Genomic DNA, 60,790 nt, shown 5'->3' with positions numbered 1-60,790 from the left:
CCAAGTCCTGCCAGCATCACTGAACAAAGTCTCGACAGAGGACTGAGCTGACAATGATTGTAATTAGCCGCTAATGATTGTGTGTTGACATGTCAGCACAGGGCTGGAGCCACAAGTACTACTAGATGCACAATAGGTGACCTGCTAAACATCTGCCCTGATCTGTAGCTACTGTGGACAGAGCAGAGTGTGGAAGAGAGCCAGGTTTATTCATGCCGTTTTTTCATTAGTGACTTTGTAAATATTCAGGCATGACTTGCAAAGATAACGTCACTACGGCTGTGCTTATATATTGTAGTCACTATAGTCTGGAGTAAACTGTAGCTTGCAAAACACACCAGTTCAAGTCTTAGAACTTGTAGCTCAGGTTTTCTTTGTAGGAGAAGAAATCATACCTAATTACCATTCCTCACTGAGAACACATGCTTAAATGCATCGGAAAAAACCCTGCTCAAGTTGTTAATATGGCATATAGTTGATCTTCACTGAAAAAATAACCTGATTCTAATGACATCTCTTTATTTGTCTAGTTCTCGCGCTACGTTCTGACAGCTACAGTTGTTTTCCTCAGTGGGGTTTTTCATTTTGGATGTCAGGCAAAACAGACGTGTGGCAGTGTTTCATCATGAGTTGGTGACATTCTCACTGGTTATCTTCCTTCCAGTCTCTTTACAAAGATGAATCTCTCTGTCCATGATGGACGTGTGTGGCTCTGCTGACTCTCAAACAGATGATTGGTCCCACACCTGTAGTAAAACAACATAAAGTCAGGTTAATACAAACAACCAGTATACATGTGATAACAACTACACTAAGAATCTACAGCCATGTTAACTTGCATCTTCAAACCTGCATACAGTGACAATGCTACTACACTGGCTGGCCGAAAAAAAGTCACCACCTGGATTTAACTAAGTAAATAGGTACGAGCCTCCTGTTGGATAATTACTGCATGGGTGATTATCTTTCAGCTGCAACAAGTTATTTAACCCCAAATGATGCAATGAGTAGCTTCTCATTTCTTAAACAACCATGTCTAAAGACACATCCCGTGGCCGTGGAAGAGATGTTAGTCTGTTTGAGAAGGGTCAAATCATTGGCGTGCATCAAGCAGAGAAAACATCTAAAGAGATTGTAGAAACTACTTATGACTGTGAGGCACCCATCATGCCTAGTGTCTACTGCACAAGCCTGTGGGGACAGTGCTATGATCTGGGGTTGCTGCAGTTGGTCAGGTCTAGGTTCAGCAACATTATGTGCCCAAAGAATGAGGTCAGCTGACTACCTGAATATACTGAATGGATTTTTTCTTCCCTGATGTTCACGGGTATATTCCAAGATGACAATGCCAGGATTCATGGGGCTCAAATGTAAAAGAGTGGTTCAGGGAGCATGAGACATCATTTTCACACATGGATTGGCCACCACAGAGTCCAGACCTTAACCCCTTTGAGAATCTTTGGGATATGCTGGAGAAGGCTTTGCACAGTGGTCAGACTCTCCCATCATCAATACAAGATCTTGGTGAAAAATTAATGCAACACTGGATAGAAATAAATCTTAATTTTTTATTTTTTTTTTTGGCCTGGCAGTGTATTTGCTGAGTATATGAAGTAGTTTGACATTTGAAAAACTGGTTTAACCTGTTAGTATCCTACCAAATTAATTAACACTAAAATATAAGCTGAAGTTAATGTTAACATTTAATTACCAATAACAGACGTTTAACTGGACAAGATGAAATGACCTGATTATGCTGAAAGATTAAAAAGTCAGAGGAGAGATTTATCCTTGAAGATCTTTGGCAAATTTCAAAGAAATCTATCCAATAGATCAATTATGAATGTACTGTGAATGTTTGTGTCAATCCATCTAGTATAGTCCCATCAAGTAGTTATCACTAAAAAAAACTAAATATGACACAGAACTTGTCCTCATTGCTAGCAACTGCTTTGTTACCATCACTGTAATAAATAAATGGCCTTGTTTTTATATAGCACTGTTCTACCTATTGGTAACCCTCGGTTTGTGGACAACCCACTCTACCTACTGAGCCACAGCCAATGTTTAAATAGTAAACATCTACAGAAATCTTTGACAAACCTTGTTAACAGGATTTATGGGCGTGCGTCCAGAGCCAGTATGAAGCCTTTGGCGCTCTTCGAAACGTCCTGGGGACCTCTCCCTGCGAACATCCATCATCCGGCCAGGGGAGCGGTCCATGCGAGGGTCTGCCATGGCCCTGCCCGGGGAGCGCTCTAACCTCGGGTCAGCCATGGCCCTGCCCGGAGACCCGGCTATCCGGCTCTCCAGCATTCTCCCGGGAGATTTCTCTCTCTCCAGTGGACGGTTGGGGGACTTGTCCCGCCGAAACTCGGTGCGAGCCTCTCGGTAGCGGTGAGGTGTGCCGGGATCTCCGTGGACCAGAGGATTGGCTGCCAGCCTTTTAGAGATGTGCTCATTGTAGGAAGGAGGCCCACGCTTGTTAGGACTGTGGGTGGGGAACCGGGGCATAAAGACGGGCATGGGGCATTGGTCAAAGGAAAAGTATTTCCTGTCTCAGGTCATTGGCTTTGCTTGGCACTGTGGGACTCAGGTCGCTCAGAAGATGTGGTGAGGATTTTGATCTCACAAACTAATTTAATGTGCTAACAAACCATGCGTTACCATTTTTAATAAGAGACTAAACCCATCAGCTCCATTTGAGGAACAGAGTCAGTGGATGACAACAATAATTTAAGATTTGAGGGGGCTGTTAGTGAGCTTCAAATTGAAACAGACCAGTCTCAGAACATTTTTAGTCTTTATTTAACAATTTCCTTTTGACAGGAGGCATTTAAAAGATTATTTTAATAAATTGAAGAATAAAAAAATCAGAAACATCATATCTTAAGATTTGTTACAGATAAAAAATGAACTCCTCCTCCTGCAAAAATTAAAGTGAAGATTTTACAATACTGTTTTATGGCAAGAATAGAATTGAACCATCACCACGTGTGGATGCCAACCTGTGCCCATCAGTGCCAGCTAGACCCAGTGACCCGACAACAACACCAGTATATAAAAGAGTGAAGTGTACTTAGAAATACCCACTATACAGAACGAGTAGAGAGGATGAAAAGTCATTTTTACTTCTACTTTTGCCTTAATATTTATTTTCCATCTACAGAATTACATTTTCCCCTTTTCCTCTGTGTGGCCATCTAATTTACTTACTCAGCGCTACAGAAACATTTCAGTCAGTAAAAAAATATTTATTAACGACAATGACAAAAAAATAATTATGTTCCGCCGCTTAACTGCCTCTAAAGAAATATCCAGTGAATGAAAGGTGACTGTGAATTGTCTTTGTGTGTCCTCACCTGCGTCCAGAGCCGTTACGCTGCAGGTCTCCTCCACCTTCGTGGCTCTGGACCAGGTTGCCCTTGCAGCAAATGACCCGGAGTTTGTTCTGGTAGGACGAAGCCAGATAGATGGCTCCAGAGGAGATGGCTGGGCCAAGGTACCGTGGGTTTGGGATATCCAGGTGTGCGTATGAGTGAGGACTATAAAGAGAAAAGAAAATCAGACACGGCATCCTTTTGGTGGATGATACCTGTCAACGTGCCATGGCAGTCAAAGAACTTTAGAAACATAACAAAACAACAGTGAGCAATCTTACCCAAGAGCAGCATGTCCCTGAATCTCAATAACATCCAGAGAGTTGAAGTAGGTCACAAACAGGTAAGGCTCTCTATAGGCTGAAATACCAAAAATACCTTTCAACATCAGTTGTGTGTCCATTAGAAAATTAAAAAATAAAAGTAAGTGATGCTGGAAAAATGCAGATTCCCACTAACCAAATGACAGAGGCAGACGGCTCCATTTAATATCCTCACTTCGATTCCTGCGGCCATATGAATCCACAAACACACCAAACTCTGCAAGAAAATTTCTCTAATTAGTCAAAATTATATGGAAACAATCATCCTTTTAGAACTGACTAGAAAATCAACAGACAAATTTAAGAATTTGTAAAAATCTTGGCTTCTCCACTGGTACACGTGCTCAACTGTAAACACAGTGTACCGTATATGCATGCCTACGCAGATAATAAATGTCTAACCATGGAAACAGAGCAGGTATTCATCCTTCTGTGGAGCTGTGGTGACCTGGATGATTGAGATGGGGAAGCTGTGGGAGGAGGCAGCAAAGACAGCTGAAGCAAGTGTAACGTCGTTTTTATCCAGGAACTCTGTAAAAAGAAATCATCATTATAGGTCAGCTTGTTCAGGTGTGAACACTGAGAGCTCACACAGACAGAATCACACTTATGTAGACTCTGGTGTAATACCATCTGTTTGTCAAGAAATATTTAGAAATAATAAAAATATCAATACAGGGTTTCACATACCTTCCAGCACATACTGCTTCATCTCAATCTCATAGAACTTGTTGGTGCCGATAATGATACTGTAGCCGGTGAAGTGGATACAGCTGCAGGGCTCTGATGTCTCGATTTCCTTTAAATACAAACAAAAGTGTGACTTTTTCAAACCCTTTATTCCTTCTTTAATCCAGCATCTACACTTCTACGAAACACTGCCTCTATTTATTAACATCAACTGCTGTCCACATTTAAGGTTCATTCACCTTTCTGATGCAGAACTTGTTGAGGCTTTCATTAAGTCGGAGAATTGTAATCTTATTTGGCATAGCAGCACAGATACAGATCCCATTGTCAATCTGTAAGGAAGAAGAAATCAACGACAATAAATATCTGCAATCAGAGAGAACACCGCAATCCTATTACTGTGATGTTCAGCTCATTAACTCAGACCAGACAACTGGACTGTTCTGTGTAAGCAACAAGAATCCAACACACCTTTCCAGAGGAGAAGAGGTGGCATCCCCTGACTGTCTCAAAGATGAAGGGGTTGAGGTCAGGCTGAGCTGGGAGATGGGACTGTGACAAAGACTGTTTCACCTTCTTGATCTCCACCAGACAGAGAGCCCTGTCCTCCCCTGAGTGACACATCAAACATGTCATACATAATGAGATATATAATAAGTCTGCAGTTTACCTCAGTGCATTTAATCACAACACAAAGGTTTATTGATCAAGTAGATCAGATGAAATGGGTTAACATGAGAATTAAACAGACTTTTATTAAAAATGTCCCCATTTACTGACCAGTGATCATCAGTAGCTTATCAAGCTCCTTCAGGATCTGGATCTGGAAGACGGAGGTCAGGCCAGGGATGTGGGTCAAAGAGTTCTTTATGACATTCAGAGCATACAAACCCTCCTCAGAGCCAACCAAAACGATCTGAAGTAAAGAACAAAGAAATTCATAGGTTGGACAATCTGGACAGGAAAGATCAAACTAGTTAGGTTACTGACTGTCTATTTATGCTGTGAGTTTTTATTCTTGTACCTGGTCAGTGAGAGGCAGAGTGCAGTTGATGTCCAAACGGTCATCGCCCTCAAGCTTCAAAAGGGAATTACCCAGAAGTTTCTATAGAGACAAAAACAGACAGAGAGAGACAAAGCAGAGGAAGGAGGAAAGTTATGCAGATTTCCAGTGGCTTTAGAGTCAAACAAGCATACCACCAGCAAGGATGACAGCAAGAAAGCCTTTGAAAACACTAAATCAGTAAATCCATCTGGAATATCGAGCTGAATCCACACATAAGCTTTGGGATGTCTGAACCAGACAATTAACATCTCTACTCCAAAGACACTTTAAATCACTGTTTTTAGGTAAGGCATTGTTTGATGTTTTTCAGCTACATTAAAGTATGTTTAAAGTCTTGCTTAATGATGTTTACTGTAAATTCTGGATTCTGATAGCTGCGAGGGTGAATTAGCTTTTTGTAACTGGCCAATTTAACCACTCGCTAGTTCTAATGTGCTAAATTAATATGCCAGATGCAGGTCTGGAGCTTGGAGCTGGAGAATTATATAAGAGTGAATCTGGAAGTGCAAATGAGTTAACAGTAAGAAGAGCAAAGGGGCCGGAGTTAAGCTGGCAACCTGAATCTGAGGTATAGCTGCAGGGCAAAAGAGGAAATCCGACCAAAACAGAAGAGATGTTGAGAGTGAACAAGACAGCTAGACTTATGCTACTGCATCTGTGTGTCTGCGACAGATGAGACAGAGAGACAACATTATATAACTTCATATCCGCTAAACAAATCGTTTTATGCTGTGTTTGAAAACATGTCAATACTAAAAGCTCCTGGAGGAGTCTTGCAAACTTCTTAGTTATTAGCTAGATTTTAACTAGCAATGCAAACATCAGGAACACTGAGGCTTTGGCTAAACTACATTTTGTGTAGTTACATGAAAGCAAGCTCAGAATCAGCAAAATTTTACAACTTTATTCATAATTCAATTTTATTAGAAAATATGGCATAAACTTTCATTGCTATGCAGATGACACCCAGCTATATTTATCCATGAAACCAGATGCAACGAATCAGCTGATTAAACTCCAAGCATGCTTTTAAGACATAAAGGCTTGGATGACCCGTAATTTTCTTCTTTTCTTTAATTTATTATCTAATCACTTGTTTTTTTTGGATGGCATTACCTACTGTGACAAAACCTTGGTGTTATATTTCACGAGGATATGTTCTTTAATTCGCACATAAAGCAAGTGACCAGGACTGCCTTCTTTCCCCTCCTGTTTACATATCATGATTGTAACGGATACAGTGGAGGGTGTTTCTATTCTTCCAAATTAGTTCCCCTAGTCTTTATGACCAAACATCAGCGCCTGACCTAAATAATGTTCTTGTTTCTCTGAATGTTGTGTGTAGAAATTTGCAGAAATGTGAATGCTGCTGCCCATGGTGATGGAAAGAGATGTTCAGTCATGTATAGATGTAATGTCCATATGTAGTGTGCTGCTTCCAGGCAAAGAGCACATCAAACTTTGCTTTGCTTATCCGAACAAGTACATGAACTGATGAAGGACAGGTAGCACTTTTTGGAAATGCTGAGATACAGTCTTAAGTAAGTCTAACACCATTTCCAATGGTAATTTGGCACAGAATGTTGGAGAGATCAACATTTTCTTCAAAACTGCAACAAACACATATGCACCAACAGCAGATGCCTTCACACTCAAGTCAAACTGCTACAGGTGTGTTTGTGTGTATGCAGCTGCCATGTTTCAGTGCAGGGTGCTTAAGCAGTGCATGACTTTTGCAGAAGCATGCATGACACAGCATAGGACACCAAGTCAAAAATGCACAACAGTCTATTCACATCCATGCAATATTTATGTTTATGTGTGAATACAGCAGTTCTTTAAGGGCAGCTGTACCCACAGTCCATATCCAGTAACTGATCCAAGGACTGTGTTGACTTGCGCTAAAGAGCATCAGTGTCGTATGCGTAGACAGTTACTGCATGCTCAGTCGATCGGTCAACTGAAGCCCAAGCGTTCGTGCAGCCACTTACTGTACCTGAACCAGAGGAGATAGGTTCTTCTGTCTTTTAGAACCACCTGCCTATAATGTGATTCACACAACCGAGTTGAATGGAAGTACACACGCACAGTATCGTCACATAGAATAAGACAGTGACAACAAATAAATACAAGACATGGGTGTTGAGAACATGCAGAGAGAGAAAGAAGAGGGAGGGAAAGAAAAAGAATTGAAGGCACTGGCTGATGTTTTATGGAAGCATTCAATAAATCTGAACTAATTTTCACAGCAAACTATACAACCACCCTTTGATTAAATTACCTAATATCTGAGCTTGTGTTGTACAATGAAGGCAGTGGGTTTTTGTAACACCTCACATACACTAAGATAAGCTAAAATGTTGAAACTCCATCAAGGAAGAATATACATATAGTATAATACAGACACGATACTTACAGCATCAGCATCCACTTTGTCTTTAGATCCGCGGCTTCCAGCCACGACTGACTCCAGCACTGCTACCCAGCGCTGCTTGTCAGGGAAGCTGGGAGCCATGAAGTAGAGGGACTGGCCTGGCCAACATGTGGTGTGGGGATGTGATTCCAGCTTCAGCACGTATGGGATGTCTGTGTAAAAACACAAATAGATGGATCAGTTGGCTACGCTCCGAGCAGCGTAATTTCACAGCTGAGCAGAGCTGTCAACATTTTGTTGCATTTTGGGATTAAAAGTATAGATTTGACAGGAGGATTTAATTTAAAATTTGGGGAGAGGATGATACACTTAAAAGTCCTACAATAGGTTGTGTGTAGCAGGATTAGCTGGTATTGATCCAGTACCTGACTTGGCAGTGTTGATGAGCTCAGAGGCTCCAACGGCTCCATGAACAGTCACCTCTCCATCAGGCAGACAGAGCTCAAACTCCTCCTCAGCCTTTATACAGTCTGGAAAATAAACACTTGATTTTTAGTGGATACAGCCAAAGCTGAGTCATTGAAGATTGGACTTGTCAGGTTTATATTTCAATTATAAATAAACATAGAGTAATAAAAAAAGTACTGACCTTCTCTTGGTTCAGTTTCATAGATCGACACTTTAGTTCCATCAAGAACCACATACTTCCTCTCCCAGCCCTGCTGGCCACGCTTACCATTTCTGTTTAAATAAGTATAAAAATCCATCCGCCAAGGTTAATGCTGGGTAAATAACATATTGCACATATTGGCATTAAAGGACTGAATTAGTTACCTAGGCTGCTTCATCCATCCCTCCAAGCGAACATGCCCACTGGCCTCCTTGACCTGTAGTGCAGGTGAGTTTGCCTTTTCTCGGCACAGAGCCTCTGAAAAGTGAGTGGCATACTCAGCTGGCAAACCACAAGTGGCTGGGAGACATGGTGAGCATTTAGGGTGGCACAGGGTTTGGCACTCTATAATATGACAGAGAGAGGGCAAATCATTTGGGTTTGTTGAAAGCTTGTTTATTGGCTGAATCTTATTAGTAATAAGGGAATCAAAATGACTCATTTTTAAAGTAGTAAGGATTATCACAATAAAAAAAAAAACTGAATAGCAATCATCCGTTTTACTTATCACAATAACTCAGGACCAGAAAATTGTTTCTTCTTTTCTTGGACTTGTCATGTGCCCTTTGGGAATCCATCAAATTTGTGCACTTCCCTTTTCCAGGACTCATAACAGTAAGGATTTTAATGACAGCCAAAACAGACAATTCTGATTCCATCATGCGAGAAAGACTAATGTGATGGCAGCGCTACAAGAACCATTTCCAGTATTTTTGTTAAGGCTGGCCAATAGTGTATGCTCTAAAATGTTTTCACACGCAGTCTGCCCAGTTACAGAGCAAGATACAGACCTAAACAAGTGGCAGCTTGCCGTCCAAAATGCACAGTGTCCAGGCAGACGGCGCACTTGGCAGCCCTCATGTTGAGGCCCACAGTGAAACGATGAGGGATGTTGTGATGCATTCGTTCTTTCACACGACGACCAAATTCTAAAAAGCAAAAAGGGAAGTAGGATTGGATAGGGATCGAAGTCAATGAAAGGAGGGAAACGTGGCACCATAATACTTTTTGTTATGTCAAGTCAGATGCCAGCAACCATTTTCAAGCAGTAGGGGGCAATTTGAATATTAAAGTAATGTTTTTTTATTGCAAATATTAAGTGTAAATGATGGTTCCAATTGTCAGTCAGATCATGGATGAGTATGGGATGCGTTAAAATGCTTCTAGGTGAAAAACTACCTATCCTACCATATGCTATCTAAATCATGACTCCAGAAATGATGCTGAAAAAGTCAAAGTTAGCTAGCGGACAATGAGACAGGTGTACAGTATGATAATGAGCATGTGTGTGCACAATACAACATGCATGAAGAGCACAGAGGAGTTTATGTATGGGAGAAGACAAATGGTGACTGCTAACTTACTTTCAAATGTGACCCTCCTCTTTTCTGTGAGGAGCAAGAGGAAAGAGACAGAAAGGAGACAGCAGTCTAACAATAGCTAAGTGAAAGCAAAACAACGTGGACAGTAAGGAAGAGCCTGAATCAAAAAGCAAGTTCAACTTATGATGAGATTGTATTAAGAGATTCAGTTGGTCTGTGAAGCCTTTCACATTCATATGAATGAAGTACTTTTGTTATTGTAGGACGGTTGTTAGATTTTCCCAGAGCTTATTAGATGATAAGTTGTTTACAGTTTTGGAAGTGATGCACTGAACAGACTACGCAGCTATACCATTTGCTGCAAAGGCTCAGTTTCCATGGTGATCAACTCCATAAAAATGTGACTTATTTTTGTGATAGGGAAAAGCCCGGATTAAAACCAATGTTACCTGGCTAATCCACAGTTGCTTTACTTTGTGAGACAGGCCCAAGTAGGATTACAACATTAGCTGGATAAATGCACAGTGAATAAGATCCTCAGTCCATGTTCCTTGAGTTCCAGGCTTAACATGTGCTGAGCACAGTTATCCAACTTTATTTCACTTGATAATCCCACTTTGTGAAACTGACCATTGAAAGAACACACATATAACACACAATGTTAACCACACAGGTGACCAGGGAGTCCATTTGTTAGCATAAGGTTCAATTCTCCTGTGAGGAAAATTGCCTCAATACAGGAAATCTGTGGTATAAATTCAAGCTACTGTACTGGGGGCCACATTTAGTTTACGAATGTGTTGGTTTATTAGTCTTTGTGTAAGACTAACCTTCAGGGGTAGAAGTCTCCTTGGAGCGAGTGGAGGGGTTGAGAAGGCTGCTGGGGTTGGGTTGATGTTCTGGTGATTTAACAATGGCTGACATAAGGATTTGATGTCGAGCCTGGGCGGGTGTAGAAGGAGCTGCGTGTTCCTGTGCTTTGAAATGAGCCGCTGTGTCACCAGAAGCAAACAAAACAAAACAATATTAGAGCAGTAGCTGTTAAACTGGACACATTACAAAAAACTAATAGATTCTCAAATGAAACTCATAGGACCTGGAAGGTGTAGGTAAAAGAGCAAGATGCAGTCACGATAACTACAAGATATCCGTAAATAGATTAAGGGTGAAGTACAAAACAGGATTTCCTGAGCTTGCTTTAGTTGGAATTCTTCAGATGGCAGACCTCAGTTTTTTGGGTAAGATTAGTGGGAAAAAAATTGATTTGAGATTTGAGTTAAATGAATACGTCTCTGACTCAATGCTGACCACAATCGAATAATCTGTTTCCACAGACTACAGTATTTATTACAAGATAGCTGCATTTAAACAGTTGACCTTTCTTTCGAAGGATAAGAATTTAAGGTTGGCTACAGACATTACTGGAGGTGACAGGGATTTGGCATCTGGCTTCAGAACCTTTCATCTTGCCAGTGGATGCTTTTCATATAGGCCTACAAGAGATTTTGCTACATCTGGGCCGATAAGAATGCTGATCCTACCTTCTTCTCGAAGGGATCGCAGTTCTATCCTCATCTTTTGCAGAGCTTCCTCCAGCTCTGCACACCTTGAACGCTCCTTCTCTAAAGCCAGTTTCATGTCACCATACTGCAATGGAACTGCCGGCTGGGGCGGTGGAGCCATTGCCCCGTTAGTTGTAGTGCCTACATCCTCCCTCCGCCGCCCAAATATACCCTGTTCAGAAAGGGAACAGTTAGGAGTTTGTTTTTTTCTTCTTTTATATAAAAATGTACAGTTGTTATTACCAATGTCATACACAAACAATACAGCACATACAAATCTTTACTTTGAAGCCAATTACCTTCTTCTTTTTGGTGGGCTGGTCCATTTTGGCCTGGAGGAAGTCAATGAGTTTGGTCTGTTGGGAGATGGTTCCCTCCATCTTCACCTTCTCGTGAGAGTATACAGCCTGCAGGAAGGAAAACAGAAGCTCAGAGAAGGAAGTACTTCTGAAGACATCTTTAAAAAGAACTCTCTTTGGGAACACATGAATTTCTTTATCCGGAATCTGTTGCGCTATTTTAATATGGATCTAACAAGGACTATCTCCTCTGAGACCACTGTGTTTCATCTATCGATAAAGGTATTGCACTGAGCACCTGTATATTCTCCAGCTGGTATTCCAGATCGGTCCTCTCAGTCTTGAGCATGTCAGTTTGGTCCAGGGCATCCTGGAGACCTTGGGTCAAACGGAAAATGTGGCTCTTCTGGAGGTCCATCTGCTGCTGGAGTTTCCCTTGCTGTGGAAATGCCACCACACACATATTTAAAAAGGAATCTGATTAAAAATCAGACACATTTCAAATATAATAACTGAAATAAGTGGATATGTATCCCACACAGACAAAATGTTCTCCTTGATTTTACATTTTTTGTGCACATGGCAGTAAGCAACAGTAAATTAAATGTAATAAAATCGTGTTATGCGAGGTAGGTTAGTCTTGTTTCACGTCGTGTTTACCTCTTCCATCAGCCTCTGTTTCAGTTCTCTCTCAGTCTCCAGTTTCTGCTGCAAGCTACGAGCATTCATCTCTAGCATGGCATGTTTCTTCTCCAGATCATTGAGCTGTAAGGACATGTGAGTGCAGGTTAACTTCTAACACAGCTCTAACAATTTCTAACACGCAAACATTATTGTCTATTTAAAAAAAAGAAAATGCATACTGGTTGATTGTAGGATCAAATGTACTGGGGTAAAAGTAAGACAATTAGGTAACAGACTCACAGTATCAGACAGACTTTCAGCCTTCAGTCTTTGCTCTTTCAGAGCCTGCTGTAAGGCCAGTATTTCAGCCTTATGCTCTTTGACTGCCAGCTCCACTGCCTGGCGAGACTCTGTGCTGCGCTGGTCTGCACGCAGCCTTTGAAGGGAACAATAACAAGTTTAATACAAAGCATTTAATAAAACATATTAATTGTCTATGTACAAAAGTATTTGTGAATTTAACAATGTAGATGTTTGAACCTGTTCTGCTTCTCATTGTCCAGCAGTCTCTGCAGGTCCCTGGTACGTCTCTCGGCTTGGCTTTTCTCGTCTTCTAGAGCTCCTCTCCAAGCCTCCCACTGCCTCTCCTTCTCCAGCAACTCGTCGTTCAGGGACTCCAGCTCAACCACCTGTTCCTCCAACATGCTGCATGTGGTCTTCAGTGTCTCAATGTTCTGAGAGCACAAATAAAAGGACAGGCTGAAGAGAACATCTTTCAGAGCTTTTGGTGACACCACGTGATTGATGTCTCTCTAAATTTTCACTGACAGCACAAGTTGTATGTATTATGAGACTATGATGGACTATTTTCAAGTTGGGAAAAAACTAACTGGGATAAATTTATCACTGACAATATATTAACAGTTAACAAGATATCTTTCTGTTTTATGTAATGACCTGATATAATAAGCTAATGTTGTTTAACTCATTTAAGTTGTGTGTGTCTCTGGTACCTGTTTCTGGTTGTTGAGGTGCATCTCACGGTCAGCCACCTCCCTCCTCAGGCGGTCCACTTCCTGGCTGAGCTGCAGCTGATCCTCCCTCTCGTCTGATGCTTCATCAAGCTGTTTGGACAGGTAGAAGTTCTGGCGGTTCAACTCTGCATTCTCCTGACTCAGCTGTGTGAGCTGTTCCTCCAGGTCAGTGATCACCTGAGGCAACACAAACAGGCAGAGGTGTTAGCCATCCTAATGTGTGCAGTGATAGTGATGTAACGTCCACTGGTCCACTCATAAGACACATATCTTTGGCATGTAGGAAAATATTGTTTCACTTTCCCTCTCAAATATCAAATACTAGCTTAAAAATATTTTATCTCCAAGCTGAATAAGATGTTTTGTTGAACATAATAAAATATTTCAGTCCATCTCTACTTTCACTTGAAAAGTGTTAAAAACATCGTATGCACTGCATCAACCTTAGCATTATGACTCATGCTTCAATAGCAAGAGCTCAGTTTTGTGGAGTATGCACTGACAGAAAAGCAAAAAAGGCCTGTGTTGTTATTAACCTTGTCAAGTGAGAAATGTTTGATTAGCATTGGACATGGCTGGTTTCAGTCATTTTTATGAATAAAAGAACCAAAGCGACACTATGGTATTAGAACAAATTGCTTAGCGTCTATAGCTCTCCATGTTTATAAAATTAGCACAAAGAAGAGATATAAACACTGTAATGTGTTGAGGTATAAATCAGCGCATCTAATGTATTAATGTGTGTGACAACAACACAGTAATACTTTTTTGTTGTGTACAGTTAACCAACAAATGCAAAAACAATCATAAAATCGAGTGTTTAAGCAAAGTTGAAATAGTCATGCTGAATTTTGTTGATTCAGACGACTATATTGTATTGTTTCATTGTAACATTTGGAACTGCATATGAATCACCATACAGTCAAAAGTCTTATGAAACCTTGGCACAATTATTCTCTAGCTGTTGAAAGTAGAGACAAAAGGCAGTGGCAGCACTTACTGAGCAACTGTCTCTCAAGGCATCAAACTTGCGCTGAATGTCATCTCTGTGATTCTGTGAGAAAAAAAGGCAAATGAGGAGCAGAAATACAACCAAATCTGACTCCCACGTGTAAAAATGACAAATGATGTATTTTTACAGCATTAAAATATATTATATAAGAAAAGTAACAGGAACTTCTCCTGTCATTGCTTATAATGAAGACTTACGTCTACCGAATGTAGGCAGACCTGCATTTCTTTGAGTGACTGACTGCACATATTTGCACTTGTTTGTCTTACCCTGAGGGCAGTGATCTCCTCCTCAGCCTCAGCAGTGGTCTCTTCCAGCTCAGTCTTGGCTTGCTGCAGCTGACTCTCCAGGGCAAGACGCGCAGCCTGCAGGCTGCTGATCTGGGACTCGCGCTCCTGTAGAGACAGGGTCAACTCCGACACCTGTCTCTTGATCTCCAGTTTCTCTTCCTCATGTTCTAAGCCCATCTACAAGTGAGATGAGGTGAACACTGAGTTTATATCTTAGTAAATCCGACATGGAACAGTTTGTACTCCATATTATATGCAGCATTATTGTAATCTGTTTAAAGTATCAGATTCTAGTACTTAAAGATTGGAAAAGTATCCAATTTTATTTCATCTCAGGTTATGGAAGTCAAATGGGTGTCTCAAACAGAGGGGATTAATTAGACAATGTCAGGGGACTGGCAAATTTAAAAATGCAGATCCAAACTCTACTAAAGAAATAAACAAGAATGCATTTAGCTTCTCCAAATGTTTGACTGTTATAAAGAAGGAATGGCAAATGACAACTGAAAGTACATATTTGTGTGTGTGAGAAGACAGTGTGTTAGTTTGTAAGTGAGGACACAGAGAGGCCAGCAATTAGTTTCAATCTGTGTATCACGTCTCAGTAGGGAACAGCGTGTGGAGGTAGCGATATGACATCCAGTTAGCAGGCTGTTCACCAGGAACATCGGCAGACAGCTCAGCAGGGGGTGAGATCTCTCAGGAGAAAGGGGGCATTGTGGCCCTCAATTATCTCAAAATGTCTTTTTATAGGGTAGGCTTCACATACATATTATGGTTGTGTTTCTCAGAATGGAGGAGAAACACCAGGCATATTCTTTAAACACCATACCTTAGTTTAATTCTTCATCATGTATTTACAAGTGAATGTCAAACAGCCCTCCAGTTTAAAGGTAAACTGCCAGGCAAAAGAAATCCTGATTTTATTGTCTCAGTTATTGCCCACCATTGGAAATACTGTACGTAGTTGCAGAGATAAAAAATAGAAGAAAGCTGTTGGCAATTTTGTAAAGGGTGCCTCTATAAACCTGTATTTAATTAGTTGTTTATCTGAAAGGTAGCTGAGCTCGCTTGCTGATCAGCTGCCTTAATCCCTTTTGTGGATGACAATGATGTAAGGCTACGCTGTGTGCTGGTTAAAGTGAATTACTTAATCTCAAGCTTACAGCTTTTGCACTGTCTCTCTGCCTCCTGTTGCCTCACCTCCCGCAGCCTGCTCTCCAGCTCCAGCAGCCGGGTTCTCTTGGTTTGCTCCTGCTGACTCATCTTCTCCAGGTGCTCCTCTAGTTTGGCATTCTGGGCCTCAAGCTTGCCTGCCTGAGACTCCAGATAAAACTTTTGCTGCCGAAGCTCTGAGATCATTTCCTCTTGGGCTTTCCTGAAGAAACAAAAACACAAAAAGGTTTATGCTATTGCCTTTTTACAAGCCGTCATCTTTCAAAATGCTCCTTAAAGTGCGAATAGTTTACGCAAAGTATAATTTGTGTAGGTTTTCAAGGCACCAGTTAGGACAAGTTCTTCATGTGATGTACTGTATTCATCTTAATAAACACATACTTGTAAATTCAAGTCACAAGATATACACATTAACAAGTGAATTAGCAAATTCCTATGTAAGTTAATAAGTTAAGAAAAGGTTAAACTTAATTTCCTGTATTCACCCCAAGAGGCTAGTGAGTTCACACACAGGGGAGACGGACCACTCATGGTGTACAAACATGTAAGTGCACACTAATGAAGCGTTTGGAGACAAAGCCAGTGTGCGTGTGGGCTCTCATGAAAGCACAGTGTGGGCAAAAGGCCCAGTTAACTCACATATTCTTCTGGGTGTAGATGCTGCTGTTAGCGGCCAGCTTGTTAGCCTCTGACAGCTCAGCAATGCGCTGTTCCAGGTTCTTCATCTTGGAATCCATAGCATTAATGGTCTGTAAGGAAAGGCAGACACATCAGCATGCTGTAAATCACATTCCAACAACCACAATCAAATGCATGGTTCGTCTGTCACTGATAACCAAATTCTACCAAGAAGCGCTGGACAACATATATATCAGCAGCACTATTCTTTACAGACAAAGGTATTTTGTACTTCAGCAAAATCCTATTAGCGTCCATTAAGGTGTTCGCTGAATCGTCTACCGTCAATGTCAGATGAGTACCTCTAAAAGCTTCTTAACTACCTCAATTCTACCACATTAACCAGATTAGAACTTAAGCTCAGGCTTTATAGTGCAACATGAGTGTGCTCCAATTTAATCTGCAGTCTTAAACTGTATATTCCAATACATTTGAGCTACTATACCACATTACAGTGTAAAAGGATAAATTAAAAACATAAATTGAGTCTAGTATTCTCAGAAGAAATTTAGAGGAGAACTGTACAGTCACAGATAACTTTTTGTGTTATTTGTTTTGATTTGTGTATCTAGCACACTGGGCAAAAATAGCATAAAAAAAATTAAATGAGACGTGATGCTGCTATTCAGTATTGCAGCGTTGTCATATTTGGTTTAAATCAAACTGTGTTTCAGCCTCTGGAAAAAAAATAATATTACAAGCAAATACCAAAACTTCATTGTGTTGCCTTACTGCTTTCTGTTCGCTGAGAAGTTTACAGTTCTCTCTGGACTCCTCCTCCTGCTGTGCCCTTCTGGCCTCGAGGCTCTCCTTGTCAGCCAGGTCTACCTTCATCTGGGCCTCCAGAACCTTCATCAGTCACAACCAGCTAATATTAGACTTGCCAGTTTTGATTTCATATTTAGTTTGCAGCCTGTAGTCTGCTATGTGATAAAGCAATCAGTCATGACATGCTTGAAAATGTACAACCTGGTGTGGAAACATAATTAGTGTGGTGTCACATCTCACTGTATGGAATGTGACAGCCCTCAGTTACATCCACAATAACACTGTTTTAAAATATCATGAATGACTAAGACAGAATACAGCAAAAAAAAAAAATGTAAATTATTTTTAAATATCCTCGGTGGTCTGTTTACTGAGCTGTCTCACCTTGATTTTGTCTTCAAAAAGCCTCTCCTTTTGAACCAGTTGAGTTTCCATCCTCTGAGCTGTTGACTGGGCATCCCTCAGGTTTTCCTCCAGTTCCTGGAGAAATTACAGATAGAATGTATTACCCATAATTACACAATTATACTGCAAAATGTAGTATAAAAATATAAATGTACAACACCAGCAAACCAAGAAAATAAGGCAAAGTAGCCTAAAACAAATGCAAAATACATGGCAGCAAAACACCTTGACAACTGTTCTAATAAGTCTACTCAATCCAGAAATACATTATAACAAAAGAAATTAAGAAACTTGCATTGAAAAGCTGGAAATCCATAAGTCGACTGTAGCGGTTTCTGCTCATGCTGACACTGGTGAAATCATGTACATAAACCCTAAATATGAGTTGATATGACTGGTCATACGAGACTCAACTCTCTAAAGACAGAAAGGCAGTGTGAGGATAGAGTGTGAGGAGTGGGCACGGGCAGTGGGGTGAAATTAGGGGTGGAGTGGTGCAGAGAATTAACAAGCCTTATCTGCAGCTCTCTCACCAGGATCTTTTCAGCCATCTGCTGGATCTGCTGGGATTTGGTCTGAATGTCATCTTTCAGCTTATTCTCCCGCCGCTCGACCATCTCCAGCCTCTTTACCTGGTTCTCAAGAGTCTTCCTGCCCTCCTGCTTAGGCAGCAAAAATGATAACATAAGACTAAATAATCAACATTTCTCATGATTGATTTGTGTTAGAGTGGTCTACTTACCGAGCAAGCATTATTTAAAAACAAGCATTATTAAACAAATTACAGATCTTTCGAATAGTGGGTTTAGTCTGGTACCTCTGTCTCTCTAAGGCGACGCTTTAAAGTGTCACTAGAGTCGCTTTTGCCTCGCAGACGCTCCAGATCCCGTTCCAGCCGCTCTTTGGCCTGCCGGACATTCTGCAGCAGCTCAGTGGCTTCTGTGCTCGCTTTCACTGCCTGGGGAAATGAGGAGGTCAAAGGCTGTTAGTGAACCCCAAGACAAACATACTGATATGATGGAGCAACTCCCACTCACTAAGACAGTGGGGGCATAAAAGTTATTATGGTGCGTAAAAAGGAACAATAGTGGGCTATAGAAATGATGTATATATCCAGCTCAACACTGGATATATACATAAAGTTCGACAGAGATTTTGTTATCTTAGCTGTTTATCAAAACGTATTCAAGTAACAGTGGAGAAACAGTGAAAGGCTCCGATGGAACTGAACAAAGTAACAAAATAAATAATTTAAAATGATGTTTAATATTTTTAATACTCCTTTGCAGGCAAAGACTGTCTGAAGTCTGGAACCTGTGGACACCAAAGAATGGGTTTCCTCCTATGTGATGCTTTGCCAGTCCATTACTACATGTGTCTTCAGTTGCTTGTGGGTGATTGTGGTTTTAATTTCGTCCTCAGCTACTGAAATGCTGTCTTTCTGCTAGTTCTCTGGTGGATTAGCTTCGTTTTCGCAGTCTCAGGATGGCTTTTGAAGTGTCCAATTACAATGTTTAAAATGTAACTCTACACCTTTCCTTCAGTTTGGATGTAAAATTAAAGATGGAACATTAAGACAAGTTATATAACTGCAACTTGAATATGTATGAACAGCTAAAGAGAAAAAAATGTGTCAGTGTCCATACATATACAAACCTTACTGTATACAGCTCAGCCATCTTTCTGAGACGAGTATTAAAGACGACTAACTGAAAAGCTTTAGTCATTAAATTAAAGTAGGAAACATCTGGTTGAGAATGAAAATTAAAAACATCTACACAGTGAAAGTCTTTAATGAATTTACCTTGGACAGTTTGTCTTGAAGCTCTTGGATTTTCACCTGCTGCTCAGAGTTAGTCTTAAAGAAACAAAACAGGGTGAGCTCACTCATGATTAGGGCAATTACTGATCTGCAGTTATACCTGACAACAAAAGAACAGTGCTATCTTTCCTTTACCTTCTCAAGTTTGGAAAGAAGCTCCTCCACTTCTGCTTTTCCCTGCTCTTTGGCCTGAAATATAAATAACAGAATAGAGATTGTTCAGTCATTTTTCCCTGAAAGAGTAATTATAATAAATCCCTGCACTACTTTCATGTATTCAATTATTATTCAGTAAAGGTAGCTTAGACATCACTTTACACCTAGACCGCCTCTGGTTCCTCCTGAAAGACTGCTAAAAGCTTCCAAGCCACTAGGGATATGTAATCACTACAGCAGTGGGTCTGCTCTGGGCTTACTCCCAGTCAGGCGTGTCCAGATCACTTCCAAGAGGGGTCATTAGGCATTCAAGGGGCTACCCAACCAGGTGACCGTATCATTTCAACAGAGATCTACACAGCCATCAAATGTTAAACCCTTCAAATGTAACCGACAGCTTGCTGTGTTGTGAATGCAACTCTTTTTACACTTTTTCAGTGTTGACACATTCAATATGTTTAATTCAAGACAGATCACAGTTCTGAAGTACAGAAAGATCACCTTTTATTGTTTTTCCCTTGTTGCATTTGAGTTGATTTCATGATACCATTTTACAAAGCAGGTTATTTATGTCTTCAGTGGATATTGTAGCTAAAGTAGTATAGCTGTTCTAAACATAAAGTCTCAGAAACAAACTGATTTAGATTTGCTTCAAACAGATATTTGTGACAGACACAAACATTTACTGAAGGACAGTAAGAGAATCATGGGCCTGTTACTTCCCACACATTTGCATTACATGAACTCCTAGCATATATGGTGCAAATATACCTTCTGAATTCTCTGCTGGTATTCCACAGCTTTCCTTTTAAGGTCCTCGCTCGTTTGTCTCGAGTCTCTGAGTTCGGCTTCATAGAGGTCGCTGCGACGCCGTGCAGCTGACAGGTCCTCCTCCAGCTGCCTGATGGTCACCTGCATCTCCTCCAGCTGTGCATGGTACTCCTGAGGCCATAAACAGCGCGCAATATAAAAACCAAACAGTGACAGCACTAACATCAGGAACGCACATATTAATATTGACACATTTTACTGCTGACAATGGATGTTGGGTTGACACTATAAAAAAATATTTTAGTTGATTCATTTGGAATAGTAAAAAACCAAGAATAAAATTTACGACACTTCAACTACCTAAAAGCAAGGGGGGGATGGCTTTACCTAACCTCACAGAATATTTTTATGCAGCTCAACTTAGGTATCTGGCCTGTTGGTGTAGACCTGACTATGAGTCTAAATGGAAAGAAATTGAAAGGGAAGTACAGGGCTTTCAAACCCAGATATTAGTGGGGGATAAACATTTGATAGGTGCTTTGAGACATGCCATGAACCCAATAGTAGCATTTACACTTGAAATATGGAGCACTGTTGTAAGAAAATACAAACTTAAGAGGGATATATGCAATCTGGGGTGGTTTGCGTATGATTCAAAGTTTAAGCCAGGGATGTACGATCCAACATTCAAAGAATGGACACAAAAAGGTGTGACAGCAATATGTACAGTATCAGAAGGTGGACAATTTCTAAGTTTCCAAGATTTAAAGACAAAGTACAGCCTCGAAAACAAAGACTTTTATAGATACTTGCAGTTGCGAGATTATTTCACAAAAGAGATAAGGTCAAATGAAACTATAAATACGGTGATTGGAGTTATTATCGATTCATACAAACAGAAGGGGTCTCGGCCCATCTCTGCCTTCTATCGAGCTTTGGGTGAGAGCAGGAAGGAATCAACGCTTTATATAAGAGCAAAATGGGAAGCAGAACTAAAAATCCAAATACAAGAGGAGGAGTGGTACCACATGTGTGAGACACAATGTACATCAACAAATTCATTAATATGGAGGGAGTTCTGCTGGAAAAACCTAACTCGCTACTTTATAACACCAAAGATAAAATCTAGGCAGCTCGCTATACAACAAGACTGCTGGAGATTGTGTGGGAGCATTGAAGCAGACCATACACACATCTTCTGGGATTGTATAAAAGTGAGGATATACTGGCAAAATGTTAACTCTGTTGTAAAAAATGTTTTGGGATATGAAATCCCAAATACTTGTCCAGTGATGTATCTTGGGAATATTGAGAAGGTTGTAATGAAAGAAGATCTGTACTTGACTAAAGTATTACTTGCGGCAAGCAAGAAAGCGGTCACAAGGAACTGCCTCAATGTGAACACTCCAAACCAGGAGCAGTGGTTGGAAATTGTCCAGGAAATCCTTGTTATGGAAAAATTGACATACCAGTTGAGACTCAAAGAGAACGTATTTGAAAGAAACTGGGAAAAATGGAACATTTTCATGAGACGTGACACCAACTGAACGAACGCTAAATTGAACAGTGGACTGAACAGTAGTATCTCCAGACAGTATGTTAGTGTTATTATTGTTACTTTAATTTGTACCTTGTTTGCTGTATTGTTGTTTTTTTGCTTATATACATGTGAAAATACAATAAAAATTTAAGTGATAAAAAAATATATATATTTTAGTTCAGATTCTATTTTTCTCTAACAATGTTACGTAATAATCTTAAATAATGTAATTTTATTTTAGTTGTTCATAGTGCGGCCTTCTCCTGTTCAAACTGAAGACAAGTCATATGAAGAATACATTTTTGAATTAATAAAGTAAAACTGTCTGGTTTCACAATTATAGAAGGAAGGAGAGAATGAAATAAAGTTGTACAGCTCTTCCAACCTTGACACTGTTAAATGTTTATTTTGCCATGTTACATTATAAAATCGAACACAACACTACTTCAACAGATGCCTACTTCCAAGAAGTTGTGTGTTGTTTAGGTTTATTTTTTATTAAATAAATTGTTGTTAAGAATTTTTGCTTTTCTTGGAAATAAAACAAGAATCCATTAGCACATTTTTACATAATATGATTAATCAAGGTGCAATGGCAACATCAGTGAAGGCTTGTTCGCAAAAGTCTGACCAGGAACTGAGCTGTTAGTACAGGCAGCAAATTCAGCCAATGCTATTCAGACAAAGATATACTTCACAGATCTGCTGACACCGTTTCATTGTGTAGTGATATATAGAAACTGCAGTGCACTGTAGCAATGGCCATTTATCATCCAAAGTGTCAAAATCAAAGATAACAACTCAAGAATTACCACTTTAAGGCTGTCGTTGCCAACTTTGCAATACAGAGCTCTGAGTGAAAGGAAAAATAACTGCTAGCCTGTAAAAATCTATCCAGAGGCAACATGTTACACTGATCTTGGCAAAAACATTGACTACTCTTACTTTTTGACGAATCAATATTTTTAACAAATGACCACAACTACTAGCCTTGCCAGGAATTACACAGCTCAGATTTAATTAATATCACAGGTGTTTTGTCTGAAAATATTTCCTATAAGAACACTGGTAATACTTGTCAATGCTCAGTGTATATTAACATATTACAAATACTGTTTGTCATTTCCCTGAGTAGAGGGTGGATGAATCTCTTAAGTGATGATCCAAGTCTTCACTTTTACACCTTGCAGGCATGACCTTTATGAGTGCAGAAGACAAGGGAGCCCTCAGAAGGGAAGCCCTGTGTAACAGGGACACACTGAGAAAAAATATAATCTCATTGCTCTTCCAGTACACTTACTATCAAAATATCAGAATATTCTCACACAGCTTTGTGGCTGCATGTGAAGGCATTTCCTTTCATTACACATTCTTAGTATAAATACTTATGACTGAAAAGTCTGCAAATGCACCACATCATTATCGTGACAAGAGGGAGGATCATTTGCATGAGAAAATTTACATACTTGCTCCTTAATTTCTTGCAGCTTGTTGCTCTGTTCGCGTATATCGTGCAGCAGCTGCATGGCCTTGTCATCCTCTCTGGAGACCTCTACACGTGCCTCCTCCAAGCTCCGCTTCAGGCTCTGCAAACACATACATGCACATAAACTCAAGGCTGCTGCTGGCCCAAATGCACTGAAGAGGACAGTGACTTATGAATAAACATCTTTTTTTTCTATTCTGCACACACGGAGACAAAGATGCTAGTATGACTCACACTGCACTCAGTAATGTAGGTGGCGAGGTCTTGCTCCAGGATGCTTCTCTGAGTCTCGGAGGCCTTCAGCTCCACATCCTTCTGGTGGAGCACTGACTCCAGGTCAGTCATTTTACGCTGAAACCTGGAGATTTCCTGCTCCATCTTAACACACCAAAGAAAATGTCACAGTGTCTTCATTGATTCTTTCAGCTGAAGGTTAACAAATTACAGCAGTTTTCAGAAATGACTGGTTTGTGTTACATCTGATGGCTTAAATATAGCTGAACTGAAAAGGCAATTAGAACGGTGATTTACTGTGAATCAACAAGGAGAGTCCATCAGCCATGAATTCAGATGACAAACTGATGATGACAGACTGAACCAAGAATGCTTCAAAACACGTAGCTCACAACCAGATTAACATGTCTTATAACAGCAAGCATCCTTGATCTGAGTTAAGCCAGTCAGCCAGAATAAACACAAGACATCTGGTAATAAAACCCATACTGATGGACTGATCTTGCTCAATACAAGTACCAGAAAAATGTCTCTTCTCAGAATATAGGTTATTGTTCTTCATTTGCTATGAAAATGAGCAGAAAGAGAAAACAAAATATTCTGAGCACTAGTATTCTAACAAGGGCCGGTTATGAAATATGACGCATGAATGAAAGCATTAAGAGGCCGTACCTTGTGACATTTGTCTTGAGTTTCTTGTAGTTCTTTGCTTTTAAGGTGCAGTTTCTTTTCCATGGAGTTGGTCTTAGCAGGAGAGTTGAGGCCCACAGACACTGACCTGGGGCAACAACATTAATATTTAAGTTAGGGTTAAAAAAATAAAAATAAATAAAAAATAAAAATACTTCAGCTACATTGAAATTTATTGGTGCACAAAATGTTGAATTGCCTTGCAATAGCCAACTTGATATTTACTTGCTTTTTAGCATTTAAACAAAACATGAAGAGGAAATCAATATTTACAAAGCAACTAGTATGGTGTGGTCTGGTAGCCAAATGACTAAACTGCATTCAAGATAACCTAACATCCATGCTCGCACATCATAACCCCTCTTTGTTTCCTGTGTGACTCTTTAATATCGACTGTGCCATTAATGTAAAAAAATGAAAATCTGAAAATCTTGATAATCAAACAATCACAAACTCTCAATTCAAATTAGTTCAAGAGAATTGATGATGACTGGCTGTCTTACATTATGACATTAAGACACGTCAGAGAAGAGCAGGCCTTGATATTTTTTATAGTAATTAAATCAGCTAAAACGCAGACACAACACCCACAAACTATAAATGAGCAACAGACCCTGGAAGCACAAAAGTTTGTAATGACTCAACTTTCCTTTTTGACAGGAGTACTTCGAAGAATATTTAGTCAACAATTAGGACAACATTCAACAGAGCACTTTTGAAGAGACGCTGAGCTGATTATATTTTATGCATTGTTGTTTATTCAGGACGAAACAACAGACTGCGTGAGAAAAACAGCCATGTAGACCTGGGAATATCTGCTGTTTGCCTGACAAAATAATATGACAGGAGAATTTGGGCTATGTTGTTGCTCTGGGTTGGTCTACACAGAGCTCTGTATTGAATGAAATGCACTCATTTGTCTTGTTTATACAAGGTGATGGCCTATTTTGTTTCCATTCTTTAGAAATGATTTAGAGCCCATTTTGTTGACCAGAGACAAGGCAGCTCTGAAAAGAAGCCTTCTAAATAAATGAATGGGTCTGTATGAATGGGTTCACAAATACCGCAGAGGGATCTTTAATAAAGTTGACTCAGACTGAGTCACAGTGTTAAAAATAATCACGAAAGCTAGCACTGCTCCCTTTGGCTCAGTGCATTGAGAAACATCCCCCTGAAACACACAAATACATGGTACATATACGTATATATATATAGATTGAGTATTCAGTTAAGCACACACACATTTGGCTCATATTACTAACACCCCAACCTGACATCCTCAAAGGACTCTGGGTTAAATAAAGTAGCATTCCAGTTAGCTGAGTGTGTTGCCAATTAAAAATGTATGTTACACATCAAAATTCAAAGTCCTCCAGTGCCTTACTGAACAGTTTAGTGGGGCTAATACACAAATAATGTGTCAACAGCTGGGGGTTTTCTGCAAAGCATCGTTTTCCATTTATCTGTGCCTTTCTTAAAACTCTGACAAAATATATATTTTTTTGTTCCTTCATCAGCATTTTCTACGGATTGTCCCACTTATTGTAATGTTTGCTTCAAATTAATATGTAAAGCAATGACATTAATGTTGAGTTTGGCGACATCACGTAGGACAAACTTAAAAAGAAGGTATATACTTTTACAAGAGAGGAAATTCTAGGCTACTCTTTTCACAGCTGAGGAATAATGCTGTTGCCATGTCTTTGGACTGTGGAGTACCCAGTGCAGACTGCGTTATTGAACAGAATCAAAGAAAGATGGGGACACAAGGAAAACATGCAAGGCAAAACCTTAGCAGAAAACTGAGTACAGCATGCACACAAGCCGCAAAAAAATACTGTAAATATTGCAGGATATCATCAATATTCTTTGCATATGTGAAACAATGCCAATGACTTTCTTTGTCATTTCAATATCATGCTTAAAATAAATTAATGAAACACAAATCATTATGAATATATCAATTCTTTTACACATACATCCAAAAATTGTTGACAAAGTTACGTGAATGAGCACACTAGCCAAGCAGTACCACATAGATTATAAATGACGAGTTCATAAAATGGATTTAACTCTCTTTCCACAAGCTGCTTTCCATTCAACAGCAACTTGTAAAAACATCCTTCTCAATTTGCATTTACCATCATTGAAATTTCCCTTTGAAATTACATATGGATTGTATGCAATAATCCAACAAAATCCAACAAATCATTTCCATTCATGTCTATTTGCATTCGAAGAGTCTAGATTTGAAACGCAAACGTATTGTGCCAGTAAAAACATCCAAAAATATATTTTTCCAAAGCCTCTGAATGTCCTCACCAGATATCTTGAGAACTGGGCAATCACTGGCTGAGATAGCACATCAAACATATAATAGCATTAGATGAAAGGTCTGATGGCCACCTAAATCATTAGAGATCATCCTCTGGGGAATATGAATACTCATATAAAACCCACTACAGCCATCTGGCAGTAATCACTCAGGACACTATGATCAGTAGATGTATCCTACTCTTGTCAAAAGTGTTAGATCATGAAGCAGACAGACTGACCAACTGACACCGTTGTCATGACCAATAAATAGTGGTGAAAAATACTACACTCTGTGTTCACATCTTGTAAAATATATTGCAAACATTTTCTAAAAAGCAAAAATGTCTGCGAATAAACCCCAAATTCCTCAAAAAGAAATATTTTCCTGGAAGTTAATAAGTCTGCATTCACGCTTAATTGCAAAGATGATTTTCTGACACTAAACCACAGATGGCTTCCTATAAATTGGAGGCAAACTGTTAAGGGGATTTTGTTACTGAGTTAGTCAGACAGACAAGTTCAAAAGAATAAAATAAAAAAAATAAAAATAGCAGGAACCCCCCAAACACATGATTAGCATTTCATTATGTCTGGCTCTCGGTCCATGTCTCTTCTCTTTTTGGCATTGTAATGAGGAATGTGTACACGCATATGCATGCACCCACACACAGTTTTAACACAATCTATGAGCTCTGAGCTCCTCTTAATCAAATGCAGCAAAGAAAATGACTGGCTTCAGTTAAAAACCATGAACAGATGACTGATGGTGTAACAGCAAGGGACAGAGACATTAGAAGAGGGAGAAAATAAGAGGAGGAGATGAGACGGGTAAAGATGGGGGTGGGGACAGGGAAAAAAAACACATCACGGTAGTAACCATAGAAATAGATTCTCTCCCCCAATCTGAGCTCTCATCCTTTTTCCTGTCTAATCTGCTAACGCTATTTCTTCCTTTTCTGTTGCTGTTGCTGCTGCTGTCATGATCTGCAGTCTCCAGCACCATTAACCTGCTAGAGCACTGGCATGGGGCTACAGAAATGAAAACCATCTTCTTGCTTTATTATGAGAGGTTAAGAAGGCAAATACCATTAGACATTATTACAGTCCCAAAACCCATGCTATAAAAATCAGGAGCCTATAATGCCTCACAGCAACAGAGAAAGCACAATAACAGCAGCGAGGGTGGGAGTGTGCCTGTGTGTGGGGTTCCACTCCTCAGAAAACCTCATTGACACAATCAGCCGCATACCAAGTGTCGATGGCAAGATAACGCCAGTTCACATCCTCTGGTCTATTCATTTGATCAGTCTGTGGACTGGATCAACTATGTGTGATCTGGAGGCATAAAATAAAAACAGAAATCAGAAGAAGAGAGCACCAGAGAAGAGGGGGATCCCTCCCCTCCCTTGTTCCTCGTCTGACACAGCATATAGCCAAACCCATTTTAACCCCAACAGGCACAACACTAATGACAGGAACAACACCAACAGCCCAGACCACCATGCTAGGTCACCTGAAACAAGGCTACCTGGAAATTGTTGCCGTGGTAATGAGGGTCTAATGGCAGAAAAACAGCCAATGAGAGCATAGGGTCTTTAACCAACAAAGGTGTTAGAGAGGTCCATGCAGGAGGTCTCTGCGCTGACTACAAAAACAAAAACAGGGGGCTCACTCTGATAAAAAGCCCAACAAAGCCAAATAAACAGGTATTACTTACTCTGTTTTGGCCAACACTGTCAACGCTCTGCTGAAGAACCAGCCTAGAAAGGGCAGATCCCGGCCCTGGAAGCCCGTTGGCAGAGCTTCTCGCTGGGCTGCTGAGGCTGGCCAGGGGGCTGCCTGCTCCGGCTCCTCAAAATTAGAGGTGTCATCTTCAGCATGCAGCGCAGGAACGAAAGGCGGGAGAACTGCAGGAAAAGAGGATGAGAGGAGGAAATAAGAGAGGGCAGGGGAAAAGGAAGCAGCGACGAACAAGGTAATAAAGAAAATGAAAAAAATAAAAAAAAAACACAAGGAGAAAGGGAAGAGAAAGGAAGGGAGGAGAAACAGAGGAGAGCGGTGGGAACCTAGAGTGCGGTAAGTCGCGCGTTGATGCACATGCTGCCTCTGTCCCTCCCTCCCTCCCTCCCTCCTTCTTTCTCTCTCCCTCTCTCTCTCTCCCCGTCTTTCTTTCTCATACACACATGCTCACTCGCTCTCCCTCACTGCAGCAGAGCAAGCTAATCAGCTGGAGCCAAAGCTGAAGCATAAATCTCTATCTGTGTTCAGTCGTCAATAAACCAGGGCTGCATTATCAGAACAAACATTTACACATAAGATAACTTTATGATGCATTTTATATACTGAAAGACAATCAGTTAACATTAGGAAAAATCCTTTAACAATTTCCTGAAATCCAAAGACACTACATTTGTGTGTTGTCAAATATACAACTAGTTTCATTAATAAATAGCCTTGACGGCAGTAAAATAGAAACAGAAGAGCTCTGAGAAAATGTTTGATAATCACTTCAGAATTAGGGGTTTTATCCATCCGGAGACACAAGCTATTCGGCAGAGTAAAATAAACACTCATCACCCCTGCAGCTGTACTTGTGAATCACAGAACCACTGTAAGGATGCGGCTCTATTAGTAAGTGGGTGTGTTTTCCAACAGCCAGTCAGATGAAAATGTCCAACTCAATTGCAACAATGACGTTCAAAAAAATGCACATGTATTTCCGCCACACAGACCATGTCTGATGTCGCCTGCGTCAAAGGTTTGCGCTGCGTCTGTTGAGAAGCAGATGAGTTGCAGATCTTTGCTCTGTCTGCCTCGCTCCTCGTCTCTGCCTACCTCCTATTCTCCTCAGGAAAGAGCTGGCGTACTGCCAACAGCACACAGAATCTCATTATTTTACTACCGACAACACCACTGGAATCGCATTTGCTGTTTGTTGTCTACAGTATGTGCACCTACACACACACACAGATCACACTTAAATATGTGATAAACCACATTAATATTTGACAAGTGGCCATGTATCATCTGTCTAGTATCATGAATTCGGCAACCTTGTGTCACTTCAAGCCAAACTGAGCATTTTAACTAGAAAGACAGGAGAGGTAAGTCTCGAGGGAGAGGAATCTCCTCACCATGTCTTAAGTTGTTCCAGTCTACACTGGAGAAGAAAGAATGACAGCGGAGTCCCTGGAAATCCAGTCGCTCTTTTGCTCCACACAGTAAGCTCTGCACCAAGTCTACAAACTGCTTACTGGTCCGTTGCTCCTCCGGAAACTTTAGGTAACGCTGTGGGCATAGAATATGAACAAGGACAAGGAACAGATATAATTGAGTCTGCATTTTTACCTATAACCTTAACTATACTCAGAAGAATAATTTTATTACAGACTAGCACAGATCAGATACAATCAATGACCAATGTTTGTATCAGATCAGAGGACTGCATATTTACCTGGAAGTTGAGGATGTTGTGGATGGTCTTGGTAGAAGTGCCCTCAGAAAAGGGGGACCTGCCATAGATCATCTCATAGGCTATGACTCCAAGAGACCACCAGTCACACTCAATCCCATAGGTGTTGTGAGAGCCCCCATTCATGGCCGCCAGGACCTCAGGGGACAGAAAGTCTTGGGTTCCAACGGGCACTGTAGGAGTGGCAACCTGAAGAAACATTAATAAAAGACAACGATATCACTGTCAAGAATGCTGAAGTTAATACATAGAGCTTGCTCTGTAATCCACTTACTGTTTTGTTAGCAGTCAGCCTGGCAGCTGATCCAAAGTCAGCCAGCTTAATGTGACCAGTCCGATCGATGAGAATGTTCTCTGGTTTGACATCTCTGCAGTTTGGAAGATATTTGATACCGCTTTTACAGAAATGTTTGGTTCCTGAGTACTGCAATATGTCTACTGCTCTGATAATAATAAAATACTTTTGCAGGTTCTAGCAATATGTCACATACCATCGCTCTTAGTACTCCAAGCTAAATTACAGCAATACATTTCTTATGTAGAGTGAGAATTTCCTTAAATCATGAACATGAGGCCTTTCAGTGAAAGCAAAAGGCAAGCAAATTCAGTGAAGGCTTAGTAAAGAAAGTTACTTCCTTATTTATGTTTTTCTACAAAGCCTTGATTAGCCAGTCCTCCAACATTACGAGGTTACATTCACTAACCAGTGTCTTACCTGTGGACATAACCCAGCTGGTGGACAGAGTGAATGGCTTCTACCAGCTCGGCCAAATAAAACTGAGCCATGGACTCATCAAACTGATCCTCGTACCGGTTAAGCAGAGACATCAGATCACCACCTGGTAAGTACTCCATTGCCTGAAGACATATGTATATACAATTAGGGACTGATAGAATAAAACTATGAGCAATTCTTGGAATGCGAAGGAAAGCGTATTTGAAACATTTATGAATGCCCATATGCATGTCTATATTAAGGAAAGCAACAAGTGTAAGACCACATGTGTTTTGGCTTCCATCAAAGGTCTGTTTAGCTTAAGCTCAAAGGGTGCTTCTCCTCATTATACATTCAGTTATGTAACGCTAGATACTATTGCAGATTTATCTGTGATACTGCAGTAAAAACATTTGGTCTGCTTTTGATCTAGCTGCTAAAAACACACTAAGAATAGTTAAGGTTAGGTTTTGAAAAATGAAAAAAAAGCAACACACCACAACAAAACCATGTCTCATTCTAAGACATCTAGCTATTAAAGTTTGGAAACACAAACCAACTCAGGCCAAGTTGACTTCAGCTCTTTTTTTTTTTGGCTGTGTGAACCCTGAGATTAAAGGCATTGGTCAAACTGATCCGAGCTACACGGTTGCAGCCACACAGCCATAACATGCGAGAGCCCCTGGCGCATGAATGGTTGGCGAGTCTGAATGAACAGGAGCATTCTCCAGTGTTACCTAGCAACAGGGAGACTGGGTGCCTCTCTGACACACGGATAAAGATGGATGCTTTGTATTTTCCTCCATGCTCAGTTAGGGAGCAGGGTGAGACAGAGGGGGAGTGTAAAGACAGAAGGAGGAACAATTGAGAAAGACATGCAGGGGGCATGAAGGAAGGTATGTAAACGGTGAGACAGGAAAACAAAGAACAGTACATAACACAGCTGAGCAAGAGACGCTTTTGCAGAGTCTAGGTCATCACAGAAAATATATCTTCTTTGTGAGGTTAACGGCCATCACAATGATTACACAGGGTATTCTCTGTGAGGAGTTAATTGACACAGTGCTTCAAGGCTGGAGATTAACCGATCAAGGGGGCGCCAACACTACATGTCAAATAATTCTATAAACCTACATCTATAAGGGTAGATTACACACAACTGTAGTTTCTGGAATATGACATTGAATTTTTAGCTGCAGTTACAAAATACATTTCAGAGCAGAGCAAGGCTAAAAAATTCCCACAGCACCTTAAAGGTCCATTGGGACGGCCAGTATTGAAATGTGTCATTAATCTGAACGAAAAGGCCGGTGAATACTGCATGAACTGGATACTGCTGCATTCATAGCCTCTAACAGCTAGTCTGAAAATTAAGTGATAACCCAAGAAAATTCGGAAGTTGCTAGAAGGCGATTTGTTTTCATTTTTGAAGGGAGGCTGACTATTTCCCCCTCCTTTAAAGCATTCCTTCTACACACAAGTTGTTTCTTTCATTTTATTCCCGTAACAGCTCTGCTTCCTGTAGCAACTCATGTACTATTCTGACTGATCCTGCTGTTTTATTAGTCACATTCTGGAAACCACAGCTGTGAACGTAAAACATACCTTCCCGCGGAGCACTAATACGTACACTGTGTTTTATGGAAATACAAATCTACATTGTAACACGTGTAGAAATAGAAAACTAGACAACATGGTTTCTGGAGAAGGTAAGACTAATACACAAGAGCTACTTTTGGGTCCAATTTTTTGCATCGGTTGTTTTCACACTTTCAAGAACAGTCATACCATTCTTTTCTTTTGAGTTTGACAGTTGACATAAAAACAAATTCACCAAACTTCTGTGAGAATACATATATATATATAGAAGGCAGTGTGAAGGCAGTATATTTTAACTGAAAGAAATTATATTCTCAACAGTCACAGTATAATAAAACCTTCCATGTCACTTCTAATACACAGTTTTCACTTTATACAAAAACAAAGACGACAACCTTAAATGTTAGTTACCCTCTGGGCATCATGAATAGGGTCAGATATGTAGACTGACTGAAATTGCAGAGAAAGCAAATTGTAAACTACGGCTGAGATGGTGACTACAATGGTATTGTTTTTTTTGTAGCTCTCAGCATATTTCATTTAAATATACTACCTCCAGACCTATATTACAACATAAAATGCCTGTACTTTAAGCATATGTTATAGCACGCACATTGCAGTTGCAAGTACTGTGTCATGTGTACTATTTGCACTGCATGTGTATTACCATTAATCCCCTTTAGTCTTTGGTAATGTGCAAACGATCCTTAAAGCATTCTTGCAGCATTCTTTAATTTGTTTAAAACAAGCATTTCACTTCATTCTGAAGAAAGAAAAATATGCTGCAGTCTCACCAGATAGACGTGATCTTTATCCTGGAAGGCATATAGAAGCTGTGGGATCCAGGGACTACTGTTCAGAGCCAAGATCCTCCGCTCCTCTTCATGAAAAACAACCTGTGAAGAATTGAAAAGGCATGCAATCAGCATATATAAATGTATTATAAGCAACAGCAGTGGCACACAACTGGTTAAATAAACTAATCTGTCTAAAACACTGATACACCATTTAATAATTTACTGTGGTTTAAACACATTATGTATTTTAACTGTATGTACTGTATTTGAATTATTTCAGTATTTTATCCACTTAAACAGTGAGAGGCTTTGATATAAATATGTATGTTTTCAATGATTAGAATATGTACCCTCCTTTTACGGCTTGAGTTCTTGTTGCTTGTTGTGTAAGCGGGACGTCATTTCGATTAAGAAAAGTAGTCACAGGTGGCATGAGCAAACCCTTTCTCCTTCATTCAAATTGTCCACTGTATTGCTCACTTCAGATCATTTCCTGTCACAGCTCATGTACTATTCTGCCCGTTCTATTAGTCATATGCCAGAGAGCACAGCTGTGAAATAAAATAGAGAATTTATCCTGTTGTATTTAGCCCTACAGCACTCTCCAGTGGGCATTTGCAAAATTGCTACTTTGAAACACCAAGGACTTCATACACAATTATCAGTGCTTCCTTAGCCAAATTAAAACACTTACGTAATTGTGTGATTTGTCTGTCCTACATAAAGCTTAGCTAATAACTGCATGGGAGGGAACATTATGAAACTGAGATTTGCAAAGACTTTTTGATCTAACTGAATACCTACGGTATGTCTGTGAAGATTCTGTTTTCCAGGCTGTGGTATATCTTAAACCGCAACTAAAACAAAGGCAACTGGGCTTCGTCATTTAGAATTGAAGAAGCTACTTGGATGAACGGCGAAACATCTTCGAGAAGACTCAAACCAGTCCAGTTTTCTTTGTTTTAGATTTGTTTTTTCATACCAGACAATTTGATTTGTCATAGCAAGTAATTAACAGGTAACAGACATGTTAGTGCCATGTGTGAAAGTGAGCCAACATAAACTGGAGCACTGAAACTGCAACAACGTGGAAGCCAAACATCATTCATTGCACTAACTTTGCATGCGCATTCTTTGCTTTGACATATAAAAACGACCAACATAAAAAGTGGAAAACAAGTCATCTGTATGTTCTCAATAGTCACAATAATACAACTGAAAAAACTGCAGGATTCTTACATTTTCTTGAGTGCGTAAAACTGTCTTTTTCATGACTTTAAGTGCACACACGTCTCCAGTCGCCTTCTCTCGGACTACCTGGACTTCAGCAAAGTGACCGCGACCCACCACAGCGCGAAGCTCAAAGTCATGAAGCCCAGGCTGCAGGGTACGGAGCTCTGAGACCACTTCGGAAACTGTTTCACAGACACATAAACAGGTGTATAGTCTTTTTCTTCCAAATAAAGTCAAACAATCACAGAACAAATACAAGACAATATTCAATAGGTAGGTACCCTGTTATATACACATACTACTGGTAAAGGTAATTAAATAAGGTCTATTTATTAACATGCATCAGTGCAACATTATGTTTATGGTCTGTAGTTGCAGTGTGATATGAATTCTAGCTATTTCTTTGTGAAAACTGTGAATTAGAAACAGAATAAAAATAGAATGACATTCAAAAACAATATCACAGTATATAGGTATGCCTTAAAGCTGAACCAAATACGTAATTTGATACAACCAGGATGCATTAAACAAACTTTAATCAACTATAAAGACTATATACTTACATTTATTGACAAATTTGGCAACATGATGTATCTTCATAAGCTCTGGGGAAGTGCACTCTTGGTAGAGTAGCAGCAGAGCCTCCAGAAACTCTTCTCGTCCTAAAGTACATCCTCCCTGCTGCCCATACAGGCTGACGCGGCCCTGGGGACAATAAACAAACACAGGAAAGGGAAGTTGGCAACTGACAGTTACTCTGGCGGTTTTAATCTGTATAAAGTGGCTTAAAAAGGCTTACGAAAATGTATACCTAATGATGTGAGAACGCAAAAAATATACATTACCTGAAACACCTGGTTAAGTCGTGAGCAACGGCTAGTGATGGGATCATCGGGGGAAGACAGGGTTTTCAGGTTTCCCTGACTAACGTATTTGAACTTCAACATGGCTTAACAGACAGCCCAAATGAAAGACACGCAAGAAGTCAGAGTTTCCACTTAAATGCGTCGCGATTACAAACGAGTGCCGGCCAATAATAAAAACTGTCAACAATACGTCGCTTCAGCGTGCTAAGTTAGCGGTGGCTAACGTTCGTCTTGTAGCTTCGCTAACAAATAAGAATCGCGAACGCAACACCAGTCTCTTTCATTCATATCTACAAAAGCAAAAACGTGGACAGTATAACGGTACTGACCAGGCTACCATGCAGGCAGTGACAATATTCTATATTTAATTAACATGGAGCCATTAATGTGCTGAAGAGCACACTGTTTTCCTCTCGGTCGCCGTTGTTTCCGGGTGAACTTTCAAATTTTGCGCGTTCCCCGCCCACCGCACGAGCATGATGAATGAAGGCGGCTTCTGATTGGATGCGCCGATTTTTTTGGGGCTGGTCCAGATGTGGTTTTTAACCAATCACTGATGGCTGAGCACAACAAGGAAACTCTGAAAGAGGGAATGCTCCTATCAAGAACAAAAACAGGACATTTTCTTTCTACCTGACTGTAGATACTATTAATAATAGTACATCTCCTGTAGATTCATTGTTTGACAGATACAGGTGACCAAAAACACCACAGCAACCGATCCGAACAGTTTTTTATTTTATCCGATGGGTCTATTTGTTGGAAGCTTTGATAAAATTGAGAAGTAGCAGAGCCCATGATTTTCTCAAGTCCCTAATGTAGGTCAATCCCCCAAAACACTTACCATAAATTTCCCCCAATTTTACCACTGCATTACTGTAGCCCACAAAATTATCCTGATACATCAACAGATGTTTTGCTGCAGACCTTTGCTGCTGTTTTCCACTTTAGTAGCTCGCCTAACAAATTTACAGATTACTGTAATACTCTTATTAACACATGTTCCAAGTAGTGGTTTGGACATAATAAATAGCATGCAATAATTTTCACGTAACCAAAAACCAGGGCCAAAACCTTTATTTCCAACAGAGATACAAGTGTTTTTTTTATATCTTCAGTTCATATTTTCATCAACTGCATGGTCAGATAGCTGAAACTTGAAAAGAGCATGGAGGAGATACTGGAGACTGGCCAGTTTACTTCAGCGTTCCCCATCTGCTGTAGGAGGTGGTAGAGGGGTGGCGTTAAGGCTGGGGCTGCGTTTTGGATTTGGGGTTCGGAGCAGGGTTAGGATTAGGATTGGGGTTGGGCGGTGTAGGAACTGGAGCTGGAACTGGGGCAGGGGTAGGGCCAGGGCCAGGGCCAGGGCCAGGGGCTGGGGCGGGGGCTGGCGCTGGCGCTGGGGCAGGGGCAGGGGTTGGTGCAGGGGCGATGTAGCACCCTGTCTTATGCCACTGCATGTCGCGCACACGTCGGACGGACTGGATCTGAGGTGCAGTGGCTCCCCAATCATTCCAGTGCTTGAAGTCTCCATGCTCAAACACATACTGGTGCCCTCTGTAGCCTGGATATGTGTACCCCACCCACCTTCAGAGAGAAGAAAAAGATTAATATGTTACTGTAAACAACTTTACATAGGTATTTAAAATATATTCACCTATTCAATACTCTGTTTAGATTAGATTAGATTAGATTAGATTAGATAGATACTTTATGCATCCTGTTTTCTTTCATTTCTTCTTTAATTTTCACACAGTCCAGGTCATGCAAACATCTGCTTGAATAATTATGACTGAAAAGGCTACAGCTTACGTTCCATTCATAGCCTTAACACTGGCCACACGGTCCTGGAAACCATGAGCCCACAGACTGGGGACATCTTCATCAACAATCTCCATCTTTCTACCAGTAAAGCCTGTATTCTCAAACAGGTGCAGCTTGTGATCAGCACTATCCTGGAGAGAGAAACAGCATTTTTCCTGTAAGGTACATATGCAAGTACTTAATCGTCATACGTTAGGACAGGTACTGACCACTTTCAGAGGCCTGAAGGAGCTGAGATTGTAGCTGCTCTGGCAGTTGGTCCAGGTGCTCCAGCGAGGGTACTCTCCTTTCTCAAGCACAAACTGCTCTCCTGCAAAACCTGGACGCTGAAACCCCACCCATCTGCCGATACAGAGAAACTGAATTATGTATACATCCCTGCATTCATTCTAAGCAAGGGTGGCACCTCGATAACAGGAATCAGGCAGAGCAAGAACAGACTGAGGTGATTCGATGAAGGGAAACTCACGGTCCCGACTCCACAATGACTGAGGCGACCCTCTGTGTCATCTCCAGCACATCTTTGCATTCACCAGACAGCTCTACCTTTTTTCCACAAAAATTCTCATACTCAAAAACTGCCAGCTGCAAGACAGGAACAGGTGGAGGTTTCAGTGACCATGGACTCTGAGTTCTTTTCAGTACAATACTTTCTTTCTGCCCATACCTTATATGTGGCTCCAGCTCCTCCTTGGCCCTTCTCTGCAGGCAGCTGGTCTGGGGTTCCCTGCTGTTCTGTCATTTTGCTCTACAAAGCAATTACACACTTTGGTGTAATGTTTAGATCATATGTTTATGTTCCATAACGTTTGTTTCAACAAAATCTGTACTTTCCTGTACCATTAAACACATCTTATAACTGATGATAACAGATATGACTTTAAATAACAAGAATGCATCTTTCTTGTCTTTGTTATAATTTAGTAGAGAAGCAAGCGTGGATGCAGACAGAAGAAATAACAGTGAGAAAACAAGAGAGAAAGTTCTGCTGGGGAGAGGGATGACATTTGTTTTTTTACCTGGTTGGCTTGTGCTTCACTGCACCCCGTCCAAGCCACGCTCTCCGTCTTTTCTCTTTCTTTTCTTTGTCTTTCCTGTCTGTCTCAGTGTGAGGGTGTGTGTGGTTGTGGAGGCCTGGTGAGTGGTTAGTGGATGCCAGTGGGGGTATTTATGGTTTATTTCTGGCCACAGCAGCAAAAAGCCTGTTGATGCAGCAAGTCTGTCGCACCCATTGTGTCCATCACACTGCTTCTCAATAGGCTTGCCCCCTGTCCCTGGCACACTGGCAAACGCTGCCCAGCTCTGCCTGTGCTGCCATCCTGACCATGATCCTGCAGTGGGCACACACACTGACTGCCAGCCAAGAGAATGAACAGAGTTCAGTCTCACTCAGCACTATTGGCCCCACCCAGCTATCTTGCTCTCCGCTCTTCCAGTCTTCTATCAGTTTCTTTACCTTTCTCTTCATCCGCCATGCAAAAATTTCCATTGAACTTTCTGCTTGTGGTGTCAATCAAAAAAAGCACATTTGCTGTTCTGGATCCTTTAGCTGCTTGCCCTGTGTACATTAATTAAAGTGTCAATCATGTTAGAATTTCTCCATGCTCCACTGTCACTACTGTGTTAATTATAAAACACAAGTTCCCCATCAAAAGCACACACTCACCCGCATCATTTCATAGAAAAAAGTTTTAATAAAATTCCCTCAATTTCCTCTTAAAGTACAGTATATTGATCATAAAAGATTACAGAGTTGATGACATTCATTATTAAAAATTAAAAAGGCACATAGAAGACTTAGATTAAGGCATTTTTCTAGGTTAGAAATTTTACAAAACACACTCCCTGTTTCTGTTATTGCAGCCCAAATATTTCATCAGCTCATTGATACCCTGACCAGCTATTGTGAGTATTATTAAAACCTTAAGACCTTAATAAGCTGCACTTATTAAGGGTATGTGTGAAGCTATTTTAAACATAGTGAATGGTGTAAAATAAAAGAAAGACAAAAAAATCCCTGGACTCTGTTTCTACTTATCTTAATGCTCTGATGTACTGCATGGACTGTAAATTGCTATAATATTTCTTAAAGTGCTTCTAGCTTTACTGGAGACAATATGTGATTGGTTACACAATGTCAAAAACATCTGGTACAATTTCAACGAAATAAACAACATGGCGCATTTCTGTACATACAGGTATGTGTATGAATATACATGTCTATGCTTGTGTTGACAAATTTGAGGGTTAGTGAGGGCACATGTGAGGATTTTGGATGGTCCTCACAATTTCAAAGGGCTCTAGGAGGGCCCTTCTCATTTTTCTTTTCATATGAGCATTCCAGTACCTGAATATTTTCACAATGACATGGGCATCTGTATGACGATATGTAGCTCTTTCCAGCTGGTCTCAGCTTTTATTTTAGCGGTTTCCTACTTTGAATTACAAATACTGAGAGCTGCTGGAGAGTTATTTCCTTCCACATAGGCGCAGAATGTACATGCTAGCTGGTTGTTGGCTGTAGTCTTTGCAGTGTGTTCAAGTGCAAATCTTTGCCCCACGTTGTCAGCCTCTGGGTCCAAGCCTTAAGGGGCTGTGGAAACTTAATTTATGTCCTCACAACTACAGAGAGGCTTGCATATGTGTGATACCCTGCTGAAGGCCTGGTGTCACCAGTCCCTGTCAGTATATGATAGACTTAAACATTCAAACAATAAGGCTATTCATGGCTTATCCAACCTCCACTGAGCCTCTCTGTACAACAATAGATAAAACATGTACTTGGAATGTATGCATCACAGTCTCGGCACGCACAGCATTAGTACCATAATTCATTTCCAAGATATAAATGCTCTTTTAATGTCTCTGTGTTCAGTAAAAGCCTGAATTCCACTCCTGCATGTCTCCAAAATAAGGCACTCAAAGCGCAGAATGGAGATGTCAAGATCATGTCAAAGTATTTGTCAGCAGCAGCAGCAGCTGAGATGTTTCTTGTTGAACAGGAAAGGCACAGTCTCCTGAAGGGAAGAAAGATGCAATAAGTTCAAATATCAAACCACAAAGGACATCTAATGTACTTCATATTAGTATTTTTAGCATGTGTAGTATTTATCTACTACTCTTATCATTTCCACTAAATATACATAATCTCAACTTAAGTTTGGGTGCAAAATATGGCTGTGAGCTTCAGTTCCATAAGCAAATGGTAGTTTATCACTTTATCATATATCTTCACATGCAATGACATTAGGTCACCTGTGCATGAGAAGAAGCTAAACTCAGAATGAAAAATGACAAATATAAAATGGTACTTTGAAACAATAAAAAATGTTATGTGTTACAAAAAAGCAAAATGTGAGTGGATTGTTTTAATTGTAATGACTATAAGCTGCATGATACTGATAAATCATGTATTTCTTTGTCCAGGGTTAACAGACTCAATTGTTATCAGAGTTTAGAAACATGTCATTTTATTTTCATTATGGGACACATTTCCATCGATATAGAGAAAACAAAATTCCTCTGCATGCAATTGGATAGTCCTACAACCAATCATAGTGATTTTATAATTTTGTAAATGTATGATTACGTCGCTGTTATTCTTCTGTCCATCACCACTTAAAGCCTGCCAGAATGATTTGACTGGTCAGGCAGATCACTTCCCAATGGAGCGTCTGGAGTATGGGCTTGCATAGTTAGTTATTGCAATGCAAAAAAACATACAGATTTTTTGACCAGATGACACAAATATCTCCATTTGGACAAAACAAATTGCGGTGATTTTGCAGGTGAGTACACCTGCATAGAAAAAAAGTGAAGACTTTTTTTAATGGAGTCCATCCATCCTTGATCTTAATGCCCTGTAGTTGGTGAGTGTTGTCAAAAGTCTTATCAGTGTAATCTAGAAGAAATCAGATCCAGATTAACTACTAACTGACTCACCGGCGTCTGGCTAAGTGTTAATATCATGCTGGCTCATACGCTTCTTAGACTTCAGCTCTTGCAGCCAAGCAGGAGACGAGACGGCACTGAAAGACAAACACGGGATCAGCTGTTATCTCTAAACATATTTGCACGGGCGTAATCATTTATACGTTTTTTTTTTGCACGTGTGATGTCATTCTCCATTCTTACCCTGCGTCCTTGCCCTGTAAGGGTGGCAGCACCCGTGCAGCCCCTGCGAGATTAGCAGCTGTGCGAGGAGACCGTGGGAGCGGTGTTGGAGCAGGTGCCGCCTTCTCATCCTGACTTTCCTTCTCTGCTCTTGGCTTTTCCTCTTCTGCTTTTTCTCCTCCTCCTGTTTCTCCCCCACCTGTTCTCTTCTTTAACTGAGCCTTGAATAGCAAGAGAAAACAATAAAATAAATGAATGTAAACAACATCCATTTACATCAGATTTAAGGAAAAGTAGAAAACATGATATTCAAGCTGCGCTTCACCACTAAGAGGACTTACCATTAGATCTGCGTGTTTCAGACCAGGAAACATGGGGACTCTCTGTGTAGATGTAGGAGGAGAACTGGCAATCTTTGGTTTTGGCTGTTCCTCCTCAGAATCTGAATCCATTTGTTTTGAAGATTCCTCCTTTTCATCTAAAACCGTGGAGTTAACAGACCAGTCAAAACACCCAGTAAATCAGCCTTCATGTATTTGCTGGCCATAATGCTTGTTTACTCTAGATTGAAAAAGCTTCCATTTTGATGAAATAATATTTAAGATACCGTAACAACCTGTGGAGTCTTGAGCCCTCCAGTCCAGTCTTTCCGTCTGAGCCGACCCAGCATAGACTGAGCGAGATGGACGCGTTCGAGTTCGCTTCTTACCCAGATCTGCCCTGGATCTCTGTGCGGTCGTGTCAAGAAGAGGCGCGAAGCTCTGTGCAGAGACAAACAAACAGAATATAGAAAGCGATGAAAAGAATAACCCTATTCACCAGAGTGCAAAAACGCAGATACAAAAGCAGGTAATAGTTCCATGTTAATGTTGTAGCACATGACACAGTTGAGGTCATTCAGTAAAGGGGATGGTTTAGAGAAAAAAGTCACCAACCTCAGGTAAGGGAGCTAACTCCGGCTCTCTGTGAAAAGCAGCAGCATCCACATCTTCAGAGGAGACTTCAGGGACGTCAGGATTTGAACTGAGGAGAAGAAACATCACTTGGAATTATGTGTCAGCGCAGAAGAGAAGAAGAGAAACGCAAACAATGAAATACATTTAGTTGAACTTCACCAAGCTCCCCTCTTTTGGTTCTAATGTGTTGTGCTCTGTTAACCACAAGGGGGCACAGGGAGCTCGACTCTTATAATAATACCTGACAGCACATTTCAGAGTGCAGCTGCTTGGTTAAGCTGTCACAGGATTTATGGTCCTAAATTGCATGTTTCATTAAGTTGGGTATTTCGGTTTCTTCATTGTGAAGTCCAAATCACACATCTGGTCAACCAAAAAAACGGAAAAATAAATTATAGTTTTGGAAGCATGTGGGTTATTATTGGTTCACGACATGCCTCACTGATCACAGGAGGAGACCAGAGCTAAACTCGGCCCTCCAAAGTTCCTCTTCAGGCTACTTAGTTTGAGACTTCAATGTCAGATAGCTACAGGGCCTCTATTTTTCTGGTGCGCTCAGTTTTAATCAAGATCAACGCAATGTGAATCCACGCCGTCATAGGATGACACTTATACGTGTTCATTTGATGTCTCCCTTAGAGGACTTGAAGCCACTTAAAGATCAAACAGTGAGATGTGAGTTGTTTGTCAGTGCAAACAGTTTCCTACCTCTCAGTTTCAGTGGTTTGATCACAGAACCCATCCTGCTGCTCTTGTTCACTGTCTATCAACGCTTCAGTGTCCTTGTCTTCATCGTTTGTGCAGTAGCTGTTAACCTTTTGCTGTGAGATAGACACAAAAATATGATTAAACTAGAAAGGGGTACATGAAAACAAATCATGGAACATAACTTGATAAAAATCAAAGGACGCATTCTACATTGTAAGATGTATTGATTTTTTGCTAGTGCAGATTTCTACCAATGCTACACACAGATGGATCAACTGCTTTATCGTGAGGGAAATGTCCTTTGTTCTGAAACTCAGCAGTTTCAAACTGTGGAGTTGGGGCAGGGAGAGAATGGAGTGTATGCTGGGCCAAGATCACTAACTACAGAGGGGAGAGCAGACTAAGGACCAGCCAAGCATGCGTCTTTTAATGAGCCGGTCACAGAGACTGGACTGTCCTCAATGAACACCAGGAGCATGTGCATGCACGCACATCGCACTGGCATACACACCTATATGCTAATACACGGACACACCAAACACAGTCATCACATCACGCCCACATGCTGGAATGCAGACACACACACTAGCACACATTCCAAACCAAACCAAGTAGTGTGCACATCCTCACAAACATGCCTTTGAGTTCACTTCACATTTCGTAAAAGGGCACATCCCAGTGTTGTGTAGCCTGATACTGTCACCTGGATACAAACACTCAAGTAAACATCCGTGCCCTCAGCTCATCTCCTCGGGACTCACACAGCAGCTTCATTTGCACAATGCCTGTTATCTGGCAGCATCACAGCATGAATAAATAGGCTTCTAGTGATTTTCCTATAACGCCTGTCCATCCCTGTTGCAGATGCAGAAGAAAACAGAGTCTGCTCTGACTGAGAGATGGTTTGCAGTGGTACAACTTCAATGTCATGGTTTTAGGCTTCATCTGTGCTGCCTTTATCACATACACTGATCAGCCACAACATTATGGCCACTTTCCTAATATTGTGTAGGTCTCCCTTGTGCCTCCAAAGCAGTTGTGACTATTCAGATAATGGACATGGGCCTTCTGAGGGTGTCCTGTGGTGCCTGGCAACAGAATGTTGTTAGTGGGGCCTTTGGGTCCTATGGGTTGAGGGGAGGGGCCTCTGTGGATCATCCCACAGATACTTGATCAGTTTGGGATCTATTGAATTTGGAGGCCAGGTCAACACCTTGTGCTGTTTTTCATGTTTTTTGACTTCGTTGTGTCAGGCTGCATCCTGCTGGAGATGGCTGCTGCCATCAAGGAGTGTCATTGCTATGGGATGGGGGTCCCTGGTCTGATCTAGGTGGGTGCTACATGTCTAAGTAACATCCACATGAATGCCAGGTCCAAAAGGTTCCTAGCAGAACACTGAATTGTCACAAGATGGTCAGCGGTCAATGGTCAGTTCACTTCTCCTGAGGTCTTTATGTTGTGGCTGATCGGTGTAGGTAAATACACCAAGTTTTTAAAGCTGATATCATCTTTTCAACACATTCCATGACTCTAATACCTCCTTTTGATACTATTTCAAATTCATACTAAGTTGTACAATATTTTAACAGAACAACTAAATTCATTCATTTGCAATTAATATTAACATTATTGAGGATGTAACAAGAAACAGCCAGGCCACTTATCTCAAGCCAATGTTTGAGAATATTTACGATGCAACAGAGAACCGCCATAAAACAAGTTTACAACAGAAGGCATTATGATGTTATCAATCATGGCGTAACAGTAGCAGTGTTTTGGAGTCATCGTTTGCGGCAAACATTATTCCAGTATGCACTATGCTATAATCTGCGTTTTGGTCCCCACCAACTCCTCAGGGAAACATTTGCTTCTTTAGCAGCTGAGTTGAGCTAAGTATTTAAACGGCTACTTGATGTGGCTTAAAACAAAGATTATTGGTGAGACTGGTCCAAAACAATGAAGTAGTGAGTCATTTTTACTGCAGGAACTTTCCCCAGGAACTAAGAACGTTTTGAGAATCTACCCATCTATGGCTCTACCATAGGAACTAATGCTTGAATTCCAGGGAAACTGTTTTCCTGCAACTTTCTGAGCAAACTGTTTTGCTTTCTGAAACTCCTGGAAATTCTAAAAGTGGCTCACAGCTCACTGAATGTACAGGTAGCTGACTGATGAATAAGCATGTGTTTTCCCAGCATTTTACAACAAACTGCAACTTCCATTCATCCATTATCTGTAACTGTTTCCAGTTGACATTAGGCATTAGGCACCCTGGACAGGTCACGAGTCTATCAAAGGACTAATACTCAGAGACAAACAACAATCACATGCACACCTTTGACCCAAAACGAAGAAACCCACACAGGCTTGAGGAGAAAGTATGACACTAAACCTAGAGTAACAGAAGAAATGCTATGACAGAGCAGAGGGGGGTTTTTAAGCGTGGAAAGACATATGATGTAAATGTGAAACACCGGTGCGCAACATGAAGATCTGCTTTAAATTCTGTTACAGTAGTCACTGTTTTGCACTGTCACATGCAAAAAATGTTGAGGTATACGATATACAATGTTGTATTATTGAAGAATCAGCTGACTAATTTTCCTAATATTCACAGGACTTTAGACTGTGGCAGAAACACAGATAACAAAGGGCTTAAGGGACCTTTGGTTCCTGTACATAAGCCCCAGGAACTAAAAGTTGTGGGGAATTCTGTTAGAAACAAAGCTTATAAGTGGTACCTCTCATTTCTCTTCATCATTTGTTAATATAAAACTACAGCTTCGCTCTGAACATAAACGAAGAGATTCAGAGATACATTCACACTATGGAAACTCTCCGGATACTTTCAGATACCTTATATACTCTAACATTTAGATCCCTTATACAAGAGTAAACATAACTATCGTATAATTTAATAACTACTGTGTGAGTATCAGACCAGTATGTGCTTTTGCTTGAGAGGGTGGAGGAGGATGTGCTCTACAAGTTAAGACAGAGTCCGCTTTATTATAGTTTACCTGCATCCCATTTTTGTCTCGGTGAGTGGAATGCATAAGAGGGCTTGTTTACGGCTAAGTGGAGAAGATAACATCCTAAAGATAGTACGACAAGCCGAGAGATTAATCCTCGATCGCTGTCGAGAAAACATCGCCTGTGATAAATGAAAGTGATGAAAGTCATCAACTTAAAGGTGGGAATAGCCTGCAGGTTCTTTTCTATTCTGCGTTGGTGTTTCCTGTACACCTACATGTATAGACACGCACATTGACACTCGCATGCAGGATGCGGCCTCATACTATAATTAATTTGTGCAAAATATTTTGAAAATATTTAGTAAAATATACAATTGTATTCGTAGAAAATACTGTATAATGCCAATGATACCACAAAATGGCAAATACCCTGAAGAGAAATGTGATCAGCTTGAACAAAAGACAGATGCAGATATACAGTAGAGGGCACAGACATAAACAGACACAGTCAGCTAAACCTTGTCTAAGTGTGTCACACTTTGTTATTGTCCTCTGTTTTATCTCTGACACACACCACACACAGAGAGGGAAAGGGCATGCATGTGCACTGATAAAACTACATTGGGACGACTTTATCAGATTACTCCGTCCTTCCTGAAACAAACTGCCAGCTCCACTCCCTATTTAGATTTGCATGGTTATCTCTAAACATGGGGCTGTGGAAATATTAGACTAGGTAATGAGTTACATAGAATACATGGAGCTAGGGTATAAACTTGGGCATTACTTTGATGAACCCAGGGTTTAAAAACTGTATTTATAATTCCCCTTAAAGTAAATGAAAATGAGACGACCAAGCCAAATGACTGTCTATTCATTAGATTTGACCTGGATATGGGAACATTTTAGAGCATTCATTTGCCATGTCCTGGCCCGGGTTATAACAGCGTATCAGCTCTTACAGAACCGGCTTCAGTGGCCCTCCTCTGCAGAGTCTGACGACTCCTCATGGAGAGGCGACGCAGGGATCTCCTGCTACGTCGGGCGAAGCTGCGAAGCGGTGACACGGCTCTCTGAAATCTTCCTCCTCCATCTCCACCTTCCTCTACATCATCCTCTTTCTCCTCCTGCTTCTCCTCTGAGTGTCCCCACACCAGCTCCAGAGCCCCTTGCAGGGAGCGCCGTACGTTGCCCACCCAGTCTGCCACATGCAGCTGGGCGGACGAAAGTTTTCCTCCCAAGTATTGCATGGTTGAAAAACTCACGTTGGGGTCACCATGGAAACTGGGTCACCGGAGAAACTGCTCTTCAGCTTTGTTAGGAGATGAGGGGATTTTGTGGGTGAATTAGAAAGCTGAGTCTGTGGTCTGGCTTTCAGTTGTCATTTTAAGCTAGCTGAAGGCACCAGTAGCGCAAATTATACTTTTATGGAGAGGGCTCTGTTGTCATACCAAACAAGACACAGTCCATCTTTCATCAGAGCAGGATCCTTCCTCTCTCTACATGGCTCAGCTCACACAAACTTCCTGGAACAGTCTTTTACTTGCTGTCAGTAAAGAAGTAAATAATCCGACCTGCCATGTGTTTGCACTGTGACAACCCTTTTCCACTATGATGGATGTGACGTCCTGAATAGCAGCGTCCCAAGGAAAGATCTTCCCATCATTTCAGCGTCATCCATTGAAAGAATACTGGCAGTAGTCTGTATCAAAAACGTCCTTTTGTATTTCCCTCTTCTCTTACGCATCCACTTTCTCTCAGTGGCTAAAGCTTGCTCTGCCACAGTCAAACTTGTTTGCTTAAGGTACCTAAGTCGCAGTTCACAAAAAAAAAAAAATAGAAAAGAAAAGCAATGTGGGAAATATCTGCCACTCCAAACGTCCAAAGCCAAGTGCCGAGAGGTAGATTGCCCCTTTATCTCCTGTAGACCTGAGTGATTTAACAGAATGTCAAAACAAAGCGTAGGTCTGTGCTCGGATGTGGAAAATCCAGGGGGAAGGCAAAAAGAAGGTGCGGCCGGCTGGGCCAAGGTGCTCCTCTCTCTACCTCCCTCCACTGCTCTCCTCCCGTAGGTAAATGCGGACAGGGGATGAAGCAGGTCTTTGTGAGAGGAAGAGGCAGAGGCGACGGCATAAAACAGGAAGACCAACACGGAAAACCGGATGAAAGAATGGATGGCAGACATGTGAACTTTCTTGTCCGTGGATTAGCCCATCCTCTTTCGCGTGTATGTGTGCCAGAAAGTGTGTGTGCAGAGGGGGGTGACGGGTTCTCTCCCGAAAAACAGGGAGGAGAGTTTGAGGAGAGAAACGGAGACAGAGAATGAAAGCAGATAGTGGATAGTGGCACCATGTATGGTCATTCTGACACGCTGCCCTGTTGGACAGATCCAAATGTGGACATACTGACCACACAACATCTATGCCCTTCTTATATACTACAAGATCCATCCATCAGACTGTCTGTCTTCTAGTCAGTAGACTAAATGAAGATGCACGGTTGGCTGCACACCTTGTGTTTGCCCAGTAAACACTCTCCTCTGTCTCCTTTTGTCTCCCTTTTTTGCAGAGATTTTCTTGCAGAATTAAGTGGAAACATTCTGTTTATTATATTATAATGTTTAGCGTTAAGGTGTCCATTACAGTGTGAAATGCTCAACTTGAAATAAACTTGATAGTTCACGTACTGCTGAACAAGGAAGTGTAATTCCTAAGGGCAGCAGCGCCACTCAGTGGTGAAAACACAGATGCACTCCCACAGACAAGAACAGCAAAGTGGCAAAACAAAAGGCCTCTACAGCAGCCAAGTACACTGCACCCTTACAGTAGTGTACAGGTGGCGTCTGTTATGGTTTGTTTGCTAAAGCGTGCCCACTGCAAACACACAATATCACAAAAACACACACAAGAGTTCATGGTTCCAAAGGGCCTATGCAAAAAATGCTGCGTGTTCAAACAGGCGGCGAACCCATCTGTCTCCAGCGGCACGTCCCCGTCGGCCGCTCAGCCACTCAAATGTGCTCCATTGTCAGCGTCTGCTTCACTTCAGCTCCAAGATCTAACATCTGTTCATTTCAAGATTTCACTTGACCTTGCATTTAAATTTGAAAATAGCATTTCTCTCTCTTATAGATCAGCAAAAACAAGCCAAGCATTGTAAAGGTTGCTAAATATTTATCCTTTGGCTGACTGTTACACCCAACCCTAGCTGGTTAAGCCGCCCTCTGTCTAGCTGCAAAGTGATCAAGTTTACTTGTGGAACCGCCCGGATATTAGTTCAGGCATGGTTTGCTGACTGCAGCACTACTACAGTTTCAACAGGTTTCCGAATTGACTAAATCAGAAGATGAACTTTGTATTTTATCATACAAGATAATCAGCACAGCTACACACAAGCCTTAAAATAACTGATGTGTATGCTTCACTGTTTTCATTGTACGCAAGAATCTTAATGTGTAGCATTGTCTTGAAATCAACCGTAATAATGCATGTAATAAAAAGACAGTCACTTGCATTTTAGGTGATAAGAGATTGGAAAGGTGCTTCGTAACTTCAAGACATTACTAGTTAAGATAACTGGCCTCTGGCTCCAGCTTTTTCTTCACCCCTAAGACATGATTGTGGTTTCAGTTTTCTCATCCAACTTATTTACTGCTTACAAAGCAATAATATTACACAAGATATTAACAGAAAAGATATGACAAAATCTGACAGTTGGCAAGCAGACAGTGTATAATCTCATGGTACATACCATCATATGGCCCATGCCTGCGCAACTAAAACCTGTCTTACACTTGCCTTAGTGACAAACCTTGATACAAGCACACTAACTTCACGCTTCACTTCAAACAATCATTTTTCATATGTGGAGTACTATGGCTCAAAGCTGCACTACTCTATTGAAAATGGCCTGTCAGGGTACAATGTTGAACAACTACTATTTCAAACACCTACACACAGGAGCTCTGCCAGTGGTGTAATTTGCTGAGTTGGCTCTGCAACACATTGCAGAACCGCCAGCACTTTTGAGGTAACACTACAGTATGTAAAGGCTCACCATCAGCTCTTGGAGATACCCCATCCAAGATGAAAACGCAAAATAATCCATCCCGCCTATGAGTGCTTTTGCCGAGTCTTTTGCAAACAAGAAATAACCTTTAGAAAATAAAGTTTTATCTACACACAAACAAAAATGAGAACCTCAAAAGGCATTTGCGGGAGACACATGCAGAGGAAGTCGTAACCTCACTTCCTGTCATGATAACCAAAGCCCTACATGAAGTGTGTAAAGAACCAACTTTTTGTTTTTTTAAATGCCAGGCTCATCATATTCAGTGGCAGTAACACGAGAGCACATTCATGGCTACAGTTTACAGCAAAAGTGAGTACACCTCTGTGAAATATCATTTAAATGTCAAATGATTCAAACTTGTATCACCTTACAGCAATTGCAGTACAGGTCTAACAGTAGGAACCTAATGCAACAGAAGTCAGTAAGCCTTTCAATACTGAGGTTATAATTATTTTCTGTCTAGAAAGGTATTCTGCTGTACTTTGACAGTTTCCTTGCCTGCTCTTTTCTGGAGGGATTGTGTTACTCTTCCTTTTTCTCTAAAATACCCTCAAGGTGTTCTAATGGAATCAAGTCAGTCAACATACTTGGCCCGGTCACAGCTTTCGCTTGTTACTTCTGTAGAAACTCTGGATCATTATCACAAAGGGAATATTCATCCTTTACCAAGCTTATGGATACCGTCAGACATCTTGTCAGCCTGCGTTTTGGTATATCCACTGCTGGGACAATGCATTCACTGTGGTAGCCCTGGCCGGCTTCACGGAAATCACGCTGGCTCAAATCTGGGCTGACAGAAATTCACCTAGGTTTCATCTGGCCAAAGAATGTGCTCCCAATATTCACCAAGTTTAAAACTCCATCAGTAACCTTCCTTAGGCTGTTTTTTCCATGAGGATCCATGACGCTGACAGTCAGATAGACATGACCCTACGTCCAAAATTGTCACTGATTACAGGTGTATTGAAGTATTTGATTTGGACTGTGCATAACTGTAAAAAAAAATCTACGGCTATGATTGAGGTTAGCTACCGTTTTAAAATGTTTGACATGTAATTGATATTGCACAACGATGTGCTTACTCCTGCTGTATACTGTATGATTTTTATTGTCACATCTCCTTAATATTTCCATTGTAGGTATTGTCTTATTCAAAAAAAGACAATATTCCTACTAGTGAATGTGAATATTTCTGTGGAGATGAAGCAACTTTCCACAGTGACAATGCAAACACAACTTTCCCCTTTCATTAAAACTTCTGAATAAGATCAGCATTGCAGTATTTGTGCATATCCAAAAACCTGTTGGCATCCAAGTTTTAACGTTTAAAAGTAGGCGCGTTCCTCCTTCTGCGGGGGCAGCTAGCTTGTGTGCAACTCACAGTGCTCACCATAAACAGGCAGGACCATGTGTCACAGAATTCAGTGGAAGCACAGGAAAGGGCCTAATTTGGGACATCCATGGCAGTGTGTAGCACTTGAGTTCAAGACAAAGTTTCAAGACAGAGATAAATAAAGGGTATCGTATCGTATCGTATCGTATCATATCATAAACACAATAATTGTGGCCCATATCAGCTATGGTATTCTAAATGATAATGATATATTAGTACGCTAAATGTACTGACTGTCACAGTCACATGGTTTTATTTCCATCTCTTCATGCCACTTTGCAAAGAACTATCATTACACTTATCATAACATACTTTCTACTAATCCTGTATCTGTTCTTACATCTAAAGACAACTGTCTAATCTAACAAAGCCTTCACACTAAAATATTACAATTGAGTACAAGGACACACACACAAGTTCTTAAGCTGTGACTTAATCAGCTTGAAGCAAGTATGACAAGATATTTCTTCTTGTGCTCCAGGAATAGCACCTGTGCTGGTGCAGGTGAGGTGTGTGTGAATGCCAGGCTGATATGATTGAGATGTGAAGTAACCACACTTACACGTACATTCCTGTTTCTGTTCTTAGCCTCACCCTTCCTAAGTTATTGAACAATTAATCTGTCATGTAACCATGGTGGTGTTCACAAAACAAAACCTACCCAAATATAATAGAAGCTTTTGTTTTTACCTCCTGCTGGCCTTCTTCTTCTCCTTCGTCACCTTCGTCTTCCACTGCCTCCACCTCTTCCTCTACATCCACCTCCATCTCTAAAGAGATGAGCTGTGCCTCCTCTGGCCTCTCTTTTTCCTCCACTTCCTCCTCCTTTTCCACTGGGTTTTCACAGGCAGGCAAAAGGCTGACTGGTTTTTCCACCTGCTTTAGTGCCACCTCATTTTCCTGAGATTTGACACTGAGGGGCACCAGCACTTCCTGTTCATCCATCCTGTTATCCAAAAGGTCAAAAGCCCAATTATGGGTAACTGGAGCAGTTTCTACTTTAGTCCGTGAGCCTCTACTCCTCGGCTTGACCGAAAAATCGTCAAAATCCACCTCGATCAGAGGCTTCTTGACGGAGAAGTCATCATAAACTATGTCAATTAGGCTCTCAGTGGGCTCACAGACGTTTGGTGGGGGGGAATATGGTGATGCAGACTGAGAGAAATCTTCAGAGTCAAAATTGATCAGATATTGCTCTGCCTTGTCCACTGCAATCTCTCCTTTTCCTTCATTCTCTTCATCTGTTCTCAGTTTTTCTTTGAGCTCATTTGCTTTCTTTCTCTCCAGCTCCTCAATTCTTTCTTTTTCTATCTGTCTATTCTTTTCTTCTTCCTCCTCCCTCTGTTTTTCTTTTTGTCGCATTCTCTCCAGCTCTTCCTCTTTTTCCTGCTGAGCTTTTCTCTCCAGCTCTTTTCTTTTTCTCTCCTCTTCATCCTCCTGCCTCTGTCTTTCCCTCATCCTCTCTTCCTCTTCCAACCTCGCCTGTCTCTCCCTCTCCCTTGCCTCAGCCTCCTCTCTCAATCTTTCTTTCTCCCTCTCTTGTCTGAGTCTCTCCTCTGCCTGCCTCGCCCTCTCTCTGTCCTCCTCTTTCTGTCTCTGCCACATCAGCTCCAACTGTTTCTCCCTCTCCCTCTGTTCTTCTTCTCCACCACTCAGCTTCTCTGTTGGTTTCACCATTTCTTTTCCCCACTCCTCCTCTCTTTGTTTCTCACTGTTCACTTGGCCCTCTAATCTGTGCTCTTTGTGATCTTGAGATGATCTCTCCTCCTCTTCTCTCAGCCTCTGTCTCTCCTCCTCCTTCAGCCGTTCCTTTTCCTTCTCAGCCTCCTCTTGTTTAAGTCGCTCTTCGTTCTCCCTTTCCTGCTCTCTCTGTCTGATCAACTCCATCTGTCTTTGTCTTTCCATCTCTTCTTCTCTCAGCCTGTTCATTTCTCTTTCCCTTTCTTTTAACTGTTCTCTCTCCCTCTCCTCCTTCCTCTGTCTTTCCATTTCCTCCTCCTTCAGCGCCTCTCTTTGCTTCTTCTCCTCCCTAAGCTTGAGCTCTTCCCTCTCTCTTGCCCTTTCTTTCTCCCTTTTTTCCTCTTCCTGTTTTTGCTCCTCTTCTAACTTCAGTCTTGCCTCTTCATTCTCCTCTTCCCTCTGTCTGATTTCAAAAGCCAGATGTTTCAGTCTTTCTTCCTCTTGTTTTTGCATCTCACCATCCTTTTTTCCTACTCTTCTATAAACGGGGAAAGTGACCTCCTCCTCAACTTCACCCTCAGAAGAATCTTGTTTTTCATCGTCTGAGTTGGACTCAGAGTCTGAGCCCAGGATCAGTGGAGGACTGCCATCATCTGTCTCCACGATACCAAACCGAACCGAGCGACGTTTGACTCTGTCCCTCTTTAGTGTTGGCTCAGCGCTTTCACTCGCAGCTGGGTCCCCATCAACGGCAGGGGGTGTGGATGGGCTAGGATTAATCAGCAGACCATCACCTTCTGTTGATTTGTTCTGCTCTCCCGGTGTCTCTGTTGTGGTTTCTGAGGATTTATCATCAGTGAGGGCCTCATTAGATGTTTCTATCCGGGTCTCCGTTGGTTGTTCAGCAGGTGAGACCTCTGAAAGTGGATCCACAACCTGACCGGGCGATGTCTCTGCTGCAGAAAGTTCGGAGGTTGGCATTTTGGGTGTTTCCTCAGCTGGTGGAGCAACTGCAGGCTCAAAGCTGTGGAGAGAAAACGGTCTGAATCACTGGTTGCGATATGATGATGCTGGCTTTGACAAAATGTCTACAGATTCATGGCAGTGTTTAGGCATGTCTGAGCACACCAGGTAAACACTAAATTCATAATTTGACATTTTGGGGAATACACATCAGAAGCCTCATACCTAAGGTCTGTAGCATCCATTTTTATCTGTAACATAAATACTGGGAACAGATAGAAAGAGCTAAAATATCAGCATTTTGCAAAGCTAAGTAAAGAACACTTTGACTCTCATTTTGAACCCATGCAAAGAATAAAATGTATTACAGACAAATTTCAATGGTTTTTACAGCCTTGTGTGGTGTGAACCATTTGTTTTTTTAGACCAGTGATTTCCTGGAGTCTGCATTGGTTTACTGGCAAGTTCACAAGAATTCAGGAAGTTATTAGCTGCCCAAGAAATAGTGCCCAAGAACGTAACATATCACAGAATTTAGGGAACAAGGACATTAAAGTGATATAAATCAAATCTAACTGTGGAAACAGAAAACTATTCCTTTAAAGGACATTTTCACCCATTTAGTTTTTTTGTACTCATTCTCCTTAGTCATTCAGATCAATCTGGCTTAATTTACACCAAGCAGAAGCACAGAAGATACTGTCTCATCTGTGCATACAGTATAAGTTCCACTGAAAATGATTGACAAGGAAGTGTTGTTCAATTTTCTGTAATATTTGACGACACAAACAAAATTCTAGTCATGTCTTTTGTGGAGCAGAAATCTCTGAGATGAGCATCTCAACAACAGGGTGTCTGTATACCTTTAACAGTCGGTGTGTGTTTATGCAGTAAGCTGGACACCTAATCTCAAAAGTCACACTCTGCCTAGTTCGCACTCTTATCTCGCCTTATTTGAGGGCATAAATGTGGCCGCAACATTGATACCACAAGTCACCTGGTTCATTAAACATGCCCCTACTACTGTCCAGATACAATAAACTTGAAGGAGAAGAAGACGGTGCTGGTGATACTAAAACTTTCCTGCCTCAACAGTTCCAGACTTGCACGCTCCCCACAACTATTCACAGAAACTGGAAGCTACAGTGGAGAACACAAAGAAAAAAATTCTTTTCTCAAAGGAAAACAAATGACACACTCAACCCTACCTGCAGTGAAGTCAAAATAAAACATGCCTTCCAATATTTTTAAGTGTTAGCTCTGGAGAAACAAAAAAAAAATAACCCAGAAAGGAAAGACCAGAAAATCCCAATAAATAATGCACAGTGAAGGCCTCAGGATGATCATAAATTACATGCCTATGATCAAAGTTGGAGTTTAAAAAAAAAGATGACATAAATAACATTTAACATTACGACTGATTACACTTGAAAGAGAATGTTCTTTCTTTTTTTTCACATATGGTCTTGTGATTCAACACAAACTAACAAAGGCTCACTCACCTCCTGGAGCGAGGTTTGGGTGAGGGATGAGGCTTCCTCTCTGCCTTTGGAGCCTCAGCAGTGGTTTCCACTGCCCAGTTTTTGATCCGCTGCTTCACGCCTCCTGTGCTGTTTATGACTTCCGGTTCCTCTCTCTTCGTTGTGACCTCTGGCCTCGGGTCAAACAGACGACTGATTCTGCGTTTTATACTGCCTCCTCCATCAAAATCCTCCGTCGGCTCACCATCGTCGCTCTCTTTGTTTGAAGTTTTGTTGCCGCTATTTTCCCTGTCTTTCTGCTCTGAGTCAGTTATGATATCTACTTCATGGTTTGTTTGGATGATGTCATCTTTCTGGACCGGTTCAGATTTAGGTGTCTCTTTGGATGGAGTGGTTTTTGAATCCGGAACAGATTTTTCTGCACTAGAATCAAAAGTAGACTCTTGCTGTGGAGCTGCTACACTTGGTGAACTTACTGGCTCCTCTCTCTTTGTCGGGATTTCGGGCTCCTCTCTCTTTGTTAGGACTTCGGGCTCCTCTCTCTTTGTTAGGACTTCGGGCTCCTCTCTCTTTGTGGGGACTTCGGGTTCCTTTCTCTTTGTGGGGACTTCTGGTTCCTCTCTCTTTGTAATAACCTCCGGCTTTAAGTCAAACAGACGGCTGATTCTGCGTTTTATACTGCCTCCTTCGTCAAAATCCTCTTTCGGCTCACCATCGTCGCTCTCTTTGTTTGAAGACAGAGTTTTGTTCCCGCTATTTTCCCTGTCTTTTTGCTCTGAGTCAGTTATGATATCTACTTCATGGTTTGTTTGGATGATGTCATCTTTCTGGACTGGCTCAGGTTTAGGTGTCTCTTCGGATGGAGTGGTTTTTGAAGCCGGAACAGATTTTTCTGCACTAGAATCAAAAGTAGACTCTTGCTGTGGAGCTGCTACACTTGGTGAACTTACTGGCTCCTCTCTCTTTGTCGGGATTTCGGGCTCCTCTCTCTTTGTCGGGACTTCGGGCTCCTCTCTCTTTGTCGGGACTTCGGGCTCCTCTCTCTTTGTTGGGAGTTCTGGTTCCTCTCTCTTTGTAATGACCTCCGGCTTTGAGTCAAACAGACGACTTATTCTGTGTTTTATACTGCCTCCTCTGTCAAAATCCACCTTCGGCTCACCGTCGTCGCTCTCTTTGTTTGAAGACAGAGTTTTGTTCCCGCTCTTTTCCCTGTCTTTCTGCTCTGAGTCAGTTATGATATCTACTTCATGGTTTGTTTGGATGATGTCATCTTTCTGGACTGGCTCAGGTTTAGGTGTCTCTTTGGATGGAGTGGTTTTTGAAGCCGGAACAGATTTTTCTGCACTAGAATCAACAGTAGACTCTTGCTGTGGAGCTGCTACACTTGGTGAACTTACTGGCTCCTCTCTCTTTGTTGGGACTTCAGGTTCCTCTCTCTTTGTAATGACCTCTGGCTTTGAGTCGAACAGAAGACTGATTCTGTGTTTTATACTGCCTCCTCTTCTATAAACCTCCTTAAGTCCTACTTCGTCACTGTCTTTGCTTGGCAGCTCTGGAGTTGCCCGGCTCTGCTCTGGTTGGGAAGACGCTGGCTTATTTGAATCGGGTTTGGTGTTGGTGGTAGAGATGGCTACAGCAGGTTTGGGAGGCAAAGACAGACCAGCTGACTCAAACCTTGAGGTGAGCTCCATGGACAGACGCCTCCTGGTGCTGCCCGGTCGATTTGGACTGACTGGACTGGCTGTAGAGGAACCCTCAATGTTGGAGTCTTCAAGCTTTTGGACAAAAGAAGCCTGAGTTTTATTCCCGTCCCTTTTCCCATCTTTCTGCTCTGAGTCAATTATGACATCTGCTTTGTGGTTTGTTTGGATGGCGTCGTCTTTCTGGACGGATTTAGGTGTCTTCTCCGGTGGAGTGGTTTTTGGGGGGGGGTCAGGTTTTCCCACACCAGAATCAAGAGTATCCTCTTGTTGTGGACCTCCTTCACTTGCTTTGGTTGTTTTCTGTTGGTTTTTGTTGAGCACAGTTACAGAGCTCGATTTAGAATCAGAGGTAGAAGTCGGTTGGGTCGGTTTCTGAGGAGAGATGGTCAAAGTCGGTTGGGTCGGTTTTGGAGGAGAGGTGGTTAAAGCTGGTTCGGACGGTTTCTGAGGAGGGGTGGTTAAAGTCTGTTTAGACGGTTTCTGAGGAGGGGTGGTTAAAACTGGTTCAGACGGTTTCGAAGGAGGGGTGATTAAAGTGGCTTCGGTCAGTTTCTGGGGAGGGGTTGTTAAAGTCAGTTCCGATGGCTTCTGAAGAGGAGTGGTCAATGTTGGTTTAGGAAAACGTGTGACTTCTGATTTCCCAGTCTGGTTCGTTGTGGACTTTGATGCAGCAGCTACTGTCTTTGGAGCGTGGATGGAGCGGATAGCGGTGCTCTTCTGTAGTGAGAAAGGCTTGGGAGTGAGCCGAGGTTTGGGCGCCAGACTCGGCTTGGGTTTTAAGGTGCCTCCGATCTGGGAAGCCTCAATGGAGCTCTCCATAACTGAATAGTGGTAGGAAGAGGTGAGAAAAGAAGAGAACACGTTTACATACAACAAACTACATATTTACAGTATTATTAAGTATTACTGCTCTTTTCCTTAATGTTTGATCAAAGCCAGTTGGTTATGTTGTTACAAAGAAAACAGGGCAAGTCAGGTTGGTCTAGATTTTTGTAAGCATACTGCTGCTGCTGGAGGGGAAAAGAGAGCCTAATCATACTGAACAAACACCAGGAACTATAGAGCAATTCTCTATCACTTTCTTGCTCAGTTTTCAGTCATAGGTTAAGTTCCTTTAAAAAGTACAGCATTAAACCATTGTTTTAGTCTGGGGAATCATTGTTATGTTGCAAGCAGCCTCTGTTTAATTTATCGAGGATTTCCAGACAATCTTGATGGTGTTAATGAGGAACATGAAATACATACAGCTACAGATAAATCTAGATGAAATGATTATACAAGATGAATTAGAGAAAGAAAACAGTCTAGTAGGTCAGAGACACTGTCAGAGACTGGAGGAGGCCTGGTGAGTCACCACATGTATCTACGAGGCTACAGAAACAATATAGTCACACCACATCTCTCACTGAGCTGAAACCATGAAAAGACAAACAAACATACTCCAACCCTCCCATTATTGCCATGTGAGCGAAGGGCTTTCCCGAAGGAGAGGCAGATTTATACACCGTGTTAAACACATAACAGTAACGATTCCCAATCTGTCACAACGAATACCAGAGGCATTGTTCGCAGCTTGTCATCCGGTTTGGCCTGTAAGACTTTTTTTTTTTTTTTTTGCACAAACCGGTAACTCCAGGTAAGTACGGTTAAACCACGGAGCAACACTCACAATATCAGCAAAATGCTCAATGATATCAGCCTGCAGCTGGTTTGCATGAACTGCCGTGATTCCATACAATGTTTGTATTTTTTTCTTGATGTGACATGTGTGTTGTGTTATTGCTTTAACACAGAAACACCTGTGGGGTGTGCATGACATTGGGTAATGGGATCAGACTGGGACCGGAGCTGTGTGCACCACCCAGTAAGTAATGCGCCCTGTTTGTCTCCTTGCAGCCGAATTCCTGAGAAACAAACAGTGTCTGCGGATAAAGCTGCAGCTGATAGATGACGACTGCTTTTGCTTATTTAATGGATCTCAGTGAAAATCGTTCTGCTGCAGCAGCACTCTGTTTTGCAGGCTTTTAAGTTTCTTTATCTTTGTTTGCCTTCAGAGCCCGTTGCCCTGCCAAAGCTACACTCCCTTTCGCCTCGATATTTATATCATGTTCGTTTACTTCTTCCAGGGATGTTGCGAGACTCCCCTGATAGTTTCGGATCATTTAGCAGCCAAAAAATCGCGATGTAAGAACCTGTAGTCCTACTGTAGATGGACAATAAACAGCTGAATTAATCCATGTCTTTCACTGCCGGTTGTTAATAAGTGACTAATAAACGCGTCAACAATGAACTCCCTGTCGTTGAACTAACACAGAGTAACTAGGCAAAGACATAAAGAAATGCAACTTCAATTCAAGCTTGTTTTGATAGCCTACATGCGGATATTCATAGTCAGACCACAACGCTCGCAATAATAAAGACAGTGCACCTGCTCCTAAACTGAACGTTTTCCATCATTAATACATCAACATTTCACTTGCAGTATAAAGCTGCATTTTTTTTACCTTTTGTCTTCACGCAGTCATACAGATGGAGGGGGGAAAGGAAGTTACAGAAAAAAAACTGTTCCTCAGCTTTCCGTGCTCGTCTCGCCCGCTGAGCTGTTGTTTGACTGTTTTTTCCCTACAAGTCATTCACACTAACAAACGTCAGACCGCTCCTACACCCGGCAGACACTCCCTCCACCCGCCTTAGGTCGAGCCACGCTGCTCCCAATTGGGAGCTTGACTTAAGTCAAGACGAGCAGAAAAGACGGGAAGTGGCGATCAAGCTACTACAAAATAAAACCACAGCAAATTCAACCGAAGTAGTGTTTAGGTATAGTATTACAATATTAATAAAATAGCTATATGAAATCAAACTGTAAACATGCGCCTTTCAGAGGAAAATAATAAATACCTTGATTTCTTGACTTTCGATTCGTAATAGGCCTATTCCACTTTTGTTGAGTCAACACTATTTTAATTTTCTAAAAACGTGAAAATGATCAGCACTTTGGGGTCTTAGGACCACGTCTAAGGCTGCTGGCAACTAAAACAGTGAGCAAATGAGGGCTTATCCGTACTGCACCAGAGGAACATAAAAGTTGAACCGCAAATTTGAATGAAAGCACAACTATAAATATTTCCATTCCCAATTTTTCTACCGGAAGTAATCTAGAATTTCATGGAGCTTGACGGTAGCTCAATGGACTGGATGGACTGGTTCTGACTGGGATGAAAAGCCACTTTACCCTGGGTGAAAAGAAGAGGAATTGGATCCACGCAGCTTTCCCCGCTTTGTCGATAGTGCCGAGGCTACCTGGGGCTTCTTAACAGCAGGAACTGCCCATCAGCACTCACACAGTAAATCTGCATTTGCATAACACCTGGGCTTTTTCACAGCGTTCATTTGCCTTGCCTGCAAGCGCATCAGATCAGAAAACGCCAAACAAGTCAACTTTCAACCAATCTGAGAGTCTGAGAAGGCATCTGAGATTTTATCTTCTGATATGAGTGAGACGATTCAGCTGTGTGTACAGTATGTGTGGGTTTGTTTGCGATCCGGATGTTAT

At 41.3% G+C, this 60,790-nt stretch overlaps 3 protein-coding genes across 4 annotated transcripts; all 3 read right to left on the bottom strand.

Annotated features, from left to right (window-relative positions):
- Positions 1-614: 614 nt before the first annotated feature.
- On the bottom strand, positions 615-35,686 carry cita (citron rho-interacting serine/threonine kinase a). Its single transcript, XM_084542516.1, has 47 exons — positions 35,350-35,686; positions 35,068-35,209; positions 34,511-34,686; positions 33,269-33,370; positions 30,876-31,018; positions 30,435-30,528; positions 30,143-30,349; positions 29,823-29,976; positions 28,406-28,595; positions 24,355-24,460; positions 23,683-23,826; positions 23,429-23,548; positions 20,423-20,593; positions 19,631-19,684; positions 19,478-19,531; positions 18,491-18,631; positions 18,207-18,332; positions 17,653-17,748; positions 17,233-17,349; positions 16,462-16,571; positions 15,850-16,024; positions 14,626-14,823; positions 14,345-14,398; positions 13,324-13,521; positions 12,851-13,044; positions 12,611-12,746; positions 12,347-12,451; positions 11,985-12,125; positions 11,687-11,794; positions 11,367-11,559; positions 10,656-10,817; positions 9,295-9,432; positions 8,668-8,848; positions 8,483-8,574; positions 8,259-8,363; positions 7,876-8,045; positions 5,418-5,498; positions 5,174-5,309; positions 4,865-5,004; positions 4,633-4,725; positions 4,394-4,502; positions 4,106-4,234; positions 3,840-3,920; positions 3,662-3,740; positions 3,363-3,545; positions 2,104-2,491; positions 615-746 (listed from the first exon to the last, which is right to left on the bottom strand). Exons 1-47 carry the CDS (start codon positions 35,449-35,451, stop codon positions 723-725), a joined length of 6,342 nt encoding a protein of 2,113 aa, XP_084398642.1. The 5' UTR covers positions 35,452-35,686; the 3' UTR covers positions 615-722.
- Positions 35,687-36,614: 928 nt separating this feature from the next.
- Positions 36,615-38,402, bottom strand: LOC311487341 (beta-crystallin B3-like; the record flags this gene model as incomplete). The annotated part of the gene is made up of 5 exons (XM_084543591.1): positions 37,862-38,402; positions 37,664-37,779; positions 37,404-37,536; positions 37,183-37,325; positions 36,615-36,957 (listed from the first exon to the last, which is right to left on the bottom strand). Exons 1-5 carry the CDS (start codon positions 37,934-37,936, stop codon positions 36,615-36,617), a joined length of 810 nt encoding a protein of 269 aa, XP_084399717.1. The 5' UTR covers positions 37,937-38,402.
- A 466-nt stretch (positions 38,403-38,868) lies between these two features.
- LOC311487338 (uncharacterized protein) lies at positions 38,869-59,866 on the bottom strand. 2 transcript variants are annotated; one of them, XM_084543587.1, is made up of 10 exons: positions 59,742-59,866; positions 55,556-58,058; positions 52,101-54,114; positions 42,972-43,084; positions 42,243-42,330; positions 41,924-42,068; positions 41,649-41,785; positions 41,329-41,528; positions 41,137-41,222; positions 38,869-40,211 (listed from the first exon to the last, which is right to left on the bottom strand). In XM_084543587.1, the coding sequence occupies exons 2-9, from the start codon at positions 58,054-58,056 to the stop codon at positions 41,147-41,149; spliced, it is 5,274 nt and encodes a 1,757-aa protein (XP_084399713.1). In that variant the 5' UTR covers positions 58,057-58,058; positions 59,742-59,866; the 3' UTR covers positions 38,869-40,211; positions 41,137-41,146. The 2 variants fall into 2 exon arrangements, with proteins under 2 accessions (XP_084399713.1, XP_084399714.1); XM_084543588.1 differs by lacking the exon at positions 59,742-59,866 and having other exon boundaries at positions 55,556-58,513.
- Positions 59,867-60,790: the final 924 nt, after the last annotated feature.

This window comes from Chelon labrosus (genome assembly GCF_963514085.1).
Source record: "Chelon labrosus genome assembly, chromosome: 4".
NCBI classification, from domain to species: Eukaryota; Metazoa; Chordata; class Actinopteri; order Mugiliformes; family Mugilidae; genus Chelon; species Chelon labrosus.
Note: the sequence above shows the minus strand (reverse complement) of the source record. Positions and strands in the feature narration are given on the sequence as shown.

Excerpts from the sequence above, each read along its gene's own strand:
- cita (XM_084542516.1), bottom strand. The coding sequence starts at position 35,451 with ATGTTGAAGTTCAAATACGTTAGTCAGGGAAACCTGAAAACCCTGTCT. Across the intron at positions 18,333-18,490 it reads GTCGCCTTAGAGAGACAGAG|GAGGGCAGGAAGACTCTTGA; the intron begins GTACCAGACTAA and ends CTGCCTAAGCAG. Across the intron at positions 8,364-8,482 it reads TGAAACTGAACCAAGAGAAG|ACTGTATAAAGGCTGAGGAG; the intron begins GTCAGTACTTTT and ends TTTATTTTCCAG.
- LOC311487338 (XM_084543587.1), bottom strand. The coding sequence starts at position 58,056 with ATGGAGAGCTCCATTGAGGCTTCCCAGATCGGAGGCACCTTAAAACCC. Across the intron at positions 41,786-41,923 it reads GAGGGCTCAAGACTCCACAG|ATGAAAAGGAGGAATCTTCA; the intron begins GTTGTTACGGTA and ends CCACGGTTTTAG. Across the intron at positions 41,223-41,328 it reads TTACAGGGCAAGGACGCAGG|TGCCGTCTCGTCTCCTGCTT; the intron begins GTAAGAATGGAG and ends TTTGTCTTTCAG.